This window comes from Leuresthes tenuis, unplaced genomic scaffold (assembly GCF_036924035.1).
Source record: "Leuresthes tenuis unplaced genomic scaffold, fLeuTen1.0.hap1 SCAF_24, whole genome shotgun sequence".
Taxonomy (NCBI): Eukaryota; Metazoa; Chordata; class Actinopteri; order Atheriniformes; family Atherinopsidae; genus Leuresthes; species Leuresthes tenuis.
This window is the reverse complement of record NW_027325378.1, coordinates 3,814,434-3,884,627: the sequence shown is the minus strand read 5'-3', so window position 1 is coordinate 3,884,627 and position 70,194 is coordinate 3,814,434. Positions and strand designations below refer to the sequence as shown.

The following is a 70,194-nucleotide window of genomic DNA, read 5'->3' as shown; positions in this document are numbered from 1 at the left end:
CTGTGACCCTGAACAGGGTAAAGCAGGTGTGGAAAAATGAATGTTTGATTACTTAATGCTTTAGTTACACATGGTTGTGTAATCTTGGATAATTTTGTGTGCAAATCTGATGATGTTTAGGTCAGATTTATGCAGAAATGGGTGTTCATATAACTTACTGCAACTTTTTTCATGTTTCATATTCTTATTCTCCAGCTGAATTAGGATCAGTGTGGTGCAAACGCCTTTTTACTGTAGATGTTTACACTGAAAGATCCCCAACATATAGCCAGAGTCATAAAGAGCTATCTTCAAGCACTAGTGGAACACGGAGGCCTGTAGCAGATGGAGTTGCCCCTGATCTGATCATCATAAGGGTCAGTCTGGGATTACATGAAGAAACAGAAGCAACAGAGACAGCTCTAATGCACAGAGGAAGTGTGGTGATTATTTCCAAGATGCTTGGAACAACCTCTGTACCTTGAAGAGCTGCAGTTATACCCAGATGAATTGGTTCTCTTCTTAAAGGGAGATTACACCTACTATTGATTTCTTTTTGGGGGGTTATTTCCGTTCACTGATGCTAGTGTGAAGTGAACTGATCAATAAAAGCTATCCATGTGATACTTTTGAAATGCTTTCTTTATTTACTTTCAGTGCTTAAGACAAACAGTTACTGATTTAGTTCACTGATGACTGGAATGATTTGATTTTTCTAAGGCACATGACAATTGCTGCCATGATCTGCACAATACAGCTCTGAGTCAAAAGGAAAATAACTTACGTCCCATGCAGTAGTCAGAGATTTATTAATGCAGCTGACAGTATAATTTACAGTGATGCAAGAGATTGCAATGAACTCGTTATGCATCTTTGCTTGGTAAATATGTCATCTCCTTACAGGTGTTGACATAGTTTCCAAAGCTTTGAAAGTGGCGAAGACAAAACAGCCAAGATTTTTCTAAGTATGAGTCTAACCAAGACCACCATGTTTGCTCATTATGATGCAGTTTACTCAAACTTTCACTTTAACTGTTCCTTCTTCTGCTTTCATGCAGTTTCATCCATGGTAGCTTCCTGCCAAGCACATTTAAAACTCCCAGATAACTATAATATATATATACTGTATATACACCTGCACTAACCAGCCACTTTATTAGGGACAGCTTGCTAGTAAAAAGTTGGACCCCCTTTTGCCTTCAGAACTGCCTTAATTCTTTGTGGCATACTTTCAACAAGGTGTTTTTGGTCCATAATGACATGATAGCATCACGCAGTTGCTGCAGGATTGTCGGCTGCACATCTATGATGCGAATCTCCCATTCACCCACATCCCAAAGGTGCTCTGTTGGACTGAGATCTGGTGACTGTGGAGGCCGTTGGAGTTCAGGGAACTCATTGTGATGTTCAAGAATCCAGTTTGAGATGATATGAGCTTTGTGACATGATGCTCTGGATTCTTTTAATTTTTTCTCCATTTGATTTAAGCTTTTGTTTTGGCGCCGATGACGCAGACAGGAAGTTGGACTTGAGAAACACAAGAAAATCTGGTTGGTTTTCAAAGTAAAACTGCTTTCTGTGAGCGTGACACCTCTGACTCACTCCTGGTAGATCAAAATCACTGGCAAGCACAATCAAAATGAACACGGACCCTTTGTAGTTTGGTTGTTAATAATTACAATGTAATGGTGAAAATACTTTAGGTGCCCACAGAGGATAAGAATAATTCAGCAGGGGGTAGGAATTATATATAGATAAGGATTTATCTGTAAAAACACTTTTTTTGTCATATTAAAGTTTGTTAAAGAGTGTTTTCTGGCTTCTAAAAACAACAGTTTCTGCAGTCTTACATATAGAAGATTATCAGCTTGTTTTAGCTCTCGCTCTGTTTCAGCCTCTTCTTCTTCGACTTATGATGAATAATAGTTGATAAATGTGTTGTACAGGGTGTGCATATCAAAGGAAAAACACATGTTACCACAAAGTATAAAAACATATCACTTACACTGTCACAAAGCCTCCAGTTCAAACAGGATAATCCTCCTTAACGCCTTAGCTCAGCTCAGTGTAGATTACTGCCTATTTGCTCTGTAATACAGCTGCACTGACTTCTTTGTGCTTCCCATTGAACTCAGACACAAAGTTTTAGTTTTACTATACATTTGATGCCAAAGTAAAGGCCAACACACCCACATTCATGTAGAGCAGGCGAAAGAGAACAGATGAGACCACTTGGCTGTCCATGAATGTCTGGGGTTTGGTGTCCACATGGATGTGTGTGTTCACGGTGGTTTCTGGGTTGTGTTTAACACACATGTGACACAGGGAGGACCCACAAAAAAATGAGTCCATCTCTGGATCAGCAGCTTTGTGATAAAGATGAAGGTCCAACATCTTTAAAGACAGTGGGTGCTCAGAGCATTCCGCCAGCCCATTATTCATCTCTGTACCATCTGCTCTCTTTGGGCCTCAAACTGGACGGCTGGAGATAACATGTCTGATGTGATCACGCACACGGTTTGTATTTAAAAGAGGGAGAAATCACAGGAATACAAAGTCAGACTTTCTTCTCAGTTAAACACACAGATTCAGAAAGTTGTGGAATCCTTCATCCAAAGCTTCTTCAGAGCTGCCGGTCCCATCGGGTCCATTAAACCCAATTAGAAGTTATTAATCAGAACAGTTCAGATTAAAAAGGTTGACAATGATTATTTGTTTATCAACAGAAGTGAAGCTCATGTGAGAACATTTTAAAAGTTACACCCAGCAGAACCCTGAGAGGTGGGGTCGGATGATCCGCAGGTGGGGGTCGGATGATCCGCATAATGAATTGGGCTGAATCTTTGAAGTGTTTTGAGGTGACTGATGACATCTGTATCTATATATCTGGGCCGTTTCTCAATATGCCTACTTGTCTGTACTTGTGTACTTCTGAAACGTCATCACTTAAGGACCAAGTACTGTTCCAATTAAAAGTATGCTCCACATTCCCAGATGTGTACTTGCTCCGCCCTTTTTATGGAGGATGCTTCTGAGGTGACTTGTGTGGACTTCAGACAGCTTGCTATCCCAGAAAGCAGTGCGGCACAAGCGAAGATGGCAGAGGAGAAAGCACATAACTGTAAGTTCTGTTTGGAAATGTTACTCTTATATATCTGACTGGACTAACTTGTCTTTTTCTTCCAGAACAGTAGATGTTGCAGCTGAAACATTGATTTCCCGAAACCACAGGAAAAGCTTCAGAAGGAGACGTACAGTAAGTCCGAAACATTTTAAAAGAACATTATTACAGTTTCTAACTTCTGCTTTGCTTTTAAGCGCCGTTTGCTTGTTTTGAACCATTTGCAATAGTTTTATATTCTTGGGTTTCGAATTCTTTGGGAGTCGTACAGAACCACACCTTGCAAAGCGTGCCAGTTTACAAAAATCCAGATGTGCCCGACCTCCTGAAACGACACCAATGTGCACATTTTGTGAAGTCAGGTTTTGTAAACAGCGCAACGCGACAAAGAGCTTCAAGTATCAACAAAGCCATGTTGCCTGTGGTGTTGCAACATGGACGGTTAAAAGAAGGTAAGCGTTTGGTGAATTTAAATTGCCTTAAATTATAAAAAATTTAGCTTGTAGCTTAGCTTGTAGCTTAGCTTGTAGCTTAGCGGACTCCTAGGATTCGTTGATGATTCTCCAAATTGAGAATACTACAACGTTAACTAAGATGCAACTATTTCCTTCAATGGTATTACTTTGGGTTCAGAGTTGTTTGGAACATTAACAGATTTCAGTGATCTTAAAGCAAGATCAGACTGGCTGATAACTGAAAGATAATTTCCTTTATCGGGGAAGATGGATGATGAATGCAGACGTGTGATGTAAACTCCAGCACTGATAGCAGTTGCAACCAGATGTTGATTGTGATTGACCAGCTGTCAGTCAAAATCAGCAGAAAGTATCTTAAACGCCCGCTGCCTGGTGTACTTATGAGCAATCAGGGACGCTCTGTTATCAGCCGTTCAATCTGGGCCTCTGCTGATTGCTTGTGTTGGCCCCGGTGCCTTGGCTGCGGAGGCCCTGGCCAGCGACAGGCACTTCACTCAATTCTTATCATAACCATGCATCATCAACAAATTGCCCTGACAAAGAGGTGCCCATTTTCAGAGACTCTCAGCGAGATGAGGAACACGCTTTCCCTCAGATTGTCTGCTGGAACATCACTAATAGAGTTTGACCTCTTGGCTGCCTGTTAAAGAAATCATTCTCTGCAGTTGCCTTTTGGCTCCTCGTGCAACACAGGTGTCTAAGATCATTTGTCAGACAGTAACTCTGCTCTGTAACGGCAGTGTTTCATGTCACTAAAAGCATATTAAGATTCTTTATGGTTTCAAATGTTTAGAAAGTCCTTATGTTAATAGACATTGTAATAAACCCAGCAAACAGTCATTTTTTTAAAGGTTTAATGTGCTTTTGGTTTATTTTAGACACATTACTGCCAGGTTTTGAAGAATATTATGCTTTTTTTTAGCACATAAGCTGAGAAATCAGATAAAAAATAAGCTGAACTCAAAGCCGGAGGCGCACCAAGGTCTTGCATATTTATGTATATGGATGAATATTTATTTGTGTGATTACCCAGCATGACACAAAACTCCGAAGACAGTCTGTCTCCGTTTCCTTGCTCCGACACAGAGAAACAATACGATAAATAATCTGCTGGCTGGCCGTCCAGGGGTGCTTGTTTGTGGCAGAAAAATGGGGCCGACGCTCCACCATCAGCTGGACGACTCCTCACTGGTCCTTTGAAAAGATAAAAAGGTGGGGAAGAAAGATCAAAGGCCGTTGCAACACCATGTTTTATTCTCTGTCTCTCAGCAACGCTCACAGTTTGCCTGGCTTCAGGTTTGTGTACTCTATAGTCCCTCCAAAATTACACTGGTCCCAGACCCGGGCAATATAAATAATTCTCTTGAGAGGTATGTATGTGTGAGTGGGAGTGCAACAGCTTGCTCCTTCAGTGCCTGGGGAACAGGGAAGCAGTGGGAATGTAGGTCATAGTGGCAAGTTGTAGAAATGTAGAAAAGTCACTGGGTAATGAGTCAAAGTTTATATGATTTGTCAATGTGTGCGTATGAAACTGGGCTGAGTTTTAGAGAGGTGAATGAAGAAGGTGAAACATGATCAACAGAAGAAGAAAACTGACATCCAGAGCTACTGTCAGAGTTTCACTGTGTTTTTTAACATTTGCCTCTAGTTTGTCTTTTGCACATCGGACAGGACTCCTCCGAGGACAGCTCGAAAAGGAATATCTCTAACCTATAGTAGATGTGAGAGGATGTGTTTGAAGGTAGGCCATGATGTAAAGCCCCCTCCTGCATATTCTGAACATTGTTCATTCCACACAGAAGAGTTACTGCCTTCTTCAGTCCTCTGTTTAGTGTTTTAACTGGTTCACAGCAGAGAAATTTGTTCAGATGTCAAATCTATACAGATACCCTGCCACTTTAGACAAGCTTTTGCATGTCATGTCTGCACATTTTAGGCTTTTTGCCAGCATTTTAGATGTTTAGGGTTAAGGTACAACGCAGAGTGCCATCCTGTCACTGTACAAAGGATGAAATGACACTAAAACCAGCAACTGGATCTTCATTTATAACATGACACCTGACTTGATGTGTTATAACGACGCTGTTGCATGACACCAGGCGGCAGGGAATCATACCTTCACAATTCATGGCATGCAGTAACGTGCAAAGAAACCCACAAAGTACATTGTTAATGACACACTACGTGGTTTCTTGTATTGTTCATGTGCTATTTCCCATTTTGTATTATAACAATGTTAAGCCATGGTTAAAGTTAATTTGTTGACTGCCATCATTGTGGTTAAAGCTAGCCAAGTACCAAAGCTGGTGTTGTACTCTGCAACTCCCTGTGTGGTTTGCTCGGGTTCTTAATGACAACACGGTCCTCTATATGCATGTTTCATAAGCTTCACCAAAGTAACCATGTGATGGTTCCGGCGAGTGAGACTAAACAGCGAGTGACAGTAAAAGTAAAGTTTAAAATAAGATAAAGTGTAAAAGGTTTTCGGGCAGCCAGATGGCCACACTCTGCAGCCCTCTATTTTGGACTTTTTGGCCAATTAAAATGGGTAAGTTCTCCCTTCATGACAAAAGAGAAAGTCCAAGAAAACAAATGGATAATTGGCTACGTAGTTTCAAAACACTCTGAGACTGAGTAGATCATTTACATGTTTACACAATTCACACATTTTGTGCCACAGAACGCCTCAGATAAATACAATCATTGCATCAGATTATTTCAGTCATTGTATCTGATGCCAGCAAAGTTCTCCTGTGTGACATACTTTTATCTTTGTTGTTCTTTTTTAACATTTTAACTGGTACATTTTTACAAAACTGTATTACATCATCAAATTTCCTTTTCGTTGGATGGTTGAAATCAAATCTCCACTTTCAACCTGTTTCCACTCGTTTTCGGTCATTTCTTTTACTCGTACTCTCGTCTAAAAACGTGACAAACGAGCATCAGTGCAATGATGAATTAAAGTAATTAGGAAATGATGCACTGAAACCCTCCGGAGTGATGATTGGCAAAAGCATGTCAGGGTAACATCAGCATTAATGCACCATAATCGACAAAGGCCTAATTAGCAGCGCTTTGTACTTTTATGTAGGTTTATCATCATTAGCCAAGCCTGGCTTGATATAGCTCTGGAAATGTGGGTGGCATAAGTGTTTGTTTATCATGTAGACATGGAAAATAGTTACATGCTACAACAGCCTCAGTGGAGGGAAGTGTTTCAGTGGGTCTACATCTCCCATCAGGACGGGGCCTCGGGACTAATTAGATCTCAAAAGACTCTGAAAAGTGTGAAAGGAAACATGCATATTTAAACAAACAACAAGCTCTACTGTGCGTTTGGGGGCTTTATTAGTTATATTCAGCTCAATTACACATTCAAATCAGGATGACTAATAAATAATCTATCAATGGGACTATTACAGCCCATCAACAATGTTTTTTTAAGAGCTATTTAAGTCAAATTGGTGTGTTTACATCTTTCAATCTGATGTGCTCGAGCTGATCTTTGCACCACTGTGTCTGAAATAAGTCTGAATCCAATTTGGTTGACGTGTTGATTTTTGCATGCTGTTCTTCAGGTGTCTGCCTGACAATATTCATCAATCATGTCTTCAGCCAACCGCCAATTTCCATATTTATACACAGAGCGTCTAAGCACGCAGTCAACTCCCTGCTTAATAATTCACTGGCTGATTTCCTTTTCTGTTGTCGATCTGCGAGCAAGCAGGGTTTATTTTCCTAATAAAACCGAATGGTACAATGAGAGGATAGAATTATCCTGGTTGTATTTAATTGAGTTGGACCAGGTCCCTGCTCAGTGTCCGTCTAATCTCTCCTCAGCACTGTATTCCCACTCCCGGAGAGACGGGGGAAGGCCGATAAACTTTGAAGCTGAGAACCTGCTCGCTGCACCCTCTGCATTATTCATGAAATAGTGACTAGAGCATCTTCAAATGGCTTGTCATTTCCTTTTACCCTCCTTCACAATGACCGTATGCTGCACACACTTGAGAAGAGGATGGGGAAAAGCAATCTACGGTTAAGTCTAGTCACCATGTAAACCCACTCACAAAGACATGTGTAAGTGGGAAAGCTTGGGAGTTCAGTGGTACATTCCAGTCTTGCACCATACAAGACTTCCTCCCTCCGCTTTCGGCCCATGTGACGATACTCCTGTGATCCTGCCAAAGTCTTTTGAAAAGTTATGAAAGGACGAACAAAGGGAAGACTGAAGTTCTTTGGAAAGGTAGCGACTGTTCTCTCAAAAAGTGACTCCTGAGAAGCTCGTAGAGTGATGCGCAGTTAATTTTTGCCTTTTTTCCCAGAGCTGAACAGAGTGTGGAGGCGTGATCATTGCTCTGCAGCTCTGCTCGCTCTGCAGCTCAGATCCATGACATTTTGTCAGCCACCCCGGAGTCCTCTCAGCCAATGTTCCGCGCGCTGTTTGTATTTACAGAGTCTGTTTGTGTGACAGAACCACACAATGCATGTCCCCTGAAGGTAATTGGGACTGCTGTGATTTGGCCTCCCTAATGTCTGCCATTCAGCATTAACATATCATTAGTTCTTTCTGGGACCGTTCACTCAGAAAATTAGAGGTCTCTGTAGACCCACAGCTCCATCAGGAAGGCAAAACCAGTTGACACCTTCGCTTCGTAGTTCTCAGGAGAGAGAAGTAGAATGAAGATGTGCGTGGGAGTAGGAAGGAAGATTAGGTGGTTCTTAATTATATAGATTTTCTATAAAACTCAGCATTTGAGGCTGCATTTGATGGAATATAAGTGTTATATTTATCCTGACCTTCACCTTGAAGTGAAAACATGGTGCTAACAGATTGTGGAACGTGATAAAATTACATCTATGGTTCCCGAGGGCCAAGATGGATTCCTCTAAAAACAACATCGGCTTTAAAGTGATTGGTTAAATGCGATTGTAAAAAAGCCTGTCCTTGCTGAATGGTCTAGATGAGCTGTGTATCCTGGAACCTAATGATAAAACATCTGGCAGATAGATCTTACATCGTGATGGAATTGCTGTATCTCCAGCATTTAGTCTTTGTAAATACCTTGTTTTGACACCTGTAATGGCATGAAGTCTAACTTGCTTTTGTTGGCGGTGCAAAAACACTAAAAAGGTAGCTGCACCTCCTCTCCAGGGTAATTGGAGGTTAAAACTAAATCCGAATACAGATACAAATGGCGACAACACAAATAACTCTCCAGCTGTTTTCCTTTCATGTCTCCTCTACATGTGCAATCTGCTAATTTTGAATTCCCATTATTTGCAAACTTAAAAGACAATAAATCACTGGCTGAAAGATGGTTGTAGTGTTTGTTGCCATTTATGCCAACATACACGGCACATGGCACTAATTTCACTGATTATCTGCAACACAGCATGAAACACTGCTGCTGTTTTGTTCCTCTTTGTATTTACAGTCCTTGTCTCATCTTACATGGTGTTACTTAATATTTAAGACTAGATAAAATCATCCTTTGTCTTCATTATTATCCAACTCATAAGCTGCAGAGTTGTGAATGTGGGAGATCAACAATGAATTAAAAGTTATTTCACTGATCTTTTCATTCCCAAAAGAGGTGAAAGATGGTGAGAAGTCAAGCTGTGATTTAACTATAAGATTCTTCACTTGAAAATGCAACAAAAACTGTTAGAATTAGAAATTCAGATTTATTTGGTGGTGAATACAAATAAAGCTGATGCAGAAATAGTAGCACCAGTAATAGTCTTTAAATAAATATTTGTAGCTTATGTATTCATGAGATTAATTGACTTAAATAAATTATTTAGATTTGTAGATTGAATAATTGATTATTTGACCGGGAGGTCATCCTAATCAGATGCTCAAACCAATTCAAGCGACTCGTTTTAATGCAGAGGAGCAGTGGCTCCTCGCCCCGGATGCTCCAGCTCCTCGCGCCCGATCTCGAAGGCCGAGCCCGGCCGAGAAACTCATCTCTAGTGTTGCCTGATCTCATGATCATGGGTGAAGGTTCTCCTGTGAATAAAAATACTGATTTATTGCCTTCTTGTTTTTGTTTAAACTTGGCGTTCCAACCTCCTTGGCGTTGGGTTTGTAAGAAGCCACACAATAAATGAATGGTTGATTTGCACAAGTGTGGCATCAGTCCCTGTTGAGCTCTTACAGACACACTAATAAAATTCCTCTAACATGAGTCCATATGCTCCTACTTGGTGTTTAAGAGAGTCGTGCTCCGTAAGCATAACTAATGCACCATTTTTCAGTCTGTTCAAAATCACGTTTAAAGAAAAATTCACAAAATAATCAAATATCACCAAGTATCTCTGGTGGAGACGATGAAAAACAACCCCGCTTGGTAAGCTGCTGGCAGTAATATCCCTTCCACTCTCTTCAGATCTAAGCAAAGGAAAATACAACCCAGGCAATAAGAGTTGTATAAATAGAATTGATGTAGAGACATTTTCAAGTAACTTGCTCTTTATTATCAGGATATTTTCCCTTCTCATTAATTTAAATAAATATTCAATTGTGGCAGCTTATAAATGAATCTAACTATGTGTTACTATGGTGTAATAGAATGATCATTCTTGTGACGTCGGAACACTTGTCCAGTGCCACTTATTAGAGACTTATTAAGTATTTAGAGATTTATTTATTAGCACAAGATGGTTAACTCGTGGTTAACCCACTTCAGGTTTAACAGGACGGCAGTTCTTCCGTAGTTGTGTGAGGAACTGAGTCAGCTGTCCCTCATGTTACAGAGTTGATGCTTCTGTTACTTTATCCATTTTCCTATATTTGATCTGTGTGGTTCAATCAAATTAAATGCATTTCCTTTCTCAACTTCATTGATGAGATTCTCAATTTCACCGTCCGTAAAATTGTGCGTTTTCTTTGTCTCCAGCCAGTCACGGTTATACGTGTATACTTTCATGATAACTTAGACTTTAAACCATTTTCTACACCTGCTCAGTCCAGTTCAGGGTTGCAGACTGTCTTCCTCCCTAAAACGTACCAGTGTGGGGCTTGTTCGTGCAACCTTATACGCTCAATTGTTAAGTTCAGTGAATCGCAGACCTCTCGTGGTCATGAAAGCATGTTGATGACAAAAAAATGGCGCCCATGTTGTAAAAACAACACTCGCCATGTTTATCTTCAAGTGGTTTAGATTTCTTACCCAAACTATGCTCTGTAAACCCAACCAGAAGGTGGCGAAGTTTGTCACGACGTGTCACGTTTAAATGTAACCAAGGCGACCAGCAAACTGGCGTCCATCAGGGTGACAGCTAATGAATGAGCCGTGATTGATTTGTAACCCTAACCAAGTGATATTGCTGCCTAAATCCAACCAGGAAGTGTTAAAAGTGTTTAGACCTGTGGTTTTGAGCACAGCATCAAGCTGCTCTATCCAACTCCCTCCCCTTCCTCCTCATGAGGTCTTTGTGGCCTCCTAAACACAAGACTTGGGAACGACGTTTGCTTTGGCTTTTCCTTCTGCCGTTTGTACAGGCCTCACTTTACAGGACGCACTCATGAGCTGTATGGAGGAGTATGAGCAAACAACCGTTTCACCTGGAGGACATGTTGCCTTGTAAACTGAGTTTAAAATAATGTGCACGTGCATTTCTGCCTCAGTTTTCTGCATACAGTTTTAATCATAAAACTTCACATCTAGCCCCTAAAGTCTATACAATTTAGTTGCACTTGCGCATTATGTCATTACACTGATTTATTTTGTCTTACTACATATTTTCTCAGTGTCTGCTGTGTATAAAATGTGAAGAGGGCAGGAATTGAATGATACCACCTTAAATAATTACTGCTAATTGAAATGAAAGGGATGGGATGCCAAGTCTTTAACTGACCAGTTTATATCGTTTCACTTTAAATATGATGGTTTCAGCCAACTCGTATAAACATCTAGTAAATGCCACGTTAGTCAGAGACCTGAGTGTGTTGTAAGCCTCGGTATTCCTTTTACTGCTGTCAAAAACCAGTTATGAACCCCATCAGGAAGAAAAGTTTTGGCTGCACAAGGCTTCTGTTATAAAGGCCTGGAAGAAAAATGGCTCCAAGGTTGCCACACGGCTGGCAGCTAAATGAAGGCATTTGGCCAAGGGGACAAGTTGGTGCTCCCAGTGGGCATATCAGCACAAGCAAACAGTAAATATTTCCAATGGATGGACATTAAAAAGTCACTGTACAGTGGTAGAGGCTATCTAATCCTCGCTGGTATGCGTTTCAGATATGGCAGACAGAAGGAAGCTGATCCAACTCCCTGCAGATCTGCACTTTGATGAAACAGCAGCCAAGTTGTCCAACTCCATTAACAGCCTGTCTGATTTTACACGGCGCTCTGACAACCTGGCTTGTTTGTGCATCTGCAGGTACATTTAGTAAGTGTGTTTTAGCGTGTGTGCCTCTGATGTATATATTTAAGGATTAGGATATATTGCTTTATAGCAAGAAGTTGAGCTTCCACGACCAAGACAGTTGGTGTTTATTTTTGGAGAGCGTGGACAGCCTGAGATCTTAAAGGTTAGAGAAAATATGTTCATCAGGCACAGCAACATATTACTTTGGTAGATATAGAGCGCCAAAGATTCTGGTTGATGCAGCTGTTTAAATCTGTCTTTTAACCTGTTGGAAAAAGTTTTTGCATGAGTTCCACTCTTTGTTTTTATTGATTTATTAATTTTTTTGTTTGTAGATGCAAAAGAAAAATCTGTGTTGGGTAAAAACATCCCAGTGAAGCTGCAGTGTTACAGACTGAAAGTTAACTGCCTGCAGCATTGTCAGCCAGAGACTCGGATGCATTAAAACAACACATGGCAGTATTTTTATTGTGCTGTCATCTCATAATACATGTGTTATTAGTCTGAGACAAGGACACTGCTGTGTAAACCAGCCCTGGTGCTGTCTTTTCCCCTCTGTAGTATTTTCTAGGTCACATCATTCTTACATCGGATCAGTATAAACATGGCTGGTGGCTCAGACTTAAGGGTTTCTTAAATGCCACGCAGCCTTGTCACATTTATGCTAAACAATGATCTGCACAGCTTGAAGGGCAAGGCGAGGAAAAACCGCATATTTTTGTTTCACCTTCACGATGACGTGTGCACACAGGATGGTTAACTACGATAAATTGGTCCAAAATTGCCCAATGAGTTCAGACGCACTTGTAATGTGGCTTAAATTGCGTGCCCTTTCGGTCGGGGGAACAGACCCCCTCAGTGTCGACGCTCTCTCTCACGTGTTGAGTGCTTAGTTTTCCATGCAGGACAAGATCTCCGGGCCTGTTTAGTATTCACCCACTTGAGTTTCCTAAAGGTTACCAAACCTAATTAGACATTTATGCAGGATCTTCAAAGGTCCCTCCGTTATTAATGATGTGCTACTTCTGAGGACTGCATCGATGGCTTTTTTCCTAACTCGAGGAGCAAGCTCCTCACAATATGTGCATACACAATAGAGACATGCGGACATCCAGAATGCAAGAAGAGACGGTGGCTGACTGGTAGTAATTACTAAAACCGCTTGCTTAGAGTACTAAACTGAAATGCATGCACACAGGCTCAGAACCAGCAAAGAAGCTGCCCAATGAGCCCACTTAGGATAACGGCACTTGTGTTATCATATAGTTTGTTTTTCGATAGAAAAAGAGAAAGCTGCTAGATTTTATAACGATTTAACATCATTTTATTATAGGTACATTTCAAATAAGTATCACCTGTAAAAAAATAAATAAAAAATACAGTTTAAAGTTGATATTGTTCAAAATAGTCCCGTATCAGGACGTTAAATCATCAGTTTTTTTATGTGCACAACTTGGCAGTTAGGTTAATGTAGCGATTACCTCATTAAACAACTATCATTAATTTTAGTGCACCGTCATCTCTGGTAAATCACAACAGACTTTAGGACTGCTTTTAATCTGCAAGACCTAAAGAAGACATACAGGATGATTACATTTTCTTGGGAAAGTAAGATATTTAACCTTATTCTCAGAGTTTAAAGTGCTGAATTTGTATCACAGATTCACAAAGTGCCCTTTGGCATCGGTGTCCTGATGCACCGGCCGTTTAAATATTGTGCTGCCAGTAAAAGTGCTCTCGTATCTTTTTGAAAGGGCAACAGAGTCTGCAAAAGTTGCTGGAGAATTCTCCTCGAGATGAAGTTTTAAATCCAGTTTTATTTAATTTTACCATTTTGACTAAAGTTTGACTTTGCTTTCCCTCTAACTGCCCACAGCTGCTGATGACATGAAGCCCAGCAGCAGGGAAACGGTGAACCCGACAACTCGAACAAAAGAGCTGTTATATGCACGGAAACAAAAGGTGTGCTGGCAGCTGGACTTGACAACCTGAAGGTGTGTGCAGACAAGTTGGTCATTTCTTTGCCTTTCAAACCAGCTTTTGCTCACTGAAAAGAAAGTTAGATGAGCTTCAGCTAAAACTGAACACACAGCAGGAGATTAGATACGATTGGGCTTTCTATTGACTGCAACTTGACTTAATAACCACTTGCCAGATTTTGAACTTGATGCTTGTCCAGGCAGAGAGAGACTGAACAAGAGTTTTTCCATCCTGTTTGTCCCCCCAAAATCACATCCAACAGCTCCATTTACAAAAAGATTCTCTGTCCACATGAAAATGCTGCAGCTAACTACAGTGTTCATGTAACTTGACATTCTTCAGCAAAAACCACATTCTTCTGAAAGTTTCCCCAGCAACTGGCGGTCCAATCGGGTTTGGTCCTAAACTGGTGACATTGCTGTCAGGTTCTGTGTCATTTGAGTGTTGTTTTATGTAGCAGTGAACTCCAATATTACAGCCAGTCAATGAAAACCTTCAACCTGAAAGCTGTTCGTCAAATAGTTTGGTGTCAGTGTCCAAAACTGTATTTGTATGTGAAAGATGGGTATAAATTAGAGCTGTCAAACGATTTTTAATCGCGATTAATCACATTGTTTCCATAGTTAACTCACAATTAATCTCCATATTAAAAATATAGAGTTAGAATCAAATAAACACAAAGAACTTTTATCTTTTATTTCTTCTTTCAAATAAAAAGTGCCACAACAGTGTGGTCTTACAACCGAAGAGGTAGTAGCCGACAAACAGAACAGGGCCTAATGACAGTTAAATGAATGAAAAACTGCAGTCATCGGACAGCAGATTCAGAACTCTTAGTGACTTTTCTCATATTTATTAAGCCAATTGCTAAGGCAGCGATTAACCGCGATCAAAAAAATGAACGCGTCAACTTTTTTGATTAATTAACACGTTAACTATGACAGCCCTAGTATAAATGTATCGGAAAATCTGCAGTTCTTCAAATACCCATGTTCACATGGACTGGTCCTGAAACACACATGCACAAACCCCTTACTGATGGTTATTCCTGTGCTCCTGAACAGTTAACTGTCTCTCACTGTAGCTGTAGCGTGAGTCATAAAGAGGTCCACTGACTACTTCAGCCCTTTCCTTAAATGAGAAATCGTGTATATCGTCATCCCCGTAAATGGTCTGTAAATGACTGACAGATATCAGATGGGCCTCTGAATGTGACAGAGAGCCACAGTGTGGAGGAGTTCAGGGTGTTTCCGGCCTCTCGCCCAATGACCTGCGACCCTACAGGTGGATTAAGCAGGTATAGAAAATAGATGGATGGATGTGTTAAGGCATATTGTAGCTGACGTATATGTTGCTGCTAGTGCTTCGAAGAGCTACCAAACAAGTTATGTTGTATCCTGATGCAGTCACGATATTTTGGCAAAGTGCAGTGCTTTTCACCACAAACCAAAGTGGGATTTCATTACAGTTCGCAGGTTATAAATACAAAAGGTAGAATAACTTAAAATCTTCCTGCCAGACTTTTGACCAGAAGATGGAACTTTCTCTAGCCACTTTTAACCTGCAACACTTTGATTGAATCTGATGGGAAAATACTTTTGTAATTATTGAACCATGTTTACATCTAGTCTCAGTCATGCATTAAGTATCGGGAGATGACATCACAAATAAAATGTATTTGCATTTGAATGTTAATGAAGTATGAATGACAGCTAATTAGAGGTGTGAGGGGCCATTGCTGTCTGCAGTGTCTTATGTCCAACCTCCATACAGATCATGGAGGTTGGACATTGACAAAAAACCTCTCACCACTTCACAGATTTAGGTGTCTTTTTGCAGAGGAGACTTCACTAATCATCTGTGAAAGGATGTGTACTGTGCACGTATGTGTGTGTGTGTGTGTGTGAACGTCGACGTGTGTGTGTGTGTGTGTGTTTGATAATAATAAGGCAAGTGAAAATGAAGAGGAGCTAAACTGTGTAAGTCATTTCTCATTTCCTTGCTTCGCTACCTGTCAGAACAAAGCCCTGCATTTTGAATGATGGCACAGACAACAAAAAGTGAACAAACCCTGTGGCTGTGAGGAGGAAAATGGAGGGAGGGCAAGAAAGAAAGAAAGTGCAAAGCATGCTTGGAGAAAAAATGACAAATACAGTTTTTTGTTGGTTTTTTTATACCACCAACACAACAAACAAAGCAAAATTCCAATATCGATATCTTGATAATACCACTGAAAGTGGTAATATGCCCTAAAAGTGAAACATGATAGAGGAAAAAATCACGGTTACAGCTGGTACTCGTAGAGTTTTAGAAGGACCTTTCAAGGGGCTAATTTAATGTGAGAGCATCAATCCTTCTGCAGCACGGGGCCTTGACAGCAAGTGAAAGTAATCTCTTCCTTATTAATGGGACTTTTCACTTTGGACCCGAGGCCTTTGGTATTCCATAATAGTAGTTTCATGCTACAGAGCCAAGGAAAGAACAATATGACATCAGATACAGTGGATGTGTTATGAATTAGAGGTGGAAAGTATTTCTTTGTAAATTCAGCTGCACATTTTCAGAAGGGGGGGGGGGGGGGGTGAGCAAAGCTTTCACACTGATTTAATTCAGTGAAAAGGTGTGATTGGATGTTTTAACTAACATGTTCACTATTTTTAGTCTTCTGAGCCATGCCTTTCGTGTCTTTAAGTTGCTTCAGTGGTTATTTTGTAAGATGAGGCTATGGTTTTAAAATGAGGATTTTATTAGAGCAGAGCGACAGGCTGGAAATCTGACCACTGATTCAAAAGAAACGGGAAAGGATGTGAATGAGAGCAGCTTTACTGGGAATTTGGATGTACAAACATATACAAGGTATAATGCTAAAAGAATGAAGAGAAGCTGAAAGTTACCACATTAACGAGACTCTGGGTAAGCTTTTTAGCCAGACATATTAATGAAAATGCCATGAAATTATATTGCTTTTGGTTTCTCTCCGACACTCAATAACTGCTTGAAGGAGGAAAGATTCGAAGAAAAAGTCAATTTTTCCAGGTTCTTCAGCTTGAGAAAAACAAATAGCTGCATAATAATGTAGTCTCTTCATGACACCAAAGTGTTGGACACCTTTAATAGGGTGCCAGATGTCACACCCTCAGACCGCCACCAATTAGTATCTGATGAGCAACAAAACAAGTTTCCAGAGTTTCTGCACACAGTTCTTGCTGTTTATTTTAATTTCAGGTGACGTTCCCCAAGACTCGCTGCAGTAAGAGGAAGCTCATTAATGGACCCGGGTAGCGCATGTGACACAACTAGCAGGAAATGTGTGTAAATCCTAAAATTTTAAAGTTTGCATTATCCTTCAACGCGTTTGCTGTCAGATTTTACTTGAGCATGCATTTGGGGTGATGACAGTGTGATTAAAAGGAAAAACTCTCACATGAACATTCGTGCTGATATCAGTGTGCTAATATTTTGATGTGGCGAATGTGTTTAACTGCTAATTATTTTCATATTTATGCGTCAGACTCTGCTCTTGTCCTGCTTGACATCAGGAAATTAGGTCATGAATTTATATATTTAGATGTGTTTTCAGACATTTATGTTGCAGGAGACGGACAGAAATACAGATAATACCATTGGTATTGATTCTCCAAACTGAAACAAAACACACTCTGACGATCATCTATTTTCTATACCTGTTTAATCAGCTGTAGGGTCCCAGCCGTCATTGGTCAAGCAGGGTAGACCCTGGACAGGTCGCCGGTCCATCACAGGGCCACACAGAGACAAGCGACCTCCCACACAGTCCTAGGGACAATTTAGAGTCACCAATTAACCTGACATGCATGTTTTTGGATGGTGGGAGCTTGAGTACCTGGAGAGAACCCACACATACACAGGGAGAACATGCATGATGATCATTACAAACTGAATTAACTTTTGTAATTGTAGTTGTTGTCTTACTACAGACGTGACTTTTATCTCTGCAGTTTCAATCTCTACAGCTTGGACTGTATAGTTGAAGTTGACTGGTTTTATACAGGCGTGTTTTCTTCTTTGGTATAAAATGCATAGGCAGGATAACCTAATGCATTCTCTCAGATAACTGACCATGTAACGACCCTTAAAGTATTACAGTATCTGGTAGGGCTGTAGCGATACACTAATGTCACGATACGATACGATACAATGCGATGCGATACGATACACGGCATCCAGCCAACGATTCGATACGATTTGATACACATCATTTTCTGAAAGATTTGACATGAAGGGACAGTGTGATTTGACATGAATGGTTGCTGATTGGACTGGTGATCCGTCCTTTGAACCGGAAGGACAACATCACCAGACAAGTGGAAACAAACGGTCACAAACATGTCTTCAGCGTACACAGACTCATGTTTATGTTGTGAATATTACATCATCAACCTGCTTGTTTTACTTGCTAAATACCATATACACAAATCCAAATTATCTAATCACAAACCGACTTTTTTCATTTTTGAGAAGGAGCTCAAACAAAACATTACAACAATCCTACATTCTATAAACAGGAAAGCCATCAAAACCACTGAGATATGCACTTTATATAACATTTTTATCAATTCATTTATCACTGTTTTGTATAATGTGTATAATTAGTTTTTTGGACAAAGTGCTGGCATGGAGCAGAGGATGGCATCCACAGTCTTACGTTAGTTATATACCTCAATAACTTCTGGGTGGATTCCGACAGAACGTTTTCATAAGATGAACCAGGTCGTGTTTGGTAACCGAATCGCAGAGATATTCATCAAACTGTAGCAGCCAATTAAAATAAGGAATCTTCCTAAAATTGATTTACAAATTGTTGCATTTCCATGACTTAAATAGAGCTGCTTTACCACCACTTGTGAGTAGGTTGTTCATTTATTTGCACTGCTTTATGGGAGAAAAGTATATATCAACAATATTTACAAAAACATACAATTAACCATATGGACAGAGTTGTTGGTGCATTTATTCGTGGATTTTTTTTTTCCTTTTTAGATGACAGATATTAAACACATTCACACAAACAGTGTTTTAAAACTCCTCCAGATTTGAATCTTTATACTCTATAATTATGTTCACATTACCAAATTGCACATGAATCATTTGCTCTCTCTTCAGACAAACCTTAAAGCATACACGCTGCTAATGACAGAAGAAATGGCTCTCAAAATCCTTTCAGGCGTCTTTTCAATCTTCTCACCGCCTGCCAAATGGGAGTTTCTTTCAAAGACCCTGTAGTGCTTATTGTGGCACCGTGTGACGAGTTTGGCTCCGAGTTTGAAAAGAGGAGCCGAGTCTAGAACCTGCGCAGGAGAGCGGAGGACGGAGTGAAATCCTTCATGTAACTGTAATGGCTATAATTGCAAAAAGAAAAGTGCTGTTAGGTTAAATTACCCGTGATATTCACCATGTATAATAGCAGAAATTCAGAAGGTTAAATGAGACCAGCAGCAGAATGACTTTTGACATCGAGGCACGATTGAAAAGGGAATTATAACCTAGCTTTTACTGGCAAGTCCAATCCACGTTGGATGGTGAAGATTGGTTTGAAAAGACTTTAAAAGGGCCTTTTTTATGAACACCTCTGTCTTTAAAAGCCATTGTCTGACAATGATTTAGTCTACAATGAACTGGCCGGACAGAAGTGAAAGCTATTTGAAGCTCACTTTGAGTTGCAGTGATTGTCCTGCTGAGCGCTGCATCTACTCACACAAGCAACCGCAGCAGGAACGGAAACGCTGAATAAATTCCTCCAATTAGTTGTTTCCTTCACCTGTTCTCTCACCTTTTGTTTTTCTTCAAAATTGGATTGTGGAGGAAATTCCTCCTCTTTCTGTGAGAACTATATTCTCTGGCCCAAACTCTGACCTTCACAGCGAGCAAACGGCCCAATTAGTGGAAGAGTAGGTGAGGGGGCCTCAACCTGATCACCGCGCAATTACCTCGAGTCACCCCGCCGGCAGCCACCCACACAGCTGCTTTTAGTGTTTATCAAATGACCATGAAGAAGCAGACACGGCATTATTCTTTTCTTCACCTTTACTCATACAGTTTCACTTCTTTAACACATTTAGAATCAACTCTCGGTCGACTTTTCGTCTTCCCACAGTCTCACTTTGCTGGAAGTTATGTAGCTCGTCACCCGTGTGCCCTCTTCACTGCTGATTGGCCGACGTGAGCAGCGTGGGGGGTCTCTGGTGACTCAACAGAAGGCAGAAAAGCACATCATACAGCATAATGTATGTTAAAAGACTCCATCAATATGCTCAATGCATGCATTTTAATTTACATGAGAGTAAATACAGACCCAGGAATATGTCTCATAAATACGTTACAAATGTGTGTACAATTTCAATTCTTGTGTTTTCTGTTTTGGAAGTACTTCTGAATAATGTTACAAATGACACCAAAAAATATGGTTTATGTCGTCCCACATCATAACAAACTATCGTTCTCCAATAATCTGTTCTGCCGCCTTGTCATCAAAGTCCAGCTCAGGAGATAGAGCTGTGTTAGTCTGAGCTGAAGCAACACGCACACATGACTTCAGCTTAAAGAGCGCTTTACGCTGTTCTCGCTGCCTATTTTCCAGCGGCAGCAGGGAGCCCTTTCAGCAGAAAACTCTAGTACAGCAAACCCACCGTGCACTCGCTGCTCAGTGCAACACGGCAGACAGGCGAGGCTCCTAGCTGAACACAGTATTGCAGTCTCGAAACTCACAAGCTAAAGAGCCTTATAATTGCTCTCAAGAGTTGGCGGGGAGAACTAAACGGTGCTAGACGAAGACAGCAAACTGGCCTGACTGCAAATTAATGAGTATGCTGCTCCATGTCTGCTCGATATGTGTGCAGACAACTGCTGCTAACTGTTTTATTGTAACAACTTAAGAAAGTAATGTTGCATTTTCAGCTTGTTTTTCCTCCCAAGAAAGAAAACTGCTGCTGTAATATTAAGAATGTTTATCAGTCCAAGTTCTGGGATTGGCTTTTTGTGGGGGTACAAGACTGAAAGAGAGTTGGTCACATTTTGAGCTTTAAAAGATGGTTGTAGCCACGGTAACACCAACTAATGGTTTGTGGAGGACGGTTTTTGTTCAGACATCTGAAATCTGAAAGGGTAGCTGACGGCAGTGTAGCAGCCGTGGCATTCAAACTGTCACTCAGAGCAAAAGAAAGAGTCATTTCCAGGTAAAAAAAAAAAAAAAAAGATAACCCCTGGCCATTGTTTGTGGCCCCATTTAAGTCTGAAAGTATGACATTCAGTGGGCTGTTCCAATTGGCAGAGCAGAGCACGTCACACTCCTGGCTTTACCTCATGCTGTTGTGGTGCCTCTAAGCTGGGAAATGCTTCTTGCTTTGGTATTAACTGCAGATTCTCATTGTCTCAACTAACTTAAATAAATGAGCTAATTATGCTCTACCAGTTGTTTGTGTTATATTTTATATCCAGAAGAGGAAACCCAGCTTCTAATTGATGTTCCCTCATTTTTCTCAGTCAGAAGTTGCCATCTGCCATTTGAGACACAAACTTAAGTCAAAAGTGTTCCATATGAGCAACAGTTCTTAACACTAGCTGCTAAAAACCTGAACAAAACACAGAAGAATGGACAAAAAGCCCAGAGTTTTAAAGAGCTGATATGTAAAAGATGGATTACATGATTTTTCAACATAAAGCCTGTAGAATTTAAGTTCTACAGTTACAGTTTTACACAGAATAAAATAAAAAACATGCCTGCAGTCCCTGCTTATATGCACTCGGTTTTGTCTTCAGAGTGATGGTTTGCTCATTGGTCATTGTACCTAGAGCCATAAGGAAGTTACAGCCAGCATCCTGTTAGTTTAGCGTATAAAGCCTGAACATGTTGAACAGTAGCTGGCCCAGTATGTTTAAAGATGAAGAGAAGCATTTAGAAGGCAGGCTGTCCCCAAATGTTCTTCGTTAAAGACGTGCTCCATCACGCAGACAAACATCACACACACACAGGAAAACTAAAAGATGTCTTCAGAAGGTTGTGTCCTCCTCCACTCCCCCCTGCCAAGGGGTGAGTCTTACTAAATATGGTCTGGGATTACAAACAGGTTGGTCGGGTTCAATTTCCAAAGTTGAAGAGTCCAATGAGCTCAGAGACCCTGTGGGAGACCCTGACCCCTCATACGCATAAGTTCGAAGGCAGTCAAACGGTGAAACATAAGGATCCTGATCAGCTTCTGCCAGTCTGTCCAGAATAAACTGCCCGAAGACCTCGTCCTCCGGCCCGATGAGGTGCGACTCCCGGAGTGACATCCTTATGCTGGCTCTGACGTCCTCCCTTCGCAGCCGCCTCCGGGGGTGTGGGCGCAGCGGGACGACGGGCTGGCTGAAATCCAGGCCCACTCCCCCCGCTCCTGTTTCTCCGTAATAAAAAAGCTTCTGTGATATGGTCTCTGGCAGCTCCTTCACCTCCACATCCAGCCCCTCCTGCTGTTTCCGCCTGTGTCTCCTCACCATCAGCATTAGAACTGACAGCGCTGCAGACACGACACGGTGGGGGATCATTACAGTTAAACACCAGGGCATGAGCTCAGAGAAGAAAAAGACCCAACACACGGTACCTGATGGAGCATCCATGTAAAATGTACAAGTGTACTGAAAACAATAGCAGCCAGATTTGATTTTCTGTAACTTCTCATGGTGACAACAGTCAAAATGAGGGATATGAGGCAATACATTCAATTTTTTGTATTTTTTCCATCTGCTCCATGCGGCACAAACACGAAGAGATCATTTTTTCGTGCTGCACTTTCACGGGCTGTTGTTCTCAGAGTGTTAGCATTGCAGGTTTTGTCATTAATCTTTCATGTGATGGGCACAGGGAGGACACAAAGCAGCTGAGGTCATAATAAAGCTCTTCACTATGCAAACCCATCAGTGTCCCAGGATGGTATTGATACTGATGTATTGCAACCAATACGCTCATTACCTGACGTCGCTGCTCTGCAAGCTTTCAGCATTGTAAAGTTGTGTGTTAAAAGCACGCTGGTGAGTTTTAAAAAGGGAGATTCAAATGAAAGTACAAATATGTTAATGAAAAACCCCGCTGTTTAACACATGCTCATATACTTGCCAAAGTGCTGCCAGGTGGAAGTGCCTTAGCTCACATATGCTGAAAAAGAATGACTTTTCATAAACAACTTTTCAGCAAAATTGCTGTTGGATTGATTTCTTCTAGGGCTCCAAAAACAAAAACAAGCTTGTGCTGTTTGGTCCACTGGTTGCGTTGTCAGCCACAGAGATCCCATTGTGCTTATTGGGTTTTTCTTTTCTTTTACAGCGTTATTTGGCGTTTTTCTTTTTCTTACAGAATTTATAAAAGTCGATACCAAAAGGGAATTTAGTTTCTCACAGGAAACACAGCTTTCCCACTGCCTGAAAGGCCTCATTGGCTGTCATGACTTTCCTTTCCTTACTTATCTGTGCTCCTGCAAGAGTATGCACTCCTGGAAACATTGGACCCAGTCCAAACATGTTGGCTTGTTTATGACTACATGAAACACTGTAAATAATCTTAGCATTTCCATTTTGAAGAGCTGGTTAAGCTAATCAGACCTTTAGTTTTGACTGGATGTCCACAGGCTACAGTTACAGAGAGTGGGTACTGTACCTGTATTCTTTTACATTCCCAAAATGTAACTTCTGCACCTGCCAGTTAAAATAAATGGACTATTTAAATACTAATAGTTTTCTAACTTGATTTAAATTCAAATTTAATTGTGTTTCTCTAAAAAGAATGTCTTTACATCATTGGTGGAAGCCTCTTTGGAACTACAGTGCATAAACATCCATCTCTCTTGCTGTCCTCACTCCGGTTTAAAAGCTGACTACATTTACATTAAGGCCCCTTAAAAGCAGTAATCTTATTTGCCCAGAGGTAATTCTTGTCAATTATCCTGGTTTCTGTTGGAACCTTTGCCAAAACAATTGTACAGATGAAGATCTTTGGTCATCCTGCAGAACGGTTTACACTGACATCACCTAAAATCTGAAGTAACAGACAACTATGGATAGTTTGTTACTTTTGCAATACTTTTTCCTAGTATGCATCTCTTGACTGAGCCTGTTGTATCTCTGACTATTCAACTTGTGCACAACTCAGGTCGGATAAAACTCTTGATTCATAATGACAGAAACAGATCTACTAATCGATTTAAACCCTTTTCTAGATGACCGAATAACCTATTGGTTGGCTATATTTTTGCCTCGTTTCACTACTTTTTAGGGTTCTACATGTAGATATCCTCATTTATGTAACTAAGCGAGATACATAGATGCCTTTAAAGCTAGATTAAGACCAGAGTCACTTTAAGATGGGACTGAGATGCCTGAAAGGATGATGCTTGCTTACCTATGAGCGTGACCGGGCAGACCAGAAACCCTAACAAGGTCTGCATGCTGACCCCCATAGACAGAGCAAAGGCCTCCACCCCTCCTGTGGGACAATGGCCAGCAGGCTGACAGCTGCAAACACTGATGGTCAATGTGCTGGTGCTGGAGAGCGCTGGAGAACCGCTGTCTGTCACCACCACAGGCAGGAGGTACTGGGTTCGATCCTTCCGGGTGAAGGTACTCCTGCGTGCCACAATGCCAGCTGTGTTGTCTAAAAGTGATGTGAGAGTGAGAGGTTTCCTTTTCAGTGGGCTAAAATAAACGAGTGTGGGTGAACAGACGAGTCGACACACTTAATATGATTTTTGGAATCTGATCCAAGCTCGCTGAACCAAAAACCTTGAAAATCAATGTACGTGTATGAAAATGTTTTTTCTTAAATGCTTTTCTTGTTGATTCATGATTAATTTCCTCATTGCTGACTGGACTGGTCTGCTTGCCTGACTAACCACCCATATACTGCAGCAGCGTACGTTTAATTTGAAAACATTCAATATATTTAAAACGCTCGATCCCTTTTTAAACTGCAGTTTTTCTTCTGTTTCCACATTCTTTATAAACTTAAAGTTGACTGCCTTCTGACTGCTACAGCAAACACTGAGAGGCCGTTGGGTCCAAAAACAACCTACTCATTCAAAAAGCTGCAAAATACCTGAATGCTTCTACTTATTTTTATATGTAAGCATAAAACTACCCCCTATCCCCACTTTTTCTCTTCAGCATTTGTACAAGCTGTGGTTTAGCTGCTGCTCACTGTTGAGTTGTTGTTATTGCAGCCACCGCATGCAAATCTTATTTTATCTACCCTTTTTTACCACACAGCCTGAAGCCTCTAACAGGAACAATCTGTAGTTTTCAGGATGACATTTCCTGTTGCAAGAAGAATAATTATACAAATTTAATTTATGCTGAAGGTCCTCCTCGAGTGAGTTCACTGACCTTTAGTAGTTTCAACAATATCTGTTGTCGGGTAAGAAACTGTAACAGCAATCATGCACATTCTCTGCTTTTTTCCCAAGTGCACTGTTCTTTTACAGTTATAGTTTAGAGATATTTTGGGAAACATGTTCATTTACTGCTTAGTTACAGCCAGCATCTGGTTAACAATGTTTAGCAAAGACTGGAAACAGACAGAGAAAGCTAACTTAGTTTAGTCCAAAGAAGAAAAATTGGCCTGCAGCATCTCTAATGCCTTGTTTCAATCTTGTACGTATACGACTATACCACCTAGTATTCAGTGTAAATAATCTATTTCTTTACGGACAGCTGGGAACTTGCGAGGGAACTGGCTACCTTCGGTTGGTGCCTTGCTAACGTGCATCGAGATGTCATAGAATTTGTTGCTACTTGTGGGCGGTCTCACAAATATGTGGAACAATCTGAGCTGTGGGCTGCTCTTGGTTGTCAGTGCTGCTGTTTTTGTTCATTCAGCTTTGCTTTGCTGTGGAAAAGACAGAGGTGGAAGTGGACAAAGATCTGCTTTGTGATGGAATGAAAGTAAGTGCAGTGCAGCAGCTGTCTGATCCTTTTACCCCTTTTTAAAAAAATTCTATTTATGGGTTTCAGTGGCTCATTTTGGCCCCATCCAATTTTAGCTGGCACAAGCTAACTTATAATCAGAAATCAACATGTAGCATAATCACCAGAGCCTGTGCGATCTTATTTATTTTTATGGAGGACTGGGCGGGAGCTTAAAGGCCATTTTTATCTGTATATTTATCTTTTTAACATGTATCTGTCTGCTGAGGCTGAGAGTTATGCAGACTGATATCCTCATGAAGGTTAAAAATGGCCCTTAACCTTTGACGGATCAACAGCATCTTCATGAAGCTAAGCTAGGAAGAAGTTGTTCCCCTGTGTTCATACTTTTTGCTAGTTTAGCTAGTTGTTACCTGTACACCAGGTTTTTTTCATAAGAAAGTTTTTATGAAGCCTTTTGGAAAAGAGTTGCAACATCCTCAAGAACCTCAAGAAAGTCCAGTTGCTCTCATTTAGCAACAAGAGAAAACATGAGCAGGATGACTGAGAATTTCCATAGAAATTCTGACCACAAAGCAAATTAATGAATTTGTTGTTTTAACTCGATTGTAATCGATAAAGTTATCGTGGCTTGATCAGAACTAGTGTCTGAGACGGTCTTTGGATTGTTGTGAGAATGAATGCAACCTTGATTATCTCTGATGGTGAAGTTGGGATTGATGTGCCTCTCAGGGACCATAGAGAAGTAGAAGTGGTGTCCCTCCACTGGGTCGTCTGGATCAACAGCACTGAGAAGCTGAATAAGCTGAGAGACAAAATGTGAGAACAACAAATGGTAATGTGGCTTTCATTGGCGCTCAGCAAGCTTGTGCGTTTCCCATCCTCGAGGAAAATAAATATATAGATAAATAAAAACTTTAATTTAGCAGCTGTCAGTGTTATGAATGAGCCTTGGTATAATAATGTACAAAAATTAAATGTTGTCAGTTCTTTTTTGTTTAAAATAATACACAGAAAACAGAGATGTTGTGGTGGAATAAACGATGACACAGAGCAGGAACATTTACAGACTACATCCTTATTTCCACTAAATCATGCACATCAGTACATCATCATATACATACCTCTCCCGCCTGCGTGCCCTCACAGATATATGGGTGGTAATCTCTTGCAAGCCTTGGCACGTTGTCGTTTATGTCCAGCACTTTGATGAACACCACCACAGAGGAGGATAAATGGTTCTGCGCTGCAGTAGTGAAGATAGACATTAGCTGGAGTCCACTGGGTGCATGTATCACAGATGCTTTGTAAAAGCTGTGTCAAAAGAACTCTTAAGACTGATGAATGTTTTGTGCTCCTGCATCACGACGGTGCGACAGAAAACAATCAATTAAAAACAATATATCGTACCGTTTCTGTTGATTTAGAGGACCTGCCTCAGTCAAGACGACTTTAATAACCAGAGATGGAAAATATGGTTGAATACTTAAAAGAGCTGAAATGATTCGGCTATTTTAGAATAAACACAATGAGGAAGCGTGTTGCTTTTCCCATCAAATGCAGTTAAGTTCTGAACAAAATGAACATGGAGGACGACTAAAGGATGAGTCTGTACTGTACTTTTTGACATTGCTGGGCTGGATATTAGTGTACAGGTGTACAGTGCTGAAGATTTCATATAAAAAGATCTTCTTTAAGATTATTACTTCAAAGAAAGGAAGAAGACCGGAGGGCTGAGACATTGATTTATAAAGCGAAGTACAGGTGGAACTGTATTTCCTGTACTTTTCCCATTATGTAACAACACTTTCATGACCATTTTAAAGGAGAACAACTGTGCTAATTTCCAGCTCTGTCATTTTATTCTGGGGCTCATCTCCAGACGCTTTGCATGATACTCTGTTAATGATCCTCATGCAGCCCTTCAGTTCTTCCACCACCTGAAACAAACCATTTAGCTTTAGCTTTCTCCTTAAAGTCCTACAGCCTAAAGGCTCCCCTTTTTCTTCCTGAAAACTGTGTTTGCCTGCAAGTACCACATAAATCTCTGAAGTGGAAGTCTTGAAGCAAGAGATATATTAAACTTACTAAGTAAAAAAAAATTTATGTATGATTGGAAATGGAAGCTAGAATAAGAGCGTGAGCTTTTGCTGTAAAAGCTCATAGCTTGATTATTAAGTGACATACAGCTGATTTAGTCATTCATTTGCAAACCGTCCATAGCAATGTTCACATTCCTTTGTTATAGACAAACTTTATGTGAGGGAAATGCAAGAAAGTAGAGAATAAAGTTAACCTGCAGTATGTGATTCAGTGTTAATTTATTCTATCTTAGCAGTGTTCAATCAGACAGTTTTACTGCAAAGCTTTTTGGCAGTGAGTCACCTGAATAAATTGTACTGTATATCAGCACATTGCTCCCACATGAGTGAGGATAAATGTGCCAGAAGTCGCCCATATCAAGAAATTCCCCTTACTTGTTTCTTTGGCTTCAACAGTCACATTGTGCCAGTCAGTCGTCTCTCGGTCCAAAGCTTTCGCGACAGCTATGGTTCCATTGTTTGGGTCTATTTTGAAAGCTTTTGTGGCATCACTCCTTTTGTCAATTGAGTATCTAGAAGAAGATTCACGGAGAGGCACATTTAGCAGGCAAGGTTGTTTTCTGGGCAAACAAAACGCTGTGACACCACAGGGAGATTAATTAGGCAAACTGCTCGTTTTTTTTTTAATCTGTTGACAGATATCCAACAAAGCCAGTACATACACAAGCCACTGTGACAAAGGAACACAGTAGAGAAGCAGAGACGCACACAGATGGCAGGGTTTTCTGTATGTTTACAGTCGCTTTAATTGAATAGTATTTTCTGACGATGCCGTAAACATGTTCTGTCTCTCGTGAGGAAAAGCAGCCTAAAACCAAGGTTGAGGGGACTTAATAAGACACATAATGCTGTTACATCTGTGTCTTGTCTTGATAGTGAGCCGCAAATGAGGTCCCACAATCCACAATGTAAGAAATGATCTTTTAAAAGCACAAGTTTTCCAGCCTCAAACCACCCAGGCTGGATCTTTTTGTTCAGTGACAGAAATATTTGCTTGCTGTTGCAGAGGTCTTTGACTTCATCATACCTTTAACACTTAAGTGATTATAGCACCACAGTGAATTAGGGTAACAGAGTAATGAATCATTTCCATGAGCTACTTTGCTGATAACAACATGGGAAATAAGCCAATTTGACCACAGCAAACTTAATTATATTTACCAGAACTGTGGAAACCCCTAAAATGTCAGACTGAATTTATTAATCAATGAGACACTGTCACCAGAGGGACAGTAATAGACGCTACGCTGAGGATGATATGCAGCACCTGCCACTCTTAAGCTCTGCTGAGATGGACTACAGGCACCAGTCTCCTCTGCAACGTGCCTCACTTGCAAATGACTGCAAATCTCTATTCCATATGCCACCTCGTATGGTGCTTTATTACATTCCCACGTCCCAGCAACGTCTCTTTGTGATAATACCACGGCAATAGATAGAAAAGCCTGTGAGGTATAAAAAAAAAAATGTCATGATTTATTCAGGAGGGCTCATTTCCCACTAAAGTAATATGAGATAAATATGACCATGTACAGGGTATCCAGAGATCAAGGGTAAAAATTGATGCACCAAGCCAGTAACACTATTTGAAATGGAATGATTTTTCACCCTGTGGAGGAAGCTGTCTCAGGATTCTGTGCCCACGCCTGCTTGGGTGTCTACCTCGTCATTATTATGCTGGTTGTTGGATGCTGGGTGGCAGATGCCATTCTTCCTTGTTTAGGCAGCTCACATTACCTGATGGGATTGTTGACTCTGTCAGTATCTCTGGCGCTGACGCTGCCAACCACTGTTCCCACGGCCAGATTTTCAGGAACTTTCCACTCGTAGACCGGTGAGAGGAAGGCGGGCGGCTCGTCCACATCCTCCACAACAATCTTGAGCGTCGTCCTGTCCCTGAACTCATCCAGAGCCAGAAAGCGAGTGTCAACGTGGTCGTTGAACGCCTCTGCAGCAGCGACGTAACGTGTCTTGGACTCATAGTCCAGAGGCTGTGAAGGAAAGAAATCATCATTAAAGAAGTAACCAACATTGTATCGCCTGTAACCAACTTGTGCTTCAGACAGCTGATTATTCCACATAAATAAGACTGGATGTTAAAATCGTTCTTGGTCAATAAGCTTCCAGCTGTGAGCACGCACTCGAGTAATGTGTTGGTTTGATTAACATCATGATGCTCGTAATAAGAGAACAGCATGCAAACCATTACCATGATCGCAAAATAATCCACAGTTAGTTCTTCATTGTCACAGCATCTAAATTGAAATCTCGTGTCCATTTGTTCTATGACCTTCCAAAAATATGTGAATGTGCTTTGATGAAACGCATCAGTGCTTTTTTACGTTGCGTTCCCACATCCTGGCAGTGTTGCTAAATGTTGAAATTGCTACCAAATATAGAAAAGAACTGTGTTTCACTGGTTGAGCTTGGGCTCAACATCCCGTTTAGTGTTTAAATGTCGTTTGATTTCTAGTCTTCTAATCCTGAACGTTGCAAGATTGGTGCTGACATAGACTCAGCTGTTTAGGACCTCTCATCGTCTGGATATCTTATAAAGAAAGGAGTGTTATAGCTGGGCGGCTCCCCTCCCCTCGCCCTTTCAGTTCAGTGTAATTGTGGGAAGCTGCACTAATTTTCAAATATATGCTGCTTTTTGCTAGCCCTGTGCATAGCATTATGGCAGTTTCACCCAGGATCACGACGTGTGCTTTGCCTTGTATGGACTGGATTTACCCTCAGATGCTTCTTGTGTAGGTAGATGGACAAAGAAGCCATTCGCTCTCCTTCTCACTTCTCCTCTGTATAGAAAGCAGGGCTCGACTCGCCTTTCTGCCTCTACGGCTTTCAATCTTTCTCATGCAGCACCACACAAAGTTTACCTTGTCTTCCAGACACCTTGTGCAACAGCTGATTTCTACAAAGCTGACACCCAACTACACCAGAGGCAAATTCTTCAACAGTGTGGAAGTGAACAGCTCCTTTTTCAAAGAGCACAAGGACTGAAGAGTAATACTGGAGTAAAGCTGGACTGAAGTGTTTTCAGCTCTTTTCATTTATGAGCAACAGGTCGGACAATATATACTGGACAGAAACACAGCAGGCCTTTGCAGGGATGGACCATTAGATAACTGAAATGGATCGGCTTACATACATTCTACTAGTACCTGGGAACCAGGTGCAGTGAAAAAGCAGCTTTTGTGCCAATGACTTTGACAACACTTTTCAATTTCCTCAGAGGATCCCAGGCTCTCCTGGCATACTATCAGGGATATTACTGTATCATCTGTTATTTTAATAAGTGCAGAACTGACTGTGTCATTGGATCATCGTGAAATAACCTTTATGCTGACGTGCATTCATGAAAAGTAAATATTTGCCCGACCTGTGCATGTTTAGGGCCCCTAACCGGAGTGTCTGTGCAGTAATGCTGCAGATTTTCTGCTTGTTTGTGTGTTTGTTTAATAGCAGAGCGGTCTTTAAGGTTTCTTAGAAACAGTTAACAGCTTTTCTCATTAATAAAACCCCCCATATGTGTTTAGCTGTATGTTTTGTTGTTGTTGTCTCGACCGTCTCCATGACGTAGTTGCGCTGTATTGCCGTTACGCGCCGGGGGCCCAGTACATCCGTCTTTGGCGTTGGTTTTCAAGTCTCGTAAGCGACTTGCCAGCCAAGGCTGAAGAGCATCCCCTGCAGCCAGGGTAGGGGATGCTGGATACACACTAGCACCCTTCAAACTTCCACGTTCCAAATTAGATGTAGGTGCATGAGGTGTATTCACCTTGGCCAGCAGAATCACTCCTTCCTGCGTCAATGGATCTGTTTGGATGATAAAAGTGGAGTTTTCTTCCAGGTCTTCCTCCAGGATGTACGTCATTTTGGCATTGATGCCAATGTCTCCGTCTTGTGCCATAATTTTGCCTACCGTGGTGCCCAAGGCTGCATTTTCAGAGATGGCAAAGGTGTACAGATCTATGGAAACAAGAGTGTTTTAAGAAATCATTCTTGGGGACACCTTTAGCCTGAGAAGGTGAAAGTTTGAACATGATATCAAAAGGAATGCAAAATCTGAGGGATGGCAAACTGGTGCTTGTGCGCTGCGTAATGATAAAGTTTGAGGAAAAGAGACAAATACAAAAGTTTCTCCTCCAAAACAGTGTTTTCAGAACCTGAGAATAACTTTTTAATGGTTTGTATAGATTGTCTGCTGGTGTGTAAAGTGATAAGAAGCGAAAACATTGTGGTGGAGGGTCAATTTGTGTGAGTCGCAGATAAGTTGTGGCTACCCCACATAATCCCAGCCTAACCCTAATAAGAAGATGGGAAAATCTGATTGTGTCTTTGAGCAACTCCTTTTGGATGGCTGCCATAACTGGGAGGAACTCAACAGGCAACCAGCTGCTTCTGGGGGAAAAAAACCCTGCTGATAATAATTTGCAATTATGTGACAAAGCAGAGGCCACAGTTCAAAGTGAAGTGTGGTCATCCAATATTTATGGGGCCTTTTGACTGAACATGGAATCCACGGGATACACTGGCACCTGCAATGAATGTGAATGTGACATTAATAGTTAAAAGCTTCATCCTCGCTGTCTTACTCCCACAGAATTGATTTCTTCCCACTGCATTCGTTTAGAGGGGTTTATCGCTGAGAAGGCTCGGTTTGTTTCCAAAGGTCATGACAAATGTCCTTTCATGTGTGAATGATTAAATTCATCCAGCGTGTGGCACATGTACACGAGCAAACGCAGATGAGCAGAGCATCCCCATCTCCTCTCCCGTCTCTTTCGCTCTCATTGCTCGACTGTCTCCTTTTAATTTCTGCTGCCGGCTGAATAACACGACTCGCACAGTCGAATGCGGTCCTGGCAGCTCAAACCACCCCACTGAACCGGAGAAGCGTGATCAAATAAATACCTTGTAGGTATAATATTAAACACGTCCTCGAAGTCTGCAACGCTTTGTACTCTTTCATTGATTCCCAGAGAGTGTGTGGCGCAGTGTTTGCATCACTGTGAATCATGGGAGTGACTCACGTTGATGGAATGTGGGTCCATTGTCGTTGACGTCGGTCAGGCTGACGGTGACCGTGGTGGAGGAGGAGTAACCGCCGCTGAGCCCGAGCATGTCCTTCACCTGCACCACCACCAGGTACACCTCTCTGGCTTCACGGTCCATGTTAGGCCAAGATGTGACTATAATCCCTGCAGGTGGAGAGGAAACGCAGTGGGGAGGTGGATAAGGGGAGAGTTAGGTTCATTAGCATCCTGAGTACCAGCGGGTGTTTACTTACATGTGGATTTTTACCACATGTAAGTAAACAAAAGCTGCCTCGAGTAAAAGATCTTTGAGAGTCCACCGACTTGATTTGGTAAAACTGCACTGCAGGAAACATGGAGGTTAATCAGCTTGAAATAAATGTTAAGAGGGCTTTCAGATGACTTACTGTTCTTTTTGTCTGGCGAGATTAGAGGCTGCGGTCAACAATGAACGGGAGAACAATATCAGAATCAGATCAGCCCAGCAAACGTGGTGTTTTTTACGCTGAAGTCATCATTTCAAGCACCTGTTCGTGTAATTTTAGTAAATAATCAGTCAGCTGACGGCTGCAGAGTGAAAGCATCTGACACGTGTGAGGCTCGGTCAGTAATGGATGAAATGTAATCAGATTACAAAGAAAGTAACCAGAATCTGAACAAAATCCCTCTGAATGATGGGATTATTAATTAGTGATTAAATGATCGTGACCATAAAAGTTTTTACAAATAAAATGCACAAGAAAATTAATTCGCTGACTGCGTGTTTAATTAGTTTTTTAAAGATAATTATAATAAAAAAGATGCAAAAAGGAAATAATCAACTGTATAAATGTTCCCTGGTCTCTTAACATTAATTAAAGCAGCTGTGTCTCAGGTCAGTTGAATTTGAACAATAAAAGGTGTAATTAAATTCGACTGTGTTTGTTTCTCCTCTAACGCTGCCAGTTTTTGTTAATGATGACTTATATGACAAATATATGCAAACTTTTGAGGCAGAGAGTTTAAAAAATGTGTCAGAAAGCACCTGTAGTTTGTGCCAGTGTTGTGTTTTTAAGGGTAAATTGATCTGAACAGTTGTACAAGCTGGATATCCACAGTTTGTGGAGATGTTCTTGACTTTGAAGTAATGGAGTGGAGTCAGCTGTTGCTCAGTCCATGAAAACGAACAAGAGGCTCCGTAAAAAGTCAGAATTTGATCTTTTACCCATTGCATCAATTTAAATATTTGGTCAGTGGTGACCGCCTTCACAGTTCAGGGTCAACAATGTGTGTGGGAGCAGCTGTGACTGACCTCTATTACACAAGGAAACTGTGTAAATGTTCAGTCATGAGTTAACTTCTGTTGCTGCAAACTTTCCAAAAACAAGGTTTCGAAATAAAGATGCCGTGAAGTGGATTTCATTTTCATAGTTAGACTGAAGGTTCAAGGTCTAAAGACACGTTCTTGCGCTTCAGAAACATGAAGTTGGAATATTTTTCCATTCTTTATGTCAAACCCACAAAGAATTTAGGAAGTAAATGCATTATCAAATGTATACCCGTCTTTGGCTGCACAGAGAAGTAGGGCTCCCCCTGCAGGATGGAGTAGATGAGCTTCGCATTGTTTCCAAACATGGGATCATCCGCATCTGTGGCTGTCACCTGGGCCACTGTGGTCCCTGTGGGGGTGGAGCGGATTGCACAGTGAGAGTACGCTCAGGCAGCAGTTCCAGTCGACGGGGAAATAAAGTGATTATGCCACAGTCCCGCAGGGTCTGTCTGTCTGACTCAGGGGGGAGCGGTGGAAATGGAAAAGCAGAGAGAGTGAAGCTGAGGGAGGGTTAGAGGAGGGATGTTGACAAAGGGGAGATGGGGGTGGGAGCTGCGATGGCCTTTCACAACTCAGCGCAGGTGTCCGTGACAACCTCTCCAGCCCTACAGCGACATCTCACTATCCACCTGCCCCTCGTTTTCTCTCCTTCAATCAGTTTTGCTTCTCTATCTTTCACACTTGCTACCCTTTTCTCCGCTGACCACATCCTCGCCCTCACCTCTCTATCTAGAGTATCTTTCTCTCTCTCACGCCTCCTCTGTCTCTCATGGATTTACAGCAGCGTTTCTTATTTTCTGATGCCCTCACTCCAACCTTCTCCTCTCACTCTCAAAGTCAAATACATCATGATTTATTATGAGTGAGATATTATGCTGCAGAAGCAGATTAGGTAGAAATTGAAATGGTAATGTTTGTGGTATGAGAGGGCAGTGGTTATAATGGCATTATTTAAGAGGTTTATCCATAAAGGCATCTCAGCTATAATACAGAATCCAATACTTTTAACTTCCTGAATGGTGACAGATGACAGGAAATCATAGAACTTTTCGCTCTCGGTCTTCAGTTTGGATTTAAAAAGATATATATTTTATTTTGCTTTATTTTGCAAGGCTGGATCAACGTCATCACACCAGGCACCGCCACCAAACAGAAATGTCACATGAGCTCCAACAAGGTCCTTTTGTCCTTATAGATGTACATTCAGAGAATGTTTTTAAAATGAAGGGCTGTTTAATTAAAAGAGCAGCTGTCCAGGGTGTAGCCCGCCTCTCGCCTAATTGTAGCTGGGTTGGCCTCCAGCCCCTGCATGACCCTGAACAGGATTAAGTGGGTGGGAAAAATGGATTGATGAATGATCCAAGAAACCTGAAGCCATCTCCTGCACTTTGGTGAGAAGAGAGTTGGTAAAACCAGAACAGAACGTGGCTCCATTGTCACCTCATCCAAATCAGTGCATCGTTTGCCTTTTAAAAGGCTAATTCACAGCTATAACTGTAAGATTACTCTGAGATAAAATCCCAAGTGTTTAAAAATTGTTCTATCCAGTTACAAAGAGTAAACCGTGATCAGGTCATCCATGTACTGTATGTGTTGTGATGAGGCTGATCCAATCTTACAATCTTCCTCACCTTCTTTTTATCTCTTTAGCTGCAATAACCCGAGCATGCCGTCCTATTTATCTGCCCCTAAAGACATTTGCAGATTAGAACAGCACTACAAGCAGCCCCCAGCTGACAGTGACAAACATGACTTGAGTATGGGGGGGGGTTGTGAATTTGAATTGAATTGCATGCCTGTATTTTCAGCTGTTAGAAGTCCTTTGCTTTGGTGCTTTCAAACATACCGATTGGACTCATTTCAGGGATGCTGGACACATAGGGTTCGTTCTGGAACTGGGGGACATTGTCATTGATATCCAGCACTTTGATGATGAACTCCGACTGGGGCTCCTCTGGTTCATTGGTCTTCCTGTTTATAGCTTGTGCTTGAAGGATGTAGAAGGCCTTTTCCTCACGGTCGAGCTTCTTCAGCGCTCGGATCTCACCAGAATACTCGTCTATCTGAAAAGCATCTCCAGCACCTTCTCCTGATAATATGTACTTGATGGAAAACTCGCCTCGGTCAGAATCGGATTTCAGCTACAGAAAGAGGAGGAGGGGGCACAATGGCAGGTTTTTGAAACATGTTTTTTCCCAGGCAGCTAGACATGCATTTCAAAGTAAAGCACCATAACAAGGGCATGGCGGACATTCAATATGAAGCTTTACCTGGCCAATAACACGAGGAGTGGGATCTTCCTCGGGGACAAACAACTGCTTCCAGATCCAGCCTCTCTTCAGGCGACGGTGCAGAATAGTGGACCCCTGGGCCAATTGTTGGGCTTCCAGACCCTGAGTGGCTCTCGTATCGCTCAGCACCCCACCAGGAATCATAGAAAAGACTGTCACAACAGCCAAAACACTCGGGGTGCTCATTTTTACAGTCCATGCGTGCATTTCCTCTGCCCTTGCCATGGCCAGTGGACAGTTGATAGAGGTGTCGCTGCTCCAGTTCATTCACCAGCACAGTAATTCATGATGCTGGCAGTGCTGCATCCCATCTTGTTATGATGATATTTGTATGCATGTTTACAACTCTGAAATAAAAGTTAACATTTCAATTAATGTCTGAGGTGAATCATTTCCAGCCGTGACTGCAAAGTGAAAATGAAATCGACATTATTGTGAAAGTGTTTCATTGCTGTATAGGCACAAAGTGGGGAAATATTCATAGTTCATCATTTAAATCTAAAATCTAATGAGATGCCCTACATACTATGACATACTAATGTCTCAAAAAATGCTCAAGAAAAACAGATATAATACAACTAGCTGTAAAATTGAACACTATTAAAAGAAGTATAGTATTTGGTAAACTGTAGAAAAGGTCATTTTGAAGACTTGACATATATGGTATGGTCCAAACTTAACAAAATCCTCTAAAAACTAACAGTTACTTGTTCTGAAATATATCCATTGACCAATTATTATAAGGTTAATTTAAAATCCATTACTTATATGCAAGTGGGAGGTGATGAACACGCATTAAAAAGAAAAAGAAAAGGCTGTGAAATGGGATTCGATCTCTATGAATTCTCGGAGTTGCATTAAATCCAGCGCATAAAGACAAAGACGTACAACAAACCGGAGAACGAAAGCCGGAGCTGAGATGCATATTACATGGAAAAAAAGAAAAACTCTTTGTCTGAGCTCTCCTTTTCTCCACTGGCAGCTGAGAACAGTCCTCTGTTTTGGATTCAGACAAGGCTCCGTATTGTGTTTCGTGGGGGGATGCAGAGCCAGAACATCATTCCTTAAGCATGACACTGCACTCTGCAGCTGACTAATGAAGACTTCTAATTAGATCAATGTCTCCCCAGACATGGAAAACAGAGACACACATGCCTCTGACAAACTGTGAGTCAAATCGATGCACCAATTATAATGTGCAGCAAGATCAGGGTCAAGAGGAGAAGGACAATGAAAGTCAGGACGGGCAGCAAAATTGTTTGGTGCTGGCATAAACAATGGTGTCCGAAAGTTAGTGAACCTTTTAAAGGTTCAAAGATGTTTCTATATGAATATGAACTAAAGCATTATCAACTCATTCAGTCCAACACGAACACATTATAGGATCGTTTAGTTAGTGCTTTCAGTGTCTGTTGTGGCCTCGTTGTGCAGAGATTAATGCATTTGCAGTTACTGTTAATCAGCCCTGTACATCAGATTGGACAACAAAGGTGGAACATATGTTCAGGACCATCATACGGCAAGTTATTTTTTTACTTCTATGATGGATTTGATAAGCACTTTTATCCCTTCTTGGTTGGGTTTCTGCACTAACATTACTTGGTTAGGATTAGAAAATGATCGTGGTTTGGGCTAAAATACATTCTTTTTACACTGTCACCCTTATGGCCACCATTTTTAATTTTCAATTTACATTTCACTTCACATGCAGTTATTCTTATGACAATTAGAAGTTCATTCCTTGAATGTTGTTTTGGGAGGGTTAAGGTGAAGATTTGGATTTGCTAATTCAAAATAGTTAAGTAAGAGTGGCGTTGTTGCCTTGCTGCATGGCCCCTTTTTCTGTGAGGATTTGGTTTCTTTATTTCTGGATTGCGACGTTTTCTTACCTTCAAACAAAATATTTCTCATTTAAACCAGAAAAGTTGTTAAAGAGTTCTTTAAGCGAGGCAAGACACTTGCTTAGAAGTAACTGTGGGCATTGTTGAGACGTTGCAAACCATTACACAGCTGCTCTTGGAGTGACCTTCGTTGGAGAACCATTTGTGAAGAGGGTAACCGTGTTGTTTAATTTCATCCATTTATATACATTTTTATCTGACTGTGGGTAGGCGGAGACCAGATTTAGAGACTCGGTAACCGTCTTCTACCTGAGCCTCTCAGAAAGTTTGTATGTTTCTTCATACACTTCCACCAACATGGATCCCAGTTCTTTGAATAATATATTAGCTGCTAATCTTGGAGGTTAGCATTCACAGATTATATAATCTCAGATCATTTTCCTCTATGAATAAATTACCTAGTAAAACATTTCAGTCTCATTAGTTAAATTAGGTTTTTCTTTATCTTTTTCTAAAACTTGTCTAAAGATATCATGATGTTTTAGGACTTAGGGTTAGGGTAAGGTCATATATCATATTATTATTTATTTTTATATATTATTATTAAATATTTTGAATTCCCCCACTGGGGGATCAATAAAGCCATTTATTTTCTATTCTACCAACTGTTATAATCTTACATAGATAACTTGCAAGATTTCACATTGTATTGGGGTATGGATGAACAGATTTCCCATGATGCTCTGCAGGTTGTGGTGCAGTAAGGGCCTTTTAATTGTGTTGTAAAATGCTGTAAGTTGTTAGTAGTTCAGTTCTGTTCTTGTGCATTGTGGTTAGATACTTTTGATGTTGTTAGGATAGTACCATGAGTTAGAGATGTATTCATTTTCATCAGTTCCTTGGTCTGAGTGGTTAGTGTGATGCTATGTTTGTCTGTGGGATGCTGTTTAAACAGTATGTCTCTAAGGGAAGCAGTTTCCTGTTGTTGTTAGTCTCAACCTGAGTATGCCACAATATCTATTATTTATCAGTTGTTAGTCTGCTTGGATTAGGTTTTTATGCATTGTTGGCCATCCACTTCTGATTATGTCCCAACGTATCATTGTGTGTTGGTTGATCACACTAAACATTATCTCAGGAGTTTCTCCTTATAAGTAAGCTGATGGAAGTTTTTTCCTGGTGGTGTAGCTGTGTTAGGCTTGAACTGTGGGCCGTTTTTTTTACTCCTGACTCACAAAGTCGTTTTCTTGGAAAAGAAACAAAAATTGATCCTGGCCTGAGCACAACTTTATGCAGCTCTACAGTTAATCAGCAAACAATGCCTCAGCACACTGCTGTTATTCAAGTTGAACATTCACAAGAGCCATAACTCTAAACCAGTCTCATTGAGGTTACACTAACATTAGCACACAACACAAGCAGGCCCACTGGTGGATTCTTTAAACCACAGTGCATCAGAGGAACGCAAGTGTATGCATTTTTTTGCACGGCTGGTCCCGGTGGAAATTTAAAAACACACAGTATACAGCAGGAAGTTGTCTCAGCAGTTAGAGCAGCTGCAGTATTAATGCTTTAACGGCTCATAATGCTCATGTTTAATCTCGTGAAAGTAAATTAGCTGTCAAGGCCCATTTGTAATGAGCTAGTAAAATCAATTACTAATGCAAGATTTACTTTAATTCAAATTTCGATACAGAACACAAGTGCGTGTTTCTGTTTCTGCTTATGTGTCTTTACACAGAGCATTCATATCCCCAATGACTGTGGAGTGACACTCCAATTAGTGGCCAGTGAATCGTGAGCTGCTGTTGTCTTTCATGGGGCTGGCAAGCATGTGCCCAGACTGAACGCCTTGAGCCAAAACCTAGACAACAGCCCTCAGTGACGTTACTTTGAGTGACTGCCAACATGCCAAAAGTTTGCCTCACGATACTCTTTAGGCATGTCAGTGCCTGAAATAGTGCACAGGTCAACAGATGTTTAGGTGCCCACCTAATAATTTATGTAATTGTGGGAAAATAATGGATATGCTCGGGAGAAAAGAAAAAAAAAAACAGAGCTATGTTTGACAACTATCTCAACTGTTCTTTCCAATAAGACTTTGTTCGTCTGATTATATCCATTCAATAAAAGCCTTTAATAACACAATTGTATCAGTTATCACTTAAAATTTCGCAGAAAATGCTAAGAATCACTGCACTCTGTGGTGCATTTTCTCTTTCCAAAAGATATGCTCATTGTACATGACGTGCAGTACATGCCGAGTGCCCTGTGGTTGACAGCCATTCATTACCTCTAATAGGCCTTCCTCCCATTTCCAGCAGGCCTCCTGTAGCCTATATGTACAGAGCGCCGCTCCACCACATGACAGAATGACAATGAGCTGCAGTCTCACCATGTTAAGCACTAGATGCGCTGAAACCATCCCATCATTTTTCCACGTGGTGATGTCTTCTAGCTAATAAAATGTCGCTCTTTGGTAGGAATGGTTCCAGGATGCTATTAAAATGGGTCTAATGCGCCAACACAAATGTTGAAGCACAGTAATAAAGAAAAAGCAGCTTCCTGTTGACGCTGTGGGGGAAACATCAATATCACTCCATAACTGTTAAATAATGCCAACTCAAAAGAGCATTGTCTGTTGTTTTTCTATCAACACTTTTATTACTTTGTCCGATAATTGAAGAAGAGAAATGTTGATATATTTGAAATGGGTGTAGCTAAAAAAGCTGAATCCAAATATAGATTCAGACCTGTTATTTGATTCTGGCTTTTTGTGACGTCGAAGACAAATACATCTACTAAGCCTCACTTCTTTAAGATCACGCCTCTAAGACTAAATGTCTTTAATTGGTCATTTGGGAGTCTTTCAGGGGATTTGCTGTTTACTGTTCAGCTCTGTAACACAATAAGTCTGACATGCAGCTTACATCTCCTAATTCAGGGTCCTCAAATGAGACTCAAGGCTGCACCGCGACAACAGGGGAATCATCAAGCCATCGTGTACTTGTTTGTAAGTAATTTGTATGATTTTATTATGAACACAAGAGGAAATCATTTCTGCTTTGCAAAATGTCACGAATTTCCTCTGACATTAATCATCTATGGCACCACATCCTATTATTTGTCTTCTTTCTTTTCCAAGGTAAACAATTAAGTGACATTAGAACTAAAGAACAAAGGGAGGATCAGTGGATTTAAACTAAGGGCAGTAATCTATGAACATTTAATTATTATTGTAAAAAAATAAGCTAGTGTCAGATGATTAACATGAAGGGGAAAATGCCTCCAAAACAATGCTGATATGAAATATAAATAAAGTGCAATGAACAGAAGTGCAAAATAAAGCCTATATTGAATATATTTTGGAGCTGAGGAGACCTATTCTTTTGATATTTTTTTTTTTTAAGTCAGCTGCCTTCCCATTTTTTCTTAGTATAAGTTTTAAACAGCTCAATCGTTTGGAGCCTTCCATGGTTTATTTTACGTTTCATATTGCTCCCAACGTTATACAGTGGAATCTCTGTTTTCGTGATTAATCCGTTCAAAAAAGTCTGACGAAAACCAAATGTACGCAATATTTTCCATAAGAATTAATACAAATCCAATTAATCCGTTCCAGACAACCAAAAATATTAACAAAAACTACATTTTATAGAGAATAACTATAGTTTTACATAGGTAAAACAATGAGAAATCAATTTAAACGCATGGGATGCTTTGCCTGGGCGCTCGATTCCGGGAAATGAGAGGCCGAGGTACGCCGGCAGGTGGACAAGCTTGGTACGGACCAGGTTTGACTGTAACTTGTTACAGGACTGCTCTACAAGCAAGAACGTTTACCTGGATGGTCCCTCTGCTCTTTAGCCCCCAGGGTTTGGTGTCTTCAATGTCCAGAAAAGAATTTCAGACCACAGGAGAGTTTTCAACTGCGCCCCGATCCACTTTGAATAATCTTAGCTTCAGGGAAGGCTCTTTTTATCTCTTTTTCTTTGCATGATATATTTTGAACTTGCATTTGTTGGTGCTGTGATGAACTGTTTACTGATGTTTGAGAAGAGCTCATGTGGTGGCTTCATGCCTGATTTTAATGCTGTGTTGGTTGAAGGTTCAAAGATCACAGCCATTCTCAGGTTCTCAGACTCTTAATTTGCCAAACTTACAGAGATTTCTATTGATGCTCTTATTTATTTAGTCTTTTTACTGTAAAGTTTTTACTGTAGATGCACATTCCCGGGTGTGAAACTGCCCTAAAGCGTCAGGGATCCAACATATACCACAAGCCCTAACTTTGGTTTCCAGCCCTGCACCACACTGTTTTGCCTGAGGGTCGCTTGGCATTTTTGCAGGCTTTGATGGCGCCTTTGTGGCCTCGTCAACATGTCAACAAATTCCCGGTACGGCTATGAATGTGCAGGGCTCACATGGAGATTTGTTTCTATGACGGTGATGTTGCATCCCACCACTCTAAGGGAAGGCAAAGAGCAAACAAATTCTCTTGTGTTACTTGAAATAGTGATGAATTATGTACATTTTTACCACCGTTATCTAATCAAATTCAAAAATAAGCATGCTGTTTTTAATATTTTCTGGTACTGGATCAAGCACTTGTCAGAGTGATCTAATATTATAATACAATGTTGATTTATTCTTTCTGAACCACTGCATTTCTGTCTGGTCTGCTGTTGCATATGATATACATGCACATCCTTCACAATAAAAAACATAATAACATCTATTTATTCAAATTCGGAAGGTAATTGAATTTGATAAACTGCTGGAAGTGTTAAGTGTGTAGCAACAGCACCTTTTAATCTAATACTTCTGTAACTCTGTCTGTAACTCTGTCTGACTATGTCCTGTAGTGTTCAATATAAAAAAGTAATTTTGTTATTGGCTGGTTTTACGTCCAGTATTACACACTGAAACACTGACGTAGGAGGAGAAGCAGGTAGATTATTCTGCCTGGTGTCGGTTTTGTACAAAATGTTGTGAGACTAAGGCTAATGAACCAATTCAATACAGTTTTATTTATAAAGCGCCAAATTACAACCTAATGTCACCTCAAGGCGCTTCAATAATAAAGTCCAATTCAAGCCAATAGCAGTTCAATTCATTGTAATCATAATCCAATCAAATCCAGTTAATTAATTTCAAAATTAGTCCAATTTATACATACAGAACCAATTAAAAACTGTTTCCTAGCTAAAGAAACTGACAGATTGCACTGAAACTTCTCTTTGTTCCAATCTCCCGTCCTGAGTGTGCATGAGGCGACCGTGGAGAGAAACGACTCCCATTTAACAGGAAGAAACCTCCATCAGAACCAAACAGTTCCAAACACCAAACAGAGATTACGGTGATTCCCGTGGGAATGAATGGACAGCAGGCTGACGTGCAGGTGAACACATTATGTGCTCCATTACACATTAGCAATAAGTAAGATCAATAATAATGAGAATTAGAAATGAAGTTCTCCTTCTACTAAGGCCGAGTACCCGAAGCAGTAGAAGTAAATAAAGGCCTCAGCTTTCAGTTGAAGAAATGCACTTTATGTGTGGTTTGACAGATTTGCAAATCACTGCACTCTTCTATTTACATTTTGAATGTTTAAAAAAAGTAGAACCAAGCTGTATGTGTTGCTGTATGTGCTGTTAATTACACCCCCCCCCCCCCCCCCCACCCCCATCTGTAAGCGGCTAGTCTGTGCATCAGCACTTCCTGTCAGAAGGTAGTACTATGAAGCAGATTAATGGCTTGGTAAGCTATGCTGAACCTAAAGTGAGTGTTTTCAGTGTGATGAAGGTGTCTCTTTTAACCTGGTTAAAGTCTGAACTCATAACATGCTCCTGAGTGGTTCATGTTCAGGATTCTGGATTAAATCTTCTGAACATGGTGCCATCCTTTCATCGATTCTTCCTCTGATTATATCCCAGACATCATGATCAGACAGAAACAACATGTAAAGGTTACAAGTATTTCAATTTGATGTAAAAACTGTAAATGCCACTGAACCAAAGCCAGATAACTAACAGAAAAATCGATAATATAATCTTAAAAGTCAGTCGGTGTGTTACATTTAGCCAAGATGGTGATCAAATTAGGGCGCTTTGATTGCCATTTAATCAGAATACTATGTTGATTCAGTGAGTTCTTATTTTCTAATTAAATATTTGATCCACCATGGATTTTAATCTTGGCCATATTGAAGTAGACTCTCAGCTGAGGGACAAAACCAAATGAAATCTCCAAACTATCTGAGCCCAACATTGTGCCACCGAAGCAGCCCTGAAGTTACAGTAAAACTAACAGTAACAGGTTGCCTTGTCTTCTCCTGCTTAATAAGTATTGAAGGCTCTTTTATATTGAAAGCTCCCAAACTCCTAAACAAACAGCAGATATGTATTGACTTACTAATTTTGTTCTGGAAGCAGTACTTTGGTGTCTTAATTCTTTGTTTTTGTGGTAAGATTTTCATGTTTTTTAGAAATTCTCCATTCTTACGACCTGCTCCATTTATAAATGAATTGCCAGGCAGTCGGTGTAGGCCCATTTTGTGTGGAAGAAGCATCAAATGTTAGTTAAACGGCCATTTTATGTGAGCCAGCACAAAGACATATCAGAACTACCATCATGGCACCAGTCATCTCTGAGAGGGACTTTTGGTTTTGTGGTTTCAAATGATAAAAACAACCGCAGCTATCTCTAAAGAATCATAAGATTTACTGTGCTCACTGAGTTATTAGGGTAACACAAAGAGCCCTGTTAGTGTTTGTATTCCTCCATATCTCAGCTAGAAAATAAATAAAACCGAATTCAAGACACAGTCCATCACCACACCCACCTGTTTGTATCATTCTGCTGTCCTCCAAGCCACTTGTCACGAGCTGCCGCCAAGAGAGATGATTGCTGGACGTGAAGAAGCACAATCTGCTTAACCAAATACCCTGGTACTGGAAAGCAATTCAGGCACCACAACAACAGAAGCGACTGCTCGTGGTTCTCACAATGAGTAATCCCCTCCTCTGACAGCCTCCCCTTCTCTTCTTTTTCTTCTCCCCTTCTCTGTCCTCCTCAAACTTCCTGGAGAAGAACAAACACAGGCTCTATTGTCTGATATTTGCATCTGAACACTGCAGAACACTCAGGGCCTTCATGGCCATACACATAGACACATCCCAGACTTACAAATGGATTTCTATCTGTTTTTCCCCCTTCTAGTTTTGTGAACAATCCAGCTCTTATAAGAGTTTAGTGAGAGCACTGAGCAGATGGTAATTCATCCACTATAAGGTCACCATTTTTTAAAGTGATAGGACGGCAGCAGTCTGTTTTTTGACATTCAGGCAGAGGGAGCAGGCTGTTCCTGTGTGCTCTTTCCTGGTATGAGCACGTTTAAAAAGTGACCCCTCGTGTCCCCTATATTCTCCATTGTTTACATGGTCATATCATCTCCCCTCCGGTAAACAAGCCCTGTGCTGTGTGTGACCCTTTTCTGCATCATTTTACCACAATCTGTTTATTAATTAGTCTTATTCGTCCCTTCAGTTGCTGTTCGGCTGTTATATGGGTACAGATCACAGGGGCAGCAGTTTCCGGACCTCTTGCTCCCCAGCTCGCCAAATCAGCTGAATTAAATGATCTCTATAGTGAGTCCTAGGTGCCCCCTGAGGTCTCCTTCCAGTGAAACACGCTCAAAACACCACTCCTGGGAGGTGTCGGGAAGGCATCCTTCCCAAATGCACACACCACCTCCAGTGGCTTCTTTCGATGCAGAGAAGCACCAACTCTATGCTTAGATGACTGAGCTCTTTACCCACCCTCTGCAGGAAGCTCCTTTCAGGCACATTCTTCTGGTCGGCACCGACAGCTCAAGACCACAGGGGAGGGTTGGAATATAGATTTCCTGGTTCTGCCCCCACTGGTAAACAAGGCGCAGAGGTAGTTAAACTCCTCCATTTGAGGCAGTAAGCATGTTTGCTGTACTGTGAATTGTCAGACTTTTAAAATGTAAAACATGTTAGGAAATTGAGCTTCCTAAAAACAGACTTAAACAAGCCAAGGTGCACCACTCTGGCTCCAAAGTTCCATCTTTCTGCATCTTTTTGGAAAAGCAGTGAAGTGTAAGTGTATATCAGCACAGCTGAATTCACAATAAACCTCTATCAGACTAATATTGGCTGAGATCTTCAGGTCTTCAGGCAGAAGTACATCAAAAAAGGCAGGAGTTTGGAGTGGAAATGATTGTGTGGCCTCAGGAATGTTTCTTCAAACCCTTTTCAGCAAAGAAAAACCAAAGACATATATATATGTATGTATGTATGTATAAAAAAAGGTTTGAGATGATGCCGGATGTCTAGCTATTGTTTACATGTTAAGGTCACTTTTTCTGTGGAGAAATAAACCCATCAATGCTTGAATTTCCAACTTTACAACTGTGAGACGGAGCCTGGTTTTACTGCACAGTATTAAAGGGGTTGTAAAGGTTCATAGTGCTTTGAGCTGTGGCTAAATATGCTCTTTTCTTAACCTCCAGTGCAGCACTGCAGGTAATTGTGGTCTCTCCAATTACTGCAAGTTAAGAGTTTGTGATTCTTGAGACATTTTTGACTTGGCGACCCAATTACCTTTTGGATGAAATACCACAAGATCCTTCGTTATGTGCTCCTCGTAAACACGTTAACCTCAGAGGGCTAATTACAAACCGAAACAATGCTAATGGATTCCATCATTAGAAAGATCTAAGAGGGCCAAGCTAGCTCTGTTGGTGTAAATGTCTCCGAAGTGACCAGAGCAGACTTCCCTCAGAGCTGTGTGACACGGTGGAATTTGTTATTTCGGAAGTTGAGATTAGTTTCTCGTGTGAACTCCACTCCCATTCTGATTCCATATCAAACATAGAAATGTCAGGACCTGGACTATGACATTTAAAGCTCCCATTGTAGGCCTCGTCTAATTGAGCCTCCCTCATTATATTGATAAAGTGTGGGCCGACCACTGAGAAAGAACATCAGAAATGAAAGCTACGGTTTAGAATTGTTTACGTTAGTTCCTACGAACGGAGCAGTGAATCTGACTATCTCGTGTGACATTTCAGCGCCGTGGAATAATGGGCTCAGAGTAATGGTCAGCATATTCGCAATAAGATAAAGGTGAGTCTGGTCAAATCAGCATTCACCAGGATGTCATGTTGGATGACTAATGTAAAGTCTGATTGTGATATAGTGCTGCTTATATCGTGTGTTACTATCAGTGAAGACGTCTTTCTTGCAGCACCAAGATCAGAAACTGTGGCTCTGACATTAAACTGATCATTCCCCACATCCTTTCTCACTATTTTGCTCCTCTGATGAATGCCTTTAGATGTCTTTTTGAAAACAAGTTATTTCCTCATCAAACACTACGCTAGAATAAAGTTCACAAGAGATGGAGTACTGAACTCTAGAAGCTGTGTCATGGTAGAGGCAGATGTGCCCCTTACAGATCGTGTCCTTACTGTTGGACCGTCTTAGTGTAATTAGAGGTGGAATAAAGCATCATTTGCATTCTGCTCAGTCCACTGCCATGAATTTGATGAGGATGTCACATTAAAAATGCATGTTTCTCGTACGTTCTCTGGCCTTTGTCTTGGACACTTATGACAAATAAGGACGGTGTTGACGCTGCCTGAGGTGGATCTCTGTATTTGACAGGAAACATCAGTGTCTGCCTCCCCGTATGAGAGGAGCATTTTTCAGCTGCCAGGCCTGATGGATGGGAAACCATCCTTAAATGTTATGATGAAAAAACGTTTGCTTAAATCGTGTTGTCCTCCTAATAAAGCCGAACTAAAGCAAATTTCATACAACATCATTTGTCTACATTTCTAGCAATGTGTTTGGTTTTTCGTATTCTTTGGATTAACCACTAGATATCAGCTGTTTACCAGGCCTCTAACATCAAGATTAACAATTAGAATTTTCTTAGGGAGTGACAAGTCTCATCAAAACCTCTGATATCGTCCAAACTTTATTCTCTTTCGAACCCTCCAAATGTGATCTTTGTCATCGCTTTAATCTGATAATCAGTCCCTCCTTTCATGATAGTGTCATAAAATGCCAACATGCAGTTATTTTCGTGTCAACTTGTCCCAAAAAAAATAGAATAACAGAGAAACTATTTGATTCAATCGATTAAACTTTGCAACAGTATGGGGTCTGACACTTAACAGTCGTTCATAAGGGCATCAGGTTCAGTGTGTCCGGACAGGAGATGAATAATGGTCAGACAGAAACACCTTCCTCAGTTAAACGTGTCCAGGACAGGCACACCAGGGATGTATAGATATACATGTATCTTTCAGCTGAAGCATTCCCCTAATATGGGAAGGTTTTACCGTACATAAGGGGAGCAGCACCCACAGAGAGAGAGAGAGCTGGCACAGACTTTTTGGCTTTGAAGATCTCTCCAGATTTGATGCCTCAATCTGTAATTCTGATACAGACCTGGTTGGACATTAAAGGTTTCTGTGTTCGACCAAATCTGTCGGCAGAATTCTTCCTGTACCATCTACGACCATCCCTCATACACCCCAACAGTGTCCCAACCGGACTGTGTTGTCAAGAATATGACTTAAACATTAGATCTTTAAACAACTGTTTGGTAATCAGGCGCTGGTCAGCCTAGAAAATTCAACTAGACGTCTCTATGTTCACCAAAAGCTTACAGCAAGATCTGTAGCAATCGCATGAGTTTACAGTCACACACTGTAAATAAGCATAAAGTACAGACAAACACCAGGATAAAAAGTCTTGAATCAAAGCTGTCTGGCCACAATCGAAGCAGACGTGTTTCGTGAAGGTTAAAGATGTTTTGGAGGGAAGAAAACACTTAAGCATGGTGGTGGGAATGTTCTGGTTTGGGGTTACCTCACTGTGACAGTGACTGAAAAGCTCAGAATCTTTGATACAACCATGAATTCTGCATCACATCAAAGAGTGTTTGAAGGCATTGTGAGGTCCCCTGAAAGCCGAACTGGAAGTCGGTCTTTCAGCTGGAAAGAAGAAATGTAGGATCACGAATGGGCCCACTCAAAGCCTAGACCCACTGAAGTCCCACTGAGACATGCTGCAATTCAAAACCTCAAACATCTTTCAGCAGAAGGCATCGTGCGTGGAAGAATGGTCAAAGATTTCAGCAAAACACCCACAAGAAGCTATTTTCACGAAAGGGGATAATACTGGCTAACCGTGGCGGTCATGGCTCAGTGGTTAGAGTGGGTCGTCCAATAACTGGAAGGCTGACAGTTTGATTCCCACTCTCACCACTCAGAAGATTGGTGAATGGACAGGGGTGGCACAAGGCCCTTGAGCAAGGCACTGTACCCCCATGCTCCAGCCTGGATGGGTTAAATGCAGATGAGTAATTTTCTGTATCTACATGACAATAAATCTGATCTTAATCTAACAGATGTTACGTCAATTCTCTCTGAACAACATGGAGGAAAAAATTGTGATCAGGTGGAAGGATTCAGGAAGGTTTGGGCAGACAAACCACAACAATATCACATGTATTGGTTAAAGTTTATTTTAAAATAATATATTTGAACAAACTCTATTTACAAGGGCTAAATCTAATTTTATTTTCACAAATACCTGGAATTTAATTATTTACTTACGACTGCTCCAGTGTGGAAAACATCTGTTCAACTGTGCTGGAAAATATCTTAAAAGTATCTTAAAAAGTCAACAGGTACAAGCCCACGTCCATTAAAAAAGTTACATTTCAGTCATAAAACAGAAATAATTAAGATTCTTTGACACATTTTAGATTAGCAAGTTGCAAAGACTGATAATTAATTTGCTATTTTGTTTTTCAGTTTCAGGGTCAATTCTGAAATGATCACCAGCTGTTTTGTCCCTAATTGAAATAATAAAGTGTGTTGGATTTGCTGCAACTCTGATATGCAGGTCTGTCTGCTCAAAATGAAAGATGACATCATTAAAAAGTGTTTCTATGTGGATAAAAACTTTAAAATGCCTCCCCTGGCCTTGATTAAACCCCCTACAACTAATCTCTGTGTGTCAAAATTACATATTGAATATAGTATGAATATAATTTTCCTTTGGGGGATGAACAAAGCATCGTTCAATTCAGTTTAGAATTGGTATCCAATTATAAAGATTTAATGACCAATGTGTAAGGAAGTTGAACTGCTTTGAAAGAGAAATGATAATTTATCTGTGGTTTTAAAGCTGCATCATATTTCATAATGTTAAGTAGTTGAGTTAAAGGTTCTCTTCAGTGGTAAAAAAAAGAGCTATTTTACTGTTTTTTTCCTATTTAACGTCAGCAACACTTCATCTTCTCAACTGACAGCGTTTCCCAAAGAATTCGCTCAAGGAACAAGCAGACTCCTCTCTATTCTCCGGGGAAATGTATTTTTGAGTTGAGCGTGTGGTATCCATCACTCTGATGAAATGCATAATTAATTCTCATCATTCGTGTAATCCTTCTCCATCCTTGACCGCGAAGATGAAAATTACACGCCGAGCGCCCGTGTCAGCGGGCTCTGTCGCAGTTTTCTCACTCTGTGGCAAAGGAAACGCAGTTGATAAATCAGCAAGGTTAAAAAAAGTATTTACACAAATAAGTTGAAAACAATCGATCCGGTGCATCACACTGTCATACCCTTCGGGATGTGGTTCCCCTGGAAGAATGCACAATCCCCCTGGCCTGAGTTCATTTGAGACGCAGATTGTGTCTGATTGATCAATGAGAACCACTGCCGAGCCATCAATCTAACAGCAGTAGAATAGGAAAAAGGGAACATTAACATGTATAAGCTGCCGTGTCCCGACAATGTCCTCTAGCTTGAGTTGGTGGGAAAGCAGCCACCTCTGGGGACATGAACAAAAGTGGGAAGTCTAAGACCTGAGACAGGAATGTGTTATATGAAGACAACAGGGACAACGTCAATATAGTAGCTTCTTTTTGATCACATCTCTGTAAGAGTAGAATCTCTTTAGCTATATATATCATAAAGCTACTGCTATACCTGTAGTTCTTCTCTAAACTGTACGAAACTTATGCATCACCTTCAAGTGTCCCTCCAGGTAATTATCACTATAAGCTGCTAATGAAAGCATAAAATTACTGGCACCTTTTTGGCCCCGACCCTGTTACAGTATTTTAGGGCAAACAGGTGATTAATGAGTGATTTGTGCTGGTATTGCTTGTAGACAGCTGCTGTATATTGCAATAATAATTAGGTAGAGCAGTTAAAGAATAGTTTTTCAAGGTTTTTCCCTAGAAAGTGTTACTTCAGAGATCCATTACCAGGAAAGTGGCTAACATGCTGTGCCAGAGGGTCTGACAATAAGCAGATTGCACATGATGGCACAGGTGTAGTGTACACTATCTATGGCAACTACTGCATGTGCTGCAACCCGGGGACAACATTGGGCTGAGATGTGGACTTTTAGTTGATTTACTAACTTTTTGAAATACTTTTAGAATACATTTTGATGATTCAGTAGAAATAGCACAAATTTACATTTTGTTGTTTATCTTTTGTTCATGCAGGCGATGATGTGTCATTACAGTCAAAGGATTTTTGCCCTCTAGTGGCTGTGAGAGCAATTGCACGTGAAATATCGAAATGGTGTCCATTTGGTGACAGTGGCATAGAACAAAGAAAGTATTTTAGCCCTAAAAATTATTGTTTAACCCTTATCAAGTAAGTTTGCTTTCTAATCAAGTTTTATAATTGCCTAAACCCAACCAGGAATTGACCAGTGTTTTCTAAAGCCTAGTCATGTTGTCACATGCCATGTCACACGAGTGCTTGGTTGAAACTTCATCCTAATGAGAACTTTATGGCTTCATACTGCAAAATAAAGTTCATGTCAGATGTGGAAACACTCATATAAGTTGTATTTCCCTCCTGCTGCTTCAAGGGGCGGTACTTTACAGGATCATACATGGATCATATGTAAGGATATGAACTTGTTTGGATTTGAGGACTCATTGCCATGTTATGTTTCTCAGTTTTAGTATATCTCTATGACTTCTCAGCAAAAACGCCTCCCGAGGCTCATGGGTATTGTAGGAGAAGTCCTTCAGCAGTGGTTAAGCATAATTGATTAGGTGATAAGTTAAAATACTAAAAACAGAAGGTTGTTGCATAAAACTTGATCAGCTGCTGGGTTATCTTGCAGATCTCTCAAATACTGTACATACAGCTACAAGGATGGGAATTTGGAGAATTTTACGTTGGCTTCAATCTTTTCCAAATATACTTTAAAGGTTAAGCAAAGAATATCACTGTGACAGATCAACCACTTGTCACAGCCAAAAGCAGCTATGTGAGTGTATTGGAAGTTAAACTGCTTGGCAAACGGCATCTTGACACTAGCTGACAAGTGGTGAGAACAGCATGTCTTGTTAGTTTTTCCCGCCCTCATTTTTGCAGCTAATCTTGGAGGTTGAGTAGGTGACATTTCAGTTGTGTCTCCAACCATGCTGTCAGTTTTTACAACCTGATAAAAAATCTGCATCTGACTTTATTCTGAAAAGAAGAAGCATTTCCACAGTCTGAGCCAGCAGTTAATTTATGGGTATGATGAGTCTGGCTGGTCGATGATAAAATATAAATGAGTTTACAAATTGCTACTGATTCTGATATCATTTTTTAAGCTGCAAAATACAGACGGGGTGAACAAGTGTAACCTCTGAGGACAGATACTGTGAGCTTAGGTAGCGACACCAGCCAGTCGCAGTAATACTCAGCTTGCAGCTTTATTCATGCAGTCCTGCAGTTACAGCTAATCTCTGCCTCCAAGGCACTTCAGCAGTAATGCACCTTTTTGGAAAAATATCCCCATTCGTTTCATTATAAATTGTTAAAAGATTGGCTAATATTCTGCTATAGTTTGTGGGATTATTGGACTCTAGTGTGTTACTCAGCTGGTTCCATCCTTTTTTTAATTAGCAGTCAAACTGGCAAAACTGCAGTGAAAGTAATTCAAATATACAGACATTACACATTTGATTTAAAAGAGACTGATGGCAGAATGGCGGTTTAGTGTCATGGCACCACGTGATGAGATGATCTGTTTTAGGTATGCAGCTATTACTGTTATGTCCAGATATCATGATTTCTTTCAGACTTTGCATTTATAAAGAGTTTAATTTAACCTTACTCTGTCCATACATGGTTTACGTCCTGCACAGATCCTGCAGGATAAAAGAACTGAACTGATGTTTCAACAAAGAACCTTAAATTAAAAGGTCAATGGCTGTTGTATTTTCCATTGAAATGTGTAATGTTGTTGTAAAGCATGTGGTGGCAGAAGGTGGGAATTTGTGTAGGTGAAACAGTTCTGTATGTTCATCTCTTTAAAGTCCCACTAATCAATTTCCATCAGGGACTCGCTTTCCCTCAGGCATCGCTTGCTTCTACAATTTTCTCTGCTGATGAAACGGAAATTGAATTGTATTGCTGTAGTTAAATCCTGACTTTAATACAGATCAGCTGCTCAGCTTCCAAACTAACCAGTGTTCTCAGCTGTTCATTAGAGTAACGATAAACAAATTTAGTTATGAAGTCACTCGGGTACAAACTACTCCGAGGCTTTACTTTTGAAGTAATTACCCGCTCTTTGTAAGAGCTATAAGCGAGAGCATGAATGCAGGCGCAGCATAAGCATTCCCAATGATCTCTATGAACAGGTATCGACAGTCAACAAATGGCAGAAAGAATGCAGCAGGTGGCTTGTGCCATTGGTTGATTAGTCTTGACAATTTGGTCAGTGTGCAAGCGAACTGTGACATCAACATAGCAGTATAACAACAATGCTTAATAAATTCAGGCTTGAGTTGGACACAAAGTTCCTAATGCACCACTTGAACAGCACAGGACAACAAAACAACAGCAAACTGCCCGGTGCAGGTTCACCACAGGATTAAGAACTGCACACCAGGATATCATTCAGTAGTCAAACCAATAACTCTGTGTAGCATCTGGAATAACTGTGTGTCCACCTGTCCATGATAAAGGCAAAGCTATGTTCTAGGATTGGACCCCCGGTCTAAAGTTTCCCACAGCAGCTCAGTCTGGTCTACAAAGACCACGTAATGATGCTGGAGATAAGGAAGGAGACGCACATCCAGCTCCCAAGCAAAGAACTTCTGACACTGTTCCTTCTGGATTGGCACTCAAATAACTTGATTAAGAAGACATTAGAATTCGCCATCAAGCGCATTTTATTGCAGACGGCTTTAATGGCATTTTCCACATTGCCATCTCAACATGTCCTGCAGCCTGGGAAGCTCTGCACGTCCAAAAGAGATGCTTTGGGGTACCCTTTGCGTCCAAAAGTGACCGAGTGTGACCGAGCATCAGTATGTGACGAGTTGGGAATGAGAGTGAGCTGACTGTAAGGAGCTTCAAGTGTTAGCAATGCAAAGAGCCACATTAACTTCCACCTGAAGACCTGAGATGTTGGCGTAAAAGTTGCTTCGTTACACATAATGAGCAAAATCTAAATTCAACTTTTGCTGTACCATGTCAGCCATTAAACAAAGAACAAATAAGAATCTCAGTGAGCTATCTTTAAAAAGACAATTAGCGTATGCATTTGATATTGTTCTTTGTTGACATGTCTTTAAATAGAAGCCAATCTGAACAACAACTGATAAACAAAGAAATGCATCTTTACACAGTCCCCTTTGTGCATATCAGATAACTTTACTGAAATACAAGTTAACAAGGTACTACACAGTCTTTTTTCCTTTACCTTCACCAGCTGTAAGGAAGTAGAAACTGTAAGGACTCTGCTCAATTTAAAGTGCAACTTGACACAAGGTGAGTATGTTCTCTGAACATTTTTCCCTTCACTAAGCTTCTGGAACTGCATATAGATGTGAAATGTGGACCAAGATAACTCTGCAGTGAAAGGCCACAGCAGGAGTTAAAACATGATGATGTAACATTTCACAAAGCACACAGGACTTGAATGAAAGCAATATTTGAACAACATCAGTATAAGCGATTATTGCCGCCATGACAATATCGTTAAGGATGCTGATTGAAAGGAGCAGGTATGGTTATCTATAATGTTCCATGGAAACAGGTGCCAAGATGCTCTAAAACAGACGTAACAGAATGATTCATAGTGATTTTTCTATGTTTTATTCATGAGATAAGATGGACAGATTAGACCCCCTGGGCCAGAATCCTCAGCAATGTTATTGGAAAAGCTCATTTACGTGTAATGGATCAAAGAAATGTTCAGTCCAAGCTCAGTCTCCGGTGAATTACAGTTAATTGCCAAGAAAGCAGCTGTGTCTTTGGATGTCTCTTTTATCTGTGTTCTTTGGAGTTTATGTAGTGATTCAGTGGTAGCTGTAGCCACGATAAAGTCATCTTAAATATAAAGGGTTAATGACACTGAAGTTATATTTACATTAGCTGGCAGGTTCAGGTAGGTTATGTTTTTTCTGGCAAAATTCATATTTCAGTTTTGTCCTCTAAACTACCACAAACTTATTTCAGCCTCCCATCACCTGACTGTAAGTCTGCCTGTTGTGTTCAATGTAGTCTCAGCTTGTTCACTTACAAAAACAAAGTGCTGCCATTTCAAATAATTCACCAAACACCTGGCTGGTGACCCCAATTTATTCACTCAATAAATCTAAAATTTAGCCTTATTTACGGCTTGGCGGGGTGTTCATTTTGATGCTGATTGCTTATTGTTTCTGTGCCAATGTGGTTATTTAAGTCGTAGGAGTATATTTTATATTATTTGAACAGTATGTTACAAAATTTATATGATTTTTCTGAAATATTAAGAAATAAATAATAGAGATACTTATCTCTGTGGCCAAGTCACCATCAGCTGTGTTGGGTGTCACCCTCTGAAGTGATGGCGAATGACACTCGGGAATTCCGGGATTCAAGGACTGATAATCCAGAATCAAGAGCTGCCACCCTCATCTCTCACGTGCCTCAGTAGCAGGATAAAAAGATCACAAACAGCTTCAGGCCGGCTCCAGTCGTACACTTGATTTGCCCCACTTATGCTCCCTCTCCATACTTTGACTTTAACCCCTCTTTCGAGCCTGACTTTGGCTTTGAGAAGACAGTTACTTTCTTCTTCATCTTTCAATGCATTCCTTGTGTCTGTTGAAAGATTTTACAACCTTCCTCCGGTGCATTTGTGTGCCTTTGTGTAGGGATCTTACTACAGCTGAGATGGTGGAAAACAAAGTGTTGTATGTTAGAATTTATAGAGGAGGCTACCATAATATTTATCTGGATGTACTCAGCTTGACAACAAAAGAAAATATGGTTCCTATGTGATACGACTGAAGTTTTTGGTTATTTGGTTGAACAAACTCTTAAATCTACGTGTCTGTATGTAGACATTTTCTTTTCATTGTAGATAATGTAAGGAAAGTTACCAGCGAATTGCCTCTCATGTTGTCATTTACACTATAAGGAATACCCTTTGTAACTCCAGTATGGGTCTTGTATCCTTTGATCTGTCGGTAAAAAATCCAGGTGAAGCCAAGAGCAGATAAAGCAGTGGAGGCAGATTGAAGGCAAAAAGTATAAAAGTCTGTAGAAGTAGAGACTGAGGGTGAGGAGGCTGGTAAGTGGAGACTCAGGCTGAGCTTGAGCAGCAAGCAGAGCTCAGGGTTTTCTGAGAAGATTCGTGCAGAGTGGTTCAATCAATTAAAAAGGGTTGCAGACGCTGGAGAGCAACTGGTCTAGGTTCAGCAGTGTCTTAATGGGAATTTTTGGTGCCACTGATGTTGGACAGAGGCCTGGCTCGCAGTCTCTGTTCTAATTCATCCCGAAGGTGTTCTATCGGTCTGAGGTCAGGACTCTGTGCAGACCAGTCAGGTTCTTCCACACCAAGCTGGCTCATCCGTGTCTTTATGGACCTTGCTTTGTGCACTGGTGCGCAGTCATGTTGGAACAGGAAGCGGCCATCCCCAAACTGTTTAACACGTTACTTGTAAGTAAGTCCAACTCATACCAAAATATCTGATACCACACCTGGTTCTGCATGGTGGGTCTGAACACAGGGAGGAAACAAACATTTGAATTTTCATAATGCCAATACAAGCAAATCCAGAAGTGTGCGTGATGCAGTGGTACGATGGTGAGGCTGAATAATGGACAAGTGGTGAGCAACAGACATCTCATCCACTCAGTGTCACTGGACAGAGGTCAGACCAGGCAAAACTCGAAGGACTCTGCAGCACAGGAAAAGCCGGGATGAATACTGAGTAGTAAAAACTGGTAGATAATTAGACTCTAATAAAGAGCAGAGCCCATAATCTGATGGCAGCACTGAGTATCTGTGGGTTTGATACTGAAACTGGTTGCAGCCGGTGGGACTCTCTTCGACTCCAGCACACCTGCCTTCACTCCTTCAGCTTGACACTCACACACAAACACTCAGTGAGTGAGGAAGACTGCCACTCGTGGAGTAGTGACACCGAATAGGATGTAGAGGGGGGTTTGAGAATGATATGTATAGGGCAATGTGACAGACTCAAGGATTAAGATGGAGTGACACGGTGGGTTAACGTTTGCCTCACAGGAAGAGGGTCCTCGGTTCACTTTTCTTCGTGTTATCACTTCGGTAGATGGGCAAACCTGACCATAACGAGCTTTTATCCGGAGCATAGTGCAACTGACAGCAAGCTCCCACAGGCCCCAAGTAAGATCGCACTCATTTATGTTTCTATGACAAATGCCCTTTTACTCATTTTCTTAAATTCATTCCACAAATTACATTATTATAGCACAAGTCATATGTTAAGTATACACTATACTGGAAGATTATGTTCACCTTGACATTGCATCATTAACAGTGCTCCGGGACTTTGTGTAGGGAATTTTTCCCCGGCCATGACAATGCGGCTTGGTCTTACGCTGAATGTCAGTCTGGACAATTGATACGATAAACCCAGTTGAAACTTCTCCATTCTGCTGATAAGAAACAGAGGGGGAGTCTGCGAGAGGGAGGAAGGAGGAGGGGAGCTTTCTTTTATTGATGGCCTTGTGCCAGTAACAGCAGAATCCCCATTAGAGTTACGGGGAAAACAACATTTGTGAGCACATCCCCTGCAGTTCAGCTCAATGCAATTTCCATAGTAGTGACGTTTCAGTTTTTAGATGAAGCTGAAAGGTGGAGATCTCTGTGATTTATTATGTTTCAGTAAAGACTGATTGGTTTTCTGAATGCAGTTTAAAAGATCGCTTCCTTGGCTTAAAAAACTATCCACCGAGCATTGTAATGGATAATTAAATCTAAGCAGTGGAAGAAATACTCAAAAAGGCATTCCACCATCTTCAATTGAAAAGAAAAATCAATTTACAAATCACAGGATGCATTACTCAGACTGTGAAAATGGTGAAAATTGTGAAACACCTCATGTGCTTATACAGGAGATGAATAGAGCATGTTTCTCTTTAGAGAGTCTTTTATCTTCAGTTTTTTTCTTCTTGTCTTTCTTTAGATTAAGTATGACATCCTTGCAGATATTCAGTTGCCAATTGTGAAGAGAAGTTTCACAATAATAGAAAATGCCAGGAAAAGGTGCTTGAAGGCAATAATAGCCTTATTTTGAGTATTATTTTGATATTACATCCATTACATAGCCAGTCATATGTGGGCACTCAAGCATGATATACTCTTTTCGATATTTCATTTGGAAACCGTAGGTATTAATCTGCCACTAAAAGCACCTGATCCACAAGATTTCAAACCCCTCAAAAACTGCACTCATATTATCTGAGTGGGTTTATCCTAAAGACAGTTTTACTGGCCAGTTAAGTTTGTTCTTGGCGACTGAGAAACAGTTTATGAAAGACCTTGCTTTGCTGGGGCATCTCATACCTACTTCTGCATGTTATGTCATGTGTAGTCTCAGAAATATGTGGAGCAGTCTTAAGCTCTTGATTGTGTTTGTGCTGTTTTTGGTCCTTCAGACAGCAGCCATGGGTCTGGCTTTATAAACGTTCAAATCAAGAAAATGATCATGTGCAGCCATTTTCTGATCTTTTCATCTGTTTCTTTCTCCTCTTTGTAGTGAAAGCTGTTGTTGTTGGCCCCTTAACCTGAAACCAATTGGCATTCCTCTGCACATATTATCATCTCTAAGGGCTGTGCACTGTTTTGAAGGACTGCATGCAAATCTGTCAGCTTTAGGCTTAGTCAAAATTCATCAATCTGTGCGGGGTAAGAGAAAAACAGACAGATATCTTCCTTTAAGCATAAACCAGTCCTTATGAGGCTTGTAAATAAGTTATCCAGATGCAACAAAGATAGAGTCACAGTTGTCTAACATACCATGTGGTGTTACAGGATTGACCTTACTTGGCATAAATTCAAAAATGTCCCATCCACGCATTTTCTATACCAGCTTAATCCAATTGTCGGGTCATGGGGGAGCTGGAGCTTATCCCAGCTGTCATTGGGTGAGAGGCAGGGTACACCCTGGACAGGTTGCCAGTCCATCACAGGGCCACACGCTCACTGCTAGGGACAATTTTAGATACACCAATTAACCTAACATGCATGTTTTTGGATGGTGGGAGGAAGCCGGACTACCTGGAGAGAACCCAGCATACACAGGGAGAACATGCAAACTCCACACAGAAAGGTTGGGAATTGAACCTGGAACCCTCTTGCTGTGAGACGACGGTGATAACCACCACACCATCATGCTTACATAAGATAGATCAACATTTTCTGAATTTTAACAAGCAGAATTGCACATGAGCTGCACCACGATGTGTTAGTTGCTGCGTGCATAGAGTCAGTCAGGGTCCAGGGTGGTAGAATGACAATCCGATGACACCACACATCAAAAGATCCTGTGGGGGTTGGCAGCACATAACCAACCTGCCTCTGTTACTGTCCATCAGCGCATTGATCCAAAGACCTTATCATTCAGTGTATCTGCAGCTAACAGGGTGGTGAGGATTGACTTTGCAAATCTCTACCCCCTCTAACTTTCCCTTTGATCTCAGAAAGGCCTCCGTGGTCTACTTCATAATCAGCTGGGTTGAACTTGTCTGTTTCTCTGTCTCTCTGTACAAGTTAAGACTGGAGCCCAGCTCCTCTCTTTGAGTGCCACCTGAGAAGTATTTTCGTCTGCTTCTGTCAGCCTGCGAGGTCTCTGGTAACGAAAAAAAAGCATGCGTCTTTAGTAAAGTTTCAAACCATTTTGAACATTTAAAATGAAGTCAGGTCATTTGCATATTTATATGCCAGAGAGCTTGTTGACTTATATATTGTGTAATGCTTTATTGATGCACCTTGTGCAACTATTGCATCATAGATTACAAAGAATAAAAATGGGGGAACATCAGTGTCATCAGAATAAATGGGATAATTGCAATAGTTACACTGTCCTTTGTTATTTCATGATGATGAGACGGGAGCATACATCATGTCTCACTTCCTCACAGCGATCCAAAGATGACAGCGAGTGTTAACGAATACAGGCAGCCCCTGCTGAAGAGGGACCACATCTTTCAAGAGGAAGAATAATCAGAGGCAACGAGCAACATTTAACTGCTGTCCAGTAAAATGTGACATCAGAGAGCAAATCGAAGGCATACGCCATCAGTCTTCACTGACCTGAGACTTGCACTGCGTTGTACAATTTCTAGTGTGGACGACAGAATTGTCTGTAAATTCAGTTCATACTGACCTGGTGACTTTGTTACAGCTTATAATGTATATATAAAATGCTAATAATAAACCACATTATGTAGTTGGATTTCTGGTTAGATCCATTTGGGGTTTGATAGCAACGTATTTTCATATTTTTTAAATGGATTTGTAAAGACGAGTGCTCAAGCTTTCAGCTTCAATTTAAAAGGTTTATTCCATCATGGTCTGCGTCCATTTGTATAACACACGACTGAGTCACTCCATCTCACTGGAAAATATGTGAAAATGTGACATTTTTACCATGTAAGGAATATGAAGATAATTGTCCATTCTTGAATCAAATTCCCTGAAAGTCAATAATTGTTTACATGTGGCCAATTCCAATCAGAATAAAAATGCCACTAATACTCACCACAGTGATATAATGAGTTTCCAGCTGGGGCAAGCACAAAGGTTGAGCCCTTCTTTTAAGCTATATACGCTTCAGTTTGAAAGCATCACGTCATTTATATGAAATGACAGTGTCGTTCTACTTCCAATCGCATCTCTCTCATTAATTTTGACTTTGGCTGGTCTCTGGTCAGTTTCTGGCCAGTCTTTGGCCGGTTTTTGTCTGGTTTCTGGTTGGTCTCTGGTTGGTCTCTGGTTGGTCTCTGGCTGGTCTTTGGCTGGTCTTTGGCTGGTCTTTAGCTGGTCTTTGGCTGGTCTCTGGCCGGTCTCTGACTGGTTTTTGGCTGGTCTCTGGTTGGTCTCTGGCTGGTCTTTAGCTGGTCTCTGGCCGGTTTTTGGCCGGTCTCTGGCTGGTCTCTGGCTGGTCTCTGGCTGGTCTTTGGCCGGTCTCTGGCCGGTCTCTGACTGGTTTTTAGCTGGTCTTTGGCTGGTCTTTGGTTCGTCTCTGGCTGGTCTTTTAGCAGAGGTAGGTAAAAAGAAAAAGAAAATTATCTCTGAGATTGCTGCTTAATTACAAAGAGATCAGTGAAAATATCAATCCCAAAACATAATGTGGGTCCATTTTAGTCGTATTGCGTTTTCTTCTGCTGAACTGATTGAATTAAATCAGTAAAGTTAAAAAGAGTCTCATAGATTAACAGCAGAGCTGCTTGTTAATTCGTGTAAATGAAAAAAAATTATAAAATTCAGTGATTCAGTTTCGTTAGCGGCTTCTTGTTCGCATCATTCTGGTATAACTTAACCATTCTTACACCTGTCCAAATACTATTGTTCAGGAAGTAGAAACATTTGATTCTGTGATTTAGTATTTCCAGTGATTCATATTTGGATGTAAACCCTCTATAGTTAAATTCATGAACTCCTGATTGTAGGCCTCAAAATTAACGTCCCTGCTTCCTTGAGAGTGTCATAAGTGATTTGGTGATATGTTATGAAGAGGAAAGAATTCTGCAATCATCCACATTGGCGGTCTTCTGCGGTCTTCAGAGCCTTTATCTGGTGCCGGGCTCTCCAGCGTCTTTCTTTTTTTTTTTTTTGAAGAATGCTTTGTAATTTGAATTAAACTCTTTGTACGCTTTCATGTAACACTGATACTAATACACATTAATTAGGGCATAAGACAGTATTGCTAAATATTCAAAACCATACTGAACCGAATTTGGATTAAACAGTGTTTACATAAACAGAGCAGCTGCTGCTGACACTCAAGGTATTAACCCTCTTAGTCTGAGTCATGCTGTTGCTTTTAATACAAGAAAAATGACATGATTCCAGCGTTAGCTTGTGTAATCCTCTTGGCAGTTAGACAAACATACGGGGCAGTCAGTGCGATTCTTTTTGCTGGCTGGGTGTGATGTTTTTGTTATGCTTTAGCATCGCCATATTTAGCTCCAGGAGAAAGTGAGTAAACCTCAGCTCTTGAAGCTCTCTTTCACAGAGAAGCTGTGTTTAGTTACAGTAAAATGCATAGCTTGGAAACAAGTGACAACAGGGATTAAGATCAGATTTACCCCGACTGACAATCTGTTTGCCATTTTAAGGTTTGTATACAAACTTCACAGGATCATCAGAGCTAATTAAATAAATATAATGAACATAAATACAAGTTGATTGGGGTTCCTCACCTTGCACTAAGTAAGTGGTGCATAATTGGAGACCAAAGTTTGTTACTTACCATTAATGACAGTTAAAGTCCTAGTTAAAGTCTTGTAGTGAATAATCCTCACAGTTGTTATCATGAGAAAACCTCTTATGGCTTCAAAATGGCTTGGGTATGACAACAATTCATTGAATCTATAAATACACTGATACAGCCCAGCCGATATCCCTGAACCCTCTCTCCTCTGACATCACTACCCTATGCAATGGCTGATTCTAAGACGGGGTGATTTAGTTGAACATGTGTGCACCAAAGAGTGAAGCTAAATCATACAAAGCTGCATGCTAGTGGAAGTATCAGAATAACGTTTCCACTTTCTATCATCTTCAGTATTATCGGAAAAGTGCCAGCGTTGGATAATATGAGCCTTTGGTTTGACAAAGTTATTAGAAGGTAAAGTGATCCTGAACCTTGTCTGCAGCTCTAAGACCTTTAGTATCTTAAGTTGCAAAGACCAAGCGCAAGACTCCAATGCTTTTTACATCAGAAATGGCTCCCACTTTTACTTCATTCATTTTTACACTTCTCCTTGTAGCTTATGGTCGTTTTTCATTTCATTGGTTCCTCACAGTAAAAATAGCTAAATAATTATCTACAAAGACCCAACCAGCAAGTTGTCAGGATTGGCTTCTTCGATCTTCTGTACAGCCAGCCTGGCTGACCTTACTTCCTTAGACTGGAGGTGGTGCTCTGCATATCCAAGGCAAAGATCTCCAGCCACAATGCGGACAGAGGATTTTGCTCAAGGATATATTCATAAGTGTAAACTATTGATTTTTGTCAAAATGAGACTTAAATTAACTTTGCTGCATCAGTGCAGGGACAACACCTATCCATCCATACATCCATCCATCTACTATACCCACTTAATCCAACTGTAGGGTCGGGGGCTGGAGCCTATCCTTGCCGTCATTAGGCGAGAGTCAGGGTCGCCAGTCCATCACAGGGCCACACAGAGACAAACAACCACACTCACACTCACTCCTAGGGACATGCATGCGTTTGGGGGGTGGGAGGAAGCCGGAGAACCCACGCATACGCGGGGAGAACATGCATAAGAAAGTCCCCAGCGGGGAATCAAACCTGGAACCCTCTTTCTGTGAGGTGATGCGCTAACCACCACACCACCGTGCCGCCCCATGTAGATTATATTTATTATATATTTATTATATGGCGTTCAAAACTTAAATCCAGTATCAAAACAAAAAAAAGGTCAAAATGTGACAAATCACTGATGATTTGGAGAATCAATTAAATATTGTAATGTCCTGTAAAACTGCAACAATTACATGAACATTATTTTGGGTTGCATATTGGTTTCAGTCAGTGAAAAGCAACCAGAGCTGACAAAAAATTGAGAGAACACTGAGACACGATATGTTTCAAGTTTCCCCATCCTAAAATGTTATGATATTCAAATGCTGTGTCCAGAGGTGACCAATCAGCTTATCTGGATCGTATTTGATACCATTGCTTGACCAGGAAAAAAACAGAACCAGAGTGATCAGGGTGGGTGATGCAGAACTCCAGTCTAACATTTCAAATTGTAATAAAAAAAAGAGCCTTACAAAGCTCACATTCTATTAACTCCACTGTGTTCGTTGGACAGGCTTGATACATTTGTGCTGAAAGCTTAGCAGCTTGGCATCACAAACACAAGATCACTGACCTTCACCTTGAGCTGCTCTTGTGGATTAATACAGGCGAGTCTTCCCCTGAGCATTCACTGCACTGATTTATGATTTTCAGAGGTTTTGCAGCAGCTTGAAAGTATTTCATGCTCTTATAGTGTTTGTACACACAAGAGACTCCTAAAACAGACAGCAGAAGCAGGCCTAATGCTTGTTGAAAAACCAATCTGACACAATATGTTTAAAAACTACCTAAACTGAGGAAGAATAATCATGAAAGGCACAACTGCCTACACTATACTGCAGCTGACTGTGACGAGGGAGGAATCGTGCAGTTGAACAAAATATCAGACATGCATGACATGAGGAACGAATCCTTACGAGGTTAACAGTTTGATTACTATACAATTTAAGTTAAGGAACTGATGCATTCCTTAACTTGTCACTGAATCAATGGTACGTTGACTTATTTTTAGAATAATTGAGTTATAATTCAATGATTGATTTCTCTGTTTATATAGAAGTATTCATACAATTTGTTAAATGTGAATCACGCACTTATAATAGTTGTTTAAAGTGTTAGACATCAACTTTTAATTGTGTTGTTTGTGTTTGTGTTTGCTGGATATCATCAGGTCAAGAACTAGTGAAAGTCTTCTTTTTTAGGTGATTTAATCTGACCATTAACTGCTCCAGAGCCACCTCCAAGACACTAATTTTTTAAATAATGTTCTCTTAATTGCGAGCGCTATTAATAACCGCAGCTGTGCGTATCGGTAGTTGGAAGATCTTGCCAATGCTTCGAAAAATTTCAAGAGTACAAAGAGTTCATATTCAAAGACAAGATGGTAGTTGGCTCAACAGCTGTTTGAGAAAACAGCCAACATGACATGCTCCATTTGTACCTCTGTGTTCCTCTCTGGGCCATCAATTCCACGTTAAGCTTTATGACCCAGTATAGAGGCTATGTGTTTGTCCATTGCAGATAAAGCAGAGGTTGTTGGCCCTCTTTACGCAGCTCTCATGCTCTATTTTTTCTGTTCATGCTATCAGAACCGGGACCACCAAATAATGAAACGGATTTCCTTTTCTCTAATTCACTGAGTGTCTAATTATCAAATTGGGTCAATTTGTGCTTTTTTGTTTTCATTGTTATTTGCATTTCGATGATGTGCAAATTATGTTTTTATATGCAAATGATTAACTGATGGGACTTTCCAAACCCTGTCATTTTGAGACTCATTGGGGTCATTTTGTCTGTTCTCACGATGCTCTTATCTCATTTGGGTTGTTTTGCATCCCTTTGCGGTTGGTTTGTAGCCTCACATTTGTGCTTTTAAACTGGTTGTTCTGTGTCTCTGGGAAATAGATGCTATTATAGGAGACTTCGGTAATCTGTCCATGGTAAACACTTCCCAGGATGAAGGTATTCAGAAGTCCAGTTTGCAGTGATTATGTGGAGACAGGAAAAACTGAAGACTATTGGAAATAATGATGCAGGCACCGACATTCACTAGCTAGTTGTTTCCTGTCAATCATTGTGTTTTTCCCTAATACATCAGCTAATTTCACAACCAAGAACACAACCCACATCTTACTGTTTACGCTACCACAAAAATGTATATAATGGGCAAATGGCGTTTTTTTTTAGGCATCTTGATAAAATTTTGTTTTTAAATGCTGTCAAAATGCTGGTCCAGGGGCCCATAATAAAAAGCAGGTTGATCTCATCCCAAACAAGGAAATGAACTGAATATAATTGAGGAGGTGTCAGTGAGTCCTGCTGTGGCGGAGATGTACATGAGCCTGTGATACGGTCCATAAATGAGGTGCAGGATGACACTCTAGAGATGTGGCAGGGATGGCATGTGGTTTATTGCTGGAATCAGGGGAGACAGATGTTAAATGTTGTTCTGAACTGAACCTATTGAAAAAAATGCTAATCTCATTAGCTCTGCCCAGACGTCTATCTGTCTGATCATCCTTCAGCTTGAAGACGTGATGTTTTTCATCCTTTACCACTCATCCCACATTTTATTGTCCATCTTTTTTCGGTACGCTCTCTTTTGTCTTCTTTTCTAACTGTTTCTGTACACTCCTCAAGACCTTCCTGCCTTGCTCCCTGACGGCCTTTGTCTTCATGTTCAGCAGCTTTTTCAGGTCACTGGTGATCTGGGGCCTATTATTGGGGAGGCAACTCACGGGATGATTAAGTTTACACAGTCTGTCACACAATCAGCTGTGGCATTAATGTCATCTCCATGTGGCTCACTGAGTGCATTCCAGTCTGTTGCCTAAAAGCAAGTTTCTTCTCCTCAAACTCTTTTTAATCACAGGCTCCTGCTGAATAGTGGCTGTTTAGGCGGAAATGAGAGATTGTCCTGATTTTCCTGATGGTGGACAGGCAGAGGAACAGTTGGAAAGTTGCACGTGTAGCATGGTAGATGCACGGTAGAAATCACCATGGTTGTGTTTGGGTGTAGAGTTTGCAACCTGACTGCAACTAGGCTGATGACATCACAGACAGCATCAGTAGCAGTGAAGGTTAAGATATACACTGCTACTACTAATCGCTGTGGTCTCTCTTTGGAGATAATGTGGATGGAAACTCACAGATAACAGTTCGATGTCCTAGGCACAGATCCTCTCCCTCACAGTGACATGTCTATGATTAAACCACCTGTTGCTAGCAAGAACTGCATTATCTCCACCTTTGCTTTTTACCGTCTCTGTATGCATAGCCAGTCTAAAAGCCTGTTAGAGAGGCATTAAAATCCACTATTTGCCCATGCAGCCACATCTTTATGAAACACAGTTCTACATTCTTCATTAGCACTATTTGCACTAGCATTGTTTGCTAGCGATCTCACATTCCCCTTGATGATCAAGGGAAGAAATAGTTTCCTTCACCTCTTTCTTTGTATTGCTCCTGCTTGACAGCCAACTATGTTTACACATATCAGCACATTTATAACTCTTCTACTTCACCTTTAGGTGCTATTTGATGTGAGTTTGTTTCTACAGCATTTGCACCAGTTTGACCTTCTAGGGTTTGGATGGGTCATTTGGATGCCTGTAGAGATGCTCCTGCTCATAGACCCTTCCCTGTAGCTTTTCTTATTTGTCATACATGATTAGTTTGAAAGATTGGGAAGCGCACAACGTGCTGAAATGACACAATTACTTTGTCCATTGTTGTTCACAAGGTTGAGAACAACTATCATGCTTTATAGAACAGGCCTAGGTGCTAGATTTAAGAAATGCCAGCAGGTTTAGGAGATACCTGGGAAGTTTACTGATTACTGATATTCAGTAATTTAGCATCGAGGTACCTCTGTTATAGTGAAGAGCAGGATGAGGACCTAAATCCAGGCAACGAAGAGACAGATAGAACACGAAATAACTTTAATACTCAATGATACGAACATGAATGCTGAGGAATAACATTCTGGTGAATCGAAGAAGAAGCAGAGCTAAGATTATAAACACTCGTATATCAACTGGTGTCAAGTGAATGCTATGGAATGATTAAAAAAAATGTTCAAAAAAGCATAGAACTCAAACTAAACCATCTAAACGCTGATTGGTTCAAAGTCAGCTTGACCTAATTATAACCGGGACAACAGTCTCATAACTAAGTGCCAAAACTGTAGTTTGCCAAGAAGTTTAGGTGAGAAAAGTTCAGTGTTTAACGCTTAATTTAATTTCATCACAAAGCAGCTCTTTGTCCCTTTTTACTTCTGTCTTTTTCACAGCAGAGCAACAACAGCATTAACTGTGGGCTGCTAAGCTGTGGGCTGCTAAGCAGGAACACAGCTAAGATATTCTGGGCTGTGCTCATGCTCAGCAGCCCACAGCTCGTATTGTCCCAAATATTCCTCCAAAGTAACATGAAAATACTTAGACATGTAGACAAAGCATCTGCAGGACCGTTCAGACCTTTAAACACCACTCTTAGCCATCCACTTCAACCTCTGCACTGGCAGCTATGCTCAGACTACCACAGTCATAATTCATGGGGTGAAATTGAAGTCAACATTGGTCTTTTTAACTATCTGAACGAATGACCAGTGACAGACTTGTGTCTGATGCAGTCTGTTTTACGTGACCTTACCTGTATATAGCTCAGTGGTTACCATGTTAACATTCTGAAGTGTTAGTGAATACATTCGACATATGGTGACATTTGGCTTCTGCAGCTTCAGCCTTTGTTTCTGTCAAGCAGCTCTCTCCTTCCTTCACTTCATCCTCTGCTTTCCCTTCTTAATCTACCCTGCCGCCGTTTCTCAGCAGCCTTTGAATAGGTCAGCATCCCCGTGGGCATAACCCTGTCTCTGCAGCGCTTCTGCTGTGATTGGCACCATTGAAAAGTCTATGAATTGAAATTACAGACAGTCTCAGATACAGTTTGAAACCGTCTTCTTAATTGAATTATTAAATCTCTGATTATGTTTGAGTGAAGGTGTCTGCATTAGTGCCAACCCTGTTAAACCCTGACAAAGTGCAGCCAGTGCCGTGCTAAAGTAAAAACCAAGCATCCACACACTCACACAGAGACACACACACAGCATTTAATTATGTTTTGATGTGATGCCTTTGACATTTCTGTTATTTTTCTTTCTTGTTCTTTAATTCACTTGGTAAAGTGGGATAGATTGTTTTCACAATGTGTTGACTTAATATGCAAAAATAATAAACTTTTATGCTTTTGGTGTTGCACACTGACGTTTGCTAATGCTAATAGACTTAGCACCTTGCTTGACTTTTCACTTTTTTGAAAAAAAACCTGTGTATTGTATCTACAAATCTCCTTAAAGCTGCCTGCAATGAGCAGACTGATCAAAGCACTGAGATATAAGCCTCAGTGCATACACAGGTTTGTACAGCTGAAAACCCTTGAAATGTGCTCCGTGCTCAGGGAAATTAAACCATCATGAAACACGTTACATGTTTTCTATGGAGAAGAAGGAAAACAGAGTTATATCATTCAATTATCCAACTGTTGCCAGGACTATGAAAAGTCCAGACTCGACATTTTCAGCCTGTTATGACTCCTTAAGCTAATCTTTGGATTGCTGAGCAGTGCAGAGAAAGCAGAGGAATCCAGCACACTCCTGTTCCCTTCCTTAGCATTAGCACACGGCAGGATGCAACCGTATTACCCTAACAGCGTCGCCGCGTTTGTAGATTACTGAACATTTGCATAAAAATAAGTACGACTGCAAATGCAAAGCCTGCTATTTCTCTCTCACATGAGGGATCATCCTGGCGCCATGACAAATCCTGTGCTTTGTTCATTGACCCTGTGGGGTCAATTACGTTTGCTGGGAGA

General features: G+C 40.8%; 1 protein-coding gene across 1 annotated transcript; it reads right to left on the bottom strand.

The window, feature by feature from the left end:
- Positions 1 to 18,925: 18,925 nt before the first annotated feature.
- On the bottom strand, positions 18,926 to 45,472 carry cdh19 (cadherin 19, type 2). Its single transcript, XM_072378673.1, has 12 exons — positions 45,284 to 45,472; positions 36,578 to 36,945; positions 36,154 to 36,448; positions 34,537 to 34,656; positions 32,996 to 33,163; positions 31,741 to 31,931; positions 29,700 to 29,953; positions 28,338 to 28,474; positions 26,985 to 27,106; positions 26,548 to 26,665; positions 24,341 to 24,592; positions 18,926 to 22,466 (listed from the first exon to the last, which is right to left on the bottom strand). Exons 2-12 carry the CDS (start codon positions 36,863 to 36,865, stop codon positions 21,961 to 21,963), a joined length of 2,451 nt encoding a protein of 816 aa, XP_072234774.1. The 5' UTR covers positions 36,866 to 36,945; positions 45,284 to 45,472; the 3' UTR covers positions 18,926 to 21,960.
- Between the last annotated feature and the right edge of the window lie 24,722 nt (positions 45,473 to 70,194).

Bases quoted from the DNA above. Each gene is read 5' to 3' on its own strand.
- cdh19 (XM_072378673.1), bottom strand. From the start codon at position 36,865: ATGAACTGGAGCAGCGACACCTCTATCAACTGTCCACTGGCCATGGCA. The intron at 26,666-26,984 runs GTATGTATATGA...TTTGTCTCTCAG, and splicing joins AGGGCACGCAGGCGGGAGAG to CTTATTCAGCTTCTCAGTGC. The intron at 22,467-24,340 runs GTAAGCAAGCAT...TCGTGTCTGCAG, and splicing joins CTGCCCGGTCACGCTCATAG to CGCTGTCAGTTCTAATGCTG.